The 64,223-nt window shown below is 45.3% G+C and overlaps 1 protein-coding gene across 1 annotated transcript; it reads left to right on the forward strand.

The window, feature by feature from the left end:
- Nucleotides 1-25,516: 25,516 nt before the first annotated feature.
- On the forward strand, nucleotides 25,517-60,663 carry RUFY4 (RUN and FYVE domain containing 4). The gene is made up of 12 exons (XM_030210131.1): nucleotides 25,517-25,590; nucleotides 36,218-36,285; nucleotides 38,747-38,853; nucleotides 40,746-40,871; nucleotides 41,829-41,935; nucleotides 42,717-42,860; nucleotides 43,192-43,255; nucleotides 48,451-50,751; nucleotides 53,728-53,834; nucleotides 54,311-54,457; nucleotides 55,778-55,909; nucleotides 60,396-60,663. Exons 2-12 carry the CDS (start codon nucleotides 36,240-36,242, stop codon nucleotides 60,496-60,498), a joined length of 3,384 nt encoding a protein of 1,127 aa, XP_030065991.1. The 5' UTR covers nucleotides 25,517-25,590; nucleotides 36,218-36,239; the 3' UTR covers nucleotides 60,499-60,663.
- Nucleotides 60,664-64,223: the final 3,560 nt, after the last annotated feature.

Raw genomic sequence — 64,223 nt, forward strand, 5'->3', positions numbered from 1 at the left:
CTGTATAGAGGATCTGGGTCTGTGTGCATGGATGGTCTGTCTAAGGTTGAGTGGCAGTGGTTTTGCAATGCTGTTGGGCGAGGCCAGAATTTCTTGTAAAGGGACGAGGCCAGGGTCAGGAGTGGGTCATCTTTCTCCCAGATATGAATAAAGTCCCTTTAAGAGTGCTTTGTTTTCTCTCTTGGAACGTTTGCAGAATCACCTCCCCAGTAAAGCGTACAGAATTACTAGGAGCTTTAAACAGATACAAAGCTGATTTAATTTGTCTGCAGGAGACCAGACTCTCTACAGAAGAACATCAAAAACTGAACAGACAGTGGGTAGGTGAGGTTTTCTGTTCCCCCCTCTAAGGGCTGCAAGTGAGGAATGGCTGTCTTAGTACAGAAATCAGTGAAGTGCATGGTTCGCCAGCTTTTTCGGGATGAGGAGGGTCATTATGTAGGAGTTCACCTCAATGTACAGGGCTGTGAGCTGGGCATTGGTATGGGTGTACGGACCTGTTCCAAGAGAAAATTCCTTCTTTCGGCAACTTTTGCAAGACTGCCAGGGGCAAGTTAAATCCCCTAATGATAATGGGAGATTGCAATGCAATGACATAGTTTAGACTGTTCCACAGGGAATGCTATTGGGGTTGAAAGTGGGGAAATGGATAGAACATAAGGGAAAGGGAATTATATACCACCTTTTTGTGTTTTTTCTAACTGCATTCAAAGCAGTTTACATATTATATACAGGTATTTATTTGTACCTGGGACAATAGAGGGTTAAGTGACTTGCCCAGAGTCACAAGGAGCTGCAGTGGGAACCGAACCCAGTTCCCCAGAATCAGAGTCCGCTGCACTAACCACTAGGCTACTCCTCCACTGGGTCAGACCAATGGTCCATCTAGCCCAGTATTCCGTTTCCCACACAGTGGACAATCCAGGTCACAAGTACCTGGCAGAAACCCAAATCATGGCAACATTCCATGTAGAACCCCAAAGAATAGCAAGATTCCATGCAGAATCTCAAAGAGTAGCAAACTTCCATGTAGAACCCCAAAGAACAGCAAGATTCTGGAATCCTAAGAAGTGACAAGATTCCATGCAGAACCTCAGAGTAGCAACATTCCATAGTACCAGGGCAAGCAATTGCTTCCCATGTCTGTCTCAACAACAGACTATGGACTTTTCCTCTAGGAATTTGTCCACACCTTTTTTTAAACCCAGATACACTAACTGCTGTTACCACATCCTCCGGCAAAGAGTTCCAGAGCTTAACTATTCGTTGAGTGAAAAAATATTTCCTCTTATTTGTTTTTAAAGTATTTCCATGTAACTTCCTTGAGTTCAACCACTATTGTCATCTACCAGGTGGATGCTCGAGCTGTGGCGCATAGTTCCGCTTTCGCTTCTGGGGCGTTTAGCCCTCTACAACATGATCGTAATTCTAAAGTGGCTGTATGCACTGCAGATGCTTCCAATATATCTGAGGCTGAAAAAAGATCGAGTGTCGTTTCTTTCTCTATAATATCAGCAAAATTTGCCCTTTCTTTTCTGAGCACACTACCCAGAACCCTCATCCACACTCTTATCACCTCTTGCGTAGACTATTACAACTTGCTTCTCACAGGTCTCCCACTTAGCCATCTCTCTCCTCTTCAATCTGTTCAAAATTCTGCTGCATGACTAATATTCCGCCAGTGTCATTATGCTCATATTAGCCCTCTCCTCAAGTCACTTCACTGGCTTCCTATCCGTTTCCGCATACAGTTCAAACTCCTCTTATTGACCTATAAGTGCATTCACTCTGCAGTTCCTCAATACCTCTCCACTCTCATCTCTCCCTACATTCCTCACGGGAACTCCGTTCACTGGGTAAATCTCTCTTATCTGCACCCTTCTCCTCCACTGCTAACTCCAGACTCCGTTCCTTTTATCTTGCTGCACCATATGCCTGGAATAGACTTCCTGAGCCGGTACGTCAAGCTCCATCTCTGGCCATCTTCAAATCTAAGCTAAAAGCCCACCTTTTTGATGCTGCTTTTAACTCCTAACCCTTGTTCACTTGTTCAGTACCCTTATTTTATCATCCTCACTTTAATATTCCCTTATCTCTTGTTTGTCCTGTCCTAATTAGATTGTAAGCTCTGTCGAGCAGGGACTGTCTCTTCATGTTCAAGTGTACAGCACTGTGTACATCTAGTAGCACTATAGAAATTATAAGTAGTAGTAGTGTTGCATAGAATGCTGCAGGTTTATTTGCAGCAGGGGAGGCATGTCCTTTTAATTCTTACAGTATTGCAAAAACCTAGATCCTATGGTGGGCTGGGGCTGTTGAACATGTGGTATTTAAATGTGGCTTGTATAATGAGGCATATTAATGATCGGTACCAGGGCAAAGGGCATTTTTCCGTAGTAAATATTGAGCCAAATTTGTTTACTAATGACTATTTTAGCTGGCAAATCCATACAATGCCGGGTTGCAACCCCCAACCTTTGCACTTGAACCCCTTTATACAAATGGCACGGGCTGCTTGGCGATGGAACTGTAGGAAATGCCAGTGGCAGTGACTCCCTTTTTGGCTCTCCAGCATAATCCAGACTTTCCTCATAAGTACATAAGTATTGCCATACTGGGACAGGCCAAAGGTCCATCAACTCCTGCATCTTGTTTCCAACAGTGGCCAATCCAGGTCACAAGTACCTGGCAAGATCCCAAAACAGTAAAACAGATTTTATGCTGCTAATCCCAGAAATAAGCAGTGGATTTTCCCCAAGTCCATTTTAATAATGGTCTATGGACTTTTCCTTTAGGAAGCTGTGCAAACCTTTTTTAAACCCCGCTAAGCTAACCGCCTTTACCACATTCTCTGGCAACGAATTCCAGAGTTTAATTACACATTGAATAAAGAAAAAATTTCTCCAATTCATTTTAAATTTACTACTTTGTAGCTTCATTGCATGCCCCCTAGTCCTAGTATTTTTGGAAACAGTAAACAGATGCTTCACGTCAGTCTTTGCCAGATGGAGGTCAAAGGGAATACACTATATTTCACAACTACTTATACAGGACAGGTCTCTTCAATCTTTTGACAGTCTGCAGATGAAATACTCATTTCCTCCTTCGGATTACTTTGCTTATCGGCAACTCAAGCATTACTTACGGAGCCTCCTGTGGATAGATTTATGTGAAGATGTTCAGGACTCGTTCAACGAGGCCTTCATGTTGAGTTCCCAGAATCGAGTACCTTTGGCATATCACTGCAGGACACTACAGAAGATTTAAATTATGCTGGACTGGCTGCTCAATGGTTACTATTTCCATGAAACAGCTACAAAACACTCAAACGTTTATCGTTACACAGCTAATACAAAGCTGTGGGAAATGCAATATAAGTTTGTATTGCGGTTGTATGAATCTCTGCATGGAGCCCAGCAGGCAACCTTTGCAGCTTCAGCAGAATGTCTGAAAAGCAGACACACCCCCACTATGATGGGACATATATTTTGAAGTGGCCCAGGTGTTCTGGAGACGAATACTGCAGGTGACGTTCCTTCTCTTATGTTCCTACCCGTAACCTCCGCTCACAAGACAAATCCCTCCTCTCAGTACCCTTCTCCACCACCGCCAACTCCAGGCTCCACCCTTTCTGCCTCGCCTCACCCCATGCTTGAAATAAACTCCCTGAGCCCATACGCCAGGCCCCCTCCCTGCCCATCTTCAAATCCTTACTCAAAGCCCACCTCTTCAATGTCGCCTTCGGCACCTAACCATTATGCCTCTATTCATGAAATCTAGACTGCCCCAACTTGACATTTCGTCCTTTAGATTGTAAGCTCCTTTGAGCAGGGACTGTCCTTCTTTGTTAAACTGTACAGCGCTGCGTAACCCTAGTAGCGCTCTAGAAATGTTAAGTAGTAGTAGTAGGTGACGATGATGCAGTGGGGTCATCCGGTGTGCTTGGACCCTACACTTTTATTTGCGGAATACAATTTAATGGCTCCTGTTTCTCAAGGACTGCTGGCATTCCTCCGAAGACTAGTTCTTTGGCCAAACGCGTGATTTTACAACAGTGGCGGAAGGACGCTCCACCTTCCTACACTAGCTGGCGATCACAAATGATTTCATTGCTTTCTATGCAGAGATTGGAGGGTTCTGAAATAGCATCCGCGAAAGGGAGAGGTTTCCAGCATTGTTGGGAGCAGGGGTGTAGCCAGACCTCGAGGTGGGAGGAGGCCAGAGCCCAAGGTAGGAGGGGCACATTTTAGTCACCAACCTGCCGCCACCCCCGTTCCGCCGCCTCGCTGCCGCCCACTGCCGCCGCTGTACATCTTGGCTGGCAGGGGTCCCCAACCACAGCCAGCTGAAGCACCACCACCGCAAATACCTTGTCTGGCGGGGGTCCCCCAACCCCTGCCAACTGAAGACTTTGTCCAGCGCTGGTCTCCAGCGGCGCTGAATTTCCTTCCCTGCTCTCTCTTCCCTCACATCCGGCATGCTCCTTTTATATTTCATCGAAAGGAGCATGCCCAGCATGAGGGGAAGAGAGAACAGGGCAGGCAATGCGATGGAGCTGCCACAGACCAGCGCTGGACAAAATCACCCCCGCCAGCCAACCAGGGGCCCAGAGCAAATTTTGGGGGGACCAAGGACCCTATGGTGCCACCTAGCTATGCCACTGGTTGGGAGCATTTTTGGTTCACGTTACAGCTGGCAGCCCGTAGCCGTACACTCAACTGTGGTGTTCTCCACTTTATACTTTGTTTTCTGCATAGCCTCACGGTGGGGGGGGGGGGGGGGGGGGTTGGGGAGGGAGGGTGAAAATGGGTGAAAAAGTTGAGATATGTAATCTTGCCTTGTTTGTCCTGCTTTCTAATATTGGTCCTACTCTTGTTTTGGATTGGACGATGTGTTGAGGCAATGAAAATGATTTATACAAAGAAAGCAACCTTTCCTTTTTGATTCATTGTTTATTTCGCTGTGCTAATTTCCATTTGATCCCTATTCAAAGTATGTTCTTTGATTATAATTTTGAAATGTGCATAATTAGATGAAAAGAAAGAATTTGTGCATAATGGTTTGTGTAAAAAAGGGCTGTGTTGAGGTTGTGTTGTCGAAGTCTGTGCATGCTCTATATTTTTAAACATTACAACATGGGCGTAATTCAGCCTATTTTCAAGAACACATCATCAGATCCTTTCAATTATAGACCAATATCAAATTTATGTTTAGTAACTAGGGTAACAGAACAGATTGTTGTAAATCAGCTGACTCATTGCAGAGAATCATCTAACGTAGTACATCCCAATCAGGGTTTCTCGCTGGACATAGTACAGAGACCATCCTAGCAGCGTTCCTTAATAAAATACATAGTGCATTAGATACTGGGCAGATTGTGTTAACTGTGTGCTTAGATCTAGCCTTTGCGTTTGATTTGGTTGACCATCAATGACTTCTTTCTCGATTATGCTCAATTGGATCAGTGGTATCATATTACAATGGTTTTATCTCATTCTTATCTGCATGCTGATTTGCAGTTTCAACAAATGCTGATACATCTGTAGTAACATAGTAACATTGTAAGAGACGGCAGATAAAGACCTGGTCCATGAGTCTGCCCAACAGTCACAATCGTTCTCAATTCAAGATTAAATCAACAATGAACGAGAGATTATATACTTGATCGTGGTCTTTCTTTGTTGTTTCTGAGACATAGACTGTAGAAGTCCACTTGGTTGTGTCCTTATGTTCCACGTACTGGAGTTGCCGTCAAAGCCCACTCCAGCCTATCCAAATCTGTCTTGTCATTTGCGGGACACAGACTGTAAAAGACATTTGGCCGGTCCTGCTTTTGAACTTACATCCCAAAGCAATGTGGGATTTGTAGTGCCTGATCCTTTCCATTGAAATCAGTGCTGCAGCTCCCATAATGCACCTGAAATCTAGGATTGACTCAACAGGGTTGCTGAGCGACAAAGCCGGGCCCGGGGCAGGGCCACTGCCACTGCCCCCCCCCCCCCCCCCCCCACTCGAGACATAGCTGATACTCCCCCCTCCCACACTCGGGATGCAGCCATCGGGCCCCCTACCCACACTTGGGATGTAGCCGTAGGGCCCAACCCAGAACATAGCCACTGTTGCTGCCCCTCACTCACTCTCAGGCTGCCACCAGATCCCAGCGCTGGGCCCCCTTTGGAGGCTGGGGAGGAGCAGACGCACTGACACACTGATGTAGGTGGCTCCCCACCCCTTTCATCAGTACATCTGCTTCTCCCCGGCCTCCAAGGGGGGTCCCAGAGCCGCAATATGTCTATGTGTCTCTCACCTGCTCTAGTGTGCCCGGACCAGTTCCTGATAGGAGCAGGAGAGAGACAGACCCCGGGGCCTTTTGCCTGGGCCCCCCTTGAAAGCCGGGCCTGGGGAATTTTCCCCCTCTGCCCCCCCCCCCTCGGTGGCCCTGTGTCCCAAAATCTGCAGCCTGGAACTGGGTAACTTGGAATCTCTGCCCTTGCACAGATGCGCTATGTAAATTAAGCACATTATTGCAGATTAATGCCTAGGTTCCATACTTGCAATTTATACACACAAATGCTAGTATATTAAACATTTACTGGTGTAACATAGTAGATGACGGCAGAAGCACTGTAAAACACACATAGCTGTCAGTGCCTAGGTTATAGAATTGTTCTTATATAGAGGATGTTCCAAGTTATCCAATTGCAGTAGGCAGATTTTGGGCCAGTTCTAAATTTCTGACAACCTCATCCTGATGCATTGTGGGACCTGCAGCACTGATGTCAATGGGTAGAATCAGGGACTACAAATCCCAGACTGCTTTGGGATGTAAGTTTAAAACCCTCCTGGAGAACTTGCTTATAGTGCTCCTGAACCAATCGCTGCTAACTGGATGAGTTTTTGAATATCAAGGTCAGATGTTTATTATATCGATGTTTAAATGGTTTTTTTTTTATTTCTTTTGTGAAGTTTTATATTTACATTTTTGTAGTTCAGAAATGTTGTTGAAGAAATCAGATGTCTACAAATGAGAAATATATAACAAATATAAACAAACATTCATTTTTTTTTTAGTTTAAAGTAATTTTATTGATAACTCAAAGTTAAGCAACACAACACACAACATACACAATATTGCCAACTTACAAACAATAAGATACTATGCATGAACCATACAGCTTGCAAACTGCCCATTTCCCCCCATCCCACCCCTCCCCTCCATCCCACCCCTGTACCACTCAATTTCCAAAAACTCAGGAACCTTCCTGTTGCTATCCGTATGAATTGAAGGAAGTACAACAGTACCAATAATCCAGAACTGTTTGGCAGTCTACAGATTATGCGGTTACCTCTGTACTCTAGGGAAAGCAGCTTACTACGAGGCAGAGAGGAGGTGCACCCACTCCACAACCAAAATCAACAAGCATTAATAAGTAAACTCCGACCCCTTGGGTTTAGAATCTGAAGATAAGGCATCCAGATCTGAAGAAATTGTTTTCTACGTTTAGGCGACATCTTGGAATCTCTAGCCTCCCAAGATGCTAAAAGGAAAAACCCATGAAAAGGAAAAATTACATGCTTAAAAACTCTTTGTGTTACTCAGTGGGAATAACTATATACTGGATAAATAACTTTCCGTTGGGGACCATATTTTCTTCATTTTCTGGTGCATGATTGGGTTTTTCAGATATCATTAACTCAAATTTGTATATTTGACCAACTATATGCCACCAAAAAGTATCATTTGCATTTTTAGAATTTTTCTAGGATTGATTGGATAGCACTTGATATAAGTATGTCAAATAGAGCTTTCTGTGATTAATGGAGGGATAGAGTTGATAGAGTGGATTTTATAAGAATCAGAACTAAGGAGAGCAATTCCTTTATATTCAGAGTATTTTAACCGTACTTTGTTCTAAAATATCACCTCCATGGATACTGGAATGCGGAGTTCCTCAAGGATCCCCCCTCTCACCAGCTCTCTTCAACCTAATGATGATACCATTAGCCAAACTCTTAGCCAATCAAAACCTCAACCCCTACATATATGCAGACGATGTCATGATTTACATCCCGTTCAAACATGATCTAAACGAAATCACTAACGAGATCAACCAAAGCCTCCGAATCATGCACTCCTGGGCGGATTCATTCCAGTTAAAACTCAATGCAGAAAAAACTCAATGTCTAGTACTCACTTCTCAATACAACACAAACAAGTATTCCACCATAATTACACCAAACTGCACTCTTCCTATTTCAGAAAATCTGAAAATTCTTGGAGTCACCATTGATTGAAACCTCACACTCAATACCCACGCAAAGAATATGACAAAAAAGATGTTCTACTCGATGTGGAAACTCAAAAGAGTAAAACCTTTCTTCCCGAGAAACATCTTCCGTACCCTGGTACAGTCAATGGTAATAAGTCATCTGGACTACTGTAACACATTGTACGCTGGCTGTAAAGAACAGACTATTAAAAAACTCCAAACAGCCCAGAATACTGCAGCCAGACTCATATTTGGAAAAACCAAATCTGAAAGTGCGAAACCTTTAAGAGAGAAACTTCACTGGCTCCCACTCAAGGAACGTATTGAGTTCAAGATCTGCACGACTGTACACAAAATTATTCATGCAGATGCCCCGCTACACATGCTAAACCTAGTGGACCTACCTCCTAGAAACGCCAAAAGATCAGCCTGCAAATTCCTCAACTTGCACTTCCCCAGCTGTAAAGGAATTAAATACAAGCAGGCATACGCCACATCCTTCTCATACAGGAGCACACAGCTATGGAACGCACTACCCACAGCCCTGAAAACCATGGATGATCTAAGTAACTTTCGCAAATCTTTGAAGACACATCTCTTCAACAAAGCCTACAAAGAGAACCCTTAATGACACAAAATCACCACACCAATCCTCCCAGATACCAAAATACACCTTTAACACTACTCATCCAATCTCTGCTTATCACTGTTTGTATCTAAGATCCTGTCATGACTATGTCATAACAACACTCTGTAAGCCACATTGAGCCTGCAAATAGGTAGGATAATGTGGGGTACAAATGCAATAAATAATAATAATAAAATAGTTTGATTTGCTGACAATTAAATAACATATGGGAAAAGGAACCATTGCCAGAAAAAATCAGTAGAGGAGAAAAGGCTTCAGCAGAGTTTATAGGGCTTTATGTGCTACAAAATAAGCACACAACTGTGGAACGCATTACCAAAAGCCTTGAAAACGACGTACGACCACCTAAACTTCTGGAAATCACTAAAAACCAACCTGTTCATAAATGCCTGATCTCTGCAACAAAACGAAACTAAAGTACGTAATGGACATAACTCAACTCTTCCGTTGAACGATTCCCTAGTGTGGCTGTGCCACGTGAACTTGATCTTACTACAACATCACTTTGTATTTGTTTACACCGGAGTCTGTAACGCTTCTCCGGTACTACGTAAGCCACATTGAGCCTACAAATAGGTGGGAAAATGTGGGATACAAATGTAACAAATTTTTTAAAAAATTATTTATCTATATATATATGGCACCCCGTTATAATAGACCGTACCAAAAAAACCCACAACAAAAGGAACCCAAGACAAAATAGACTCTTAATCAAGCTGGATTATGTTTTCAAGCAGATTTATGATTCTCACTAGATACCAAGTGTGGATAGTGAAGTCAAGCCGTAGGCAGGTGCCAGGACTTTCAAGTGACAAGCCATGGACTTTCTCAGCAATTTACCCTTGAAATTCATACCATTGAAAAATAAATCTATTTCAACAGGCCCTTTTGTCAGGAGTCTATTTTGTATGGGACTTTTACATCGGGAACGTTTTTGGTTTGGAACTTTTTTGTCTGGTTTCTTTTGTCCGGGTACCTATATATATATATATAAAGATTGGGTAAGGGTAGCAAGCAAGTTGGTGTGGACACTTTTTTGGTCCTTTTACTAAGCTGCGCTCAAACGTGGCCTGCGCTAGTTTTGGTGCATGAAATAGGTGCAAGCTGGGGCCACTTTTTACCGCAGCAGGAAAAAGGCCTTTTTAAAAATGAGCTGAAAATGAGCTTAACTGACCCATTCTCTTCAAAGTATTTGGTATCAAGTTGGTGGCTTAGCTTTTTTTCTGTTTAAAGTGGAGAAACAACCTCAGTAGTCACCGCGTGGCAGCAGTGTTGTGAATGCACTCAATGCCAGCATTATGTAGACTCCGTTATTATCACCGGTCAAAAAACTCCACTTGTGTGTAAATAAAGGCTCTACGTGGGGTTAAATATTACCCTATAAAGAGTAGTCAAAATCGTGATGCTTGGCAGTTGCTTAAACAAATAATGTTACTTAGCTTTTACAATTTAGCCCAACGGGGCTCACCGTTTCACTCTGCGATTAGCTTCCTCAGGGGGGCCAAGTAACTAGTGGCAAATCACGACGCCTTATACAATAACATCCATTGCTCATGTGGCGCTGGTAGTGAAAGCAGTAAGTGGCCATGCACTAATATTAAAATTAGCACATGGTTAGTTACTGCCTGAGTCACATTTAGTAGGTGGTAAGGGCTCACGTGCTAACCCCACGGTAATTGGGCAGCACGCGGAAATGTGGCCATGCTGCTGATTACCAATGGAAACATGCCCCTCCCCCCCTCACCATGGTAGAAAATAGAAAAATATTTTCTACCACAAGGAACTGCAAGTCATTGTCAGAACTACTGCCAGGCTTCCATGCTATCTCGGAGGTAGGGCCGATTTGACTCATACTACCAGCATGGTAGCCCTACCACACAGTGGCGTAGCAAGGGTGGGGCGGTGGGGGCGGTCCGCCCGGGTGCACGCCGCTGGGGGGTGTCGGCTCCGCTGGTTCCCTGCTCCCTCTGCCCCGGAATCGGGGCAGAGGGAGCAGGGAACCAGCGGAACCGACACTTCTCCAGCGGCGTGCACACGGCAGGCAAGAATGCACTTAGGGGGGGCTTGGGTGATGCACCGAGGGGGGGTTGATGCACCGAGGGGGGGTTGGTGGGCCAAGGTAGGGTTGATGCACCGAGGGGGGGGCTTGGGTGATGCACTGAGGGGGGGTTGATGCGCCGAGGGGGGGTTGATGCACCATGGGGGGGTTGATGCGCCGAGGGGGGGCTTGGGTGATGCGCCAAGGGGGGGTTGATGCACCGAGGGGGGGTGTCATGCTGCACCTGGGGAGGGGGTGTGCGTAGCGGCGAACCGTCCCTGGTGGCAGCCGCCCTCGCTACGCCACTGCTACCACACCTTTGGAAAAGGGCCCCTTTCAGCCCAAAATCTTTCCAATCAATTCCTTGGCCTTGTAAGTTTAGTATTGCATTCCTAGGAAATAACAGAATACAGAAAAGAAGGATTTCGGAATATGTTTCTATGTGGTACAGATGATTTCACATTCAATTAAAGATTTGTTACATAATAAGAAGAGAGACGATTCCTCTTGGAGTGATTCCAAAGAGATTGAAGCTTTTCTTTGCAGCATGCGTAAGACTGTGCCAGTTAAAATATTGAGATTGTGGCAGGTTACATAGATGAAAAAGATCCTGAATGAATAAAAGGAGAGATTATGTTGCAAACATCTTACAGTTCATATTCCAAGAGGTTTGCCATTTACAACCACTGACACGTGTATTAACAAATTTGGGGTTATTCCAAATAGCAATATCTAGACAGTTCCACCTTGGAAATTGGAAATTGTTGTCCAAAGCTATGAGGTCTTGCAAAAGGTTGGTAGTCTTTCGGTTCTACAGGCATATTCGATGTCACGATCAGGTCGCTTTCAATCTCTAACCATGCTGGAGAATATGGATTCTGAGCATTTATTTATTACATTTGTACCCCGCGCTTTCCCGCTCATCGCAGGCTCAATGCATTGTGTGCTATCCAGTATACTCCACATTTTAAAAGAGATGCAGATATAGTAGAATTGGAAAAGGTACAGCGAAGGGCGACGAAAATGATAGTGGGGATGGGACGACTTTCCTATGAAGAGAGGCTGAGAAGGCTAGGGCTTTTCAGCTTGGAGAAGAGACGGCTGAGGGGAGATATGATAGAAGTGTATAAAATAATGAGTGGAATGGATCGGGTGGATGTGAAGCGACTGTTCACGCTATCCAAAAATACTAGGACTAGAGGGCATGAGTTGAAGCTACAGTGTGGTAAATTTAAAACGAATCGGAGAAAATTTTTCTTCACCCAACGTGTAATTAGACTCTGGAATTCGTTGCCGGAGAACGTGGTACGGGCGGTTAGCTTGACGGAGTTTAAAAAGGGGTTAGATAGATTCCTAAAGGACAAGTCCATAGACTGCTATTAAATGTACTTGGAAAAATTCCGCATTTTTAGGTATAACTTGTCTGGAATGTTTTTACGTTTGGGGAGCGTGCCAGGTGCCCTTGACCTGGATTGGCCACTGTCGGTGACAGGATGCTGGGCTAGATGGACCTTTGGTCTTTCCCAGTATGGCACTACTTATGTACTTATGTAATGATAAGAATGGAAATCTGGAATCTTTAAGATTTTCAGGGCAATTCATGGAGATTTACCATTCCATAAAAATTTGGAGTGTTTGGTGTCTATTTTCTTACAAAATTCTAGAGGCCATTTTCCTGGGTGCATCATGAGAATGTAGGTGACCTGGGAGGTAATTATCATTCTGATTGTGTCCCATCTACCCCACCAGGATGAATTTAAAGGAGACCTTTTGGAAGCAGCTTCAATAATGGTAAGGATTTTCTTTGTATTCCATAGTTTGATCAGAATCATAGTCCTAAGTATAGCAGTTGTAATGGAAACCGTTTTAAAATTATTGATTGTCAATGGAAGATTGTGAGGTGTAGTTGTTTAAAGGCATGATTTTTTTTTTTAATTTTGTAACCTGAGAAACTGGAAATTTGGCTTACAGTAGTAATCAGACGTTTAATAGAGAGATGGATCTGACAAAATATCAATCTCATTTGCATACATTGCTACTACTACTACTATTTAACATTTCTAAAGCGCTACTAGGGTTACGCAGCGCTGTACAATTTAACATGGAAGGACAGTCCCTGCTCGAAGAGCTTACAATCTAATGGACAAATGTACAGTCAGTCAAGTAGGGGCATTCAAATTGGGGCAGTCTAGATTTCCTGAAAGGTATAAAGGTTAGGTGCCGAAGGCAACATTGAAGAGGTGAGCTTTAAGCAAGGATTTGAAGATGGGTAGGGAGGGGGCAAAGACAGTGAACAGAACAGGACCGGTCCACTTACTACTACTACTTAACATTTCTAGAGCGCTACTAGGGTTACGCAGTGCTGTACAATTTAACACAGGACAGTCCCTGCTCAAAGAGCTTACAATCTAATGGACAAATGTACAGTCAGTCAAATAGGGGCAGTCAAATTGGGGCAGTCTAGATTTCCTGAAAGGTATAAAGGTTAGGTGCCGAAGGCAACATTGAAGATGTGGGCTTTGAGCAAGGATTTGAAGATGGGTAGGGAGGGGGCTTGGTGTAGGGGCTCAGGAAGTTGATTCCACGCATAGGGTGAGGCGAGGCAGAATGGGCGGAGCCTGGAGTTGGCGGTGGTGGAGAAGGGTACTGAGAGGATAAATTTGTCCTGTGAGCGGAGGTTTCGGGCGGGAACGTGAGGGGAGATGAGGGTAGAGAGGTAATGAGGGGCTGCAGACTGAGTGCATTTGTAGGTAAGAAGGAGAAGCTTGAACTGAATGCGGTATCTGATCGGAAGCCAGTGAAGCGACCTGAGGAGAGGGGTGATATGAGTATATCGGTTCAGGCGGAATATAAGACTGCTACTTTTGATACTGTCTTAGGAGTACAGATTCCTTTTATTTGCTGATTCTTTCCGATTGCTGAGAGGCTCTAACTAGATTGAACCAAAGAGGGAATAATGGACTAGATCCTGGCCAAATATCAGAGGTTGAGAAAAGTTATTATTAACTATAATCCAAGAATGAGGATTTTGGCAAAGTATATGAATCCAGTTGGAGTGGAGGAGTGGCCTAGTGGTTAGGGTGGTGGACTTTGGTCCTGGGGAACTGAGGAACTGAGTTCGATTCCCACTTCAGGCACAGGCAGCTCCTTGTGACTCTGGGCAAGTCACTTAACCCTCCATTGCCCCATGTAAGCTGCATTGAGCCTGCCATGAGTGGGAAAGCGCAGGGTACAAATGTAACAAAAAAAATCCCTGACCCATCATGAACCACTCCAGAACCTGCAAAAAACAGGGCCATTCGGTCCTATCAAAAGCTTTTTCTGCATCTAGAGATAAAGCCATATAATGATGATGTGGTTTTGAAGCAATATAGTTAAGGTAATGAAAAAGATGTAAATTGTCACCAATGTATCTATTGCCCATAAATTCTCCTTGGTTAGGATGGCTTAAAGTATTTAACCCTTTATTTAGTCTAATGGCAATGGTCTTAGAATTTTATAATCTAGATTTAATAAAGAAATAGATCTGTAGTTATTTGTTTTGTTTGGGTCACGTCCTTCTTTGGGAATCAGGCCAATTGTGGCATCTGCAAAGTTAACTTTGAATAGTTGAATCTGAATGTAGGGTTTCTTAGAGTGGCTCAAGAAGAGGAGCGAGCAGATTCTGAAAAGATGTTCAAAATTCTGATGTGTAACCATCAGGCCCTGGGGCTTTGTTATTTGGGAAACTTATAATTGTGTGATTATTTCTTTTATGGAAATGGGTTCTCCTAGTAATTTCTGTTGATTTGGTATTAAGGTAGACAGGTTCAGTTTTAATAAGAAGCACTGTATAACCTTCTCCATATGGGAACATTCAGGTTGGAAACGTTTTTCATAGAATTCTTGTTCATCTTCATTTTCTTTGTAAAAAAAAAAAAACCTTAACATTAGAGTCATGTATGGAAACAATTTGAAGTTTTTTCTTTTGTCCTTTGAGAAGTTGGGCAAGCAACTTGCCAGCTTTATTGTCTCCAGCATAGTGACCCGATTTATTTATAAAGAGGTGATGGCCAGCTTGTAGACTGACTACTCTATTGTATTTATATTTAGAGCTGAGACATAAAAGACTTTGGAATGCAAGTTTTGATTTTCATTTTCTAAAGCTTTAATGCTGTGTTTAAGAGTTTGTAATTCTAAGAGATCTTTCTTTTGTTTCCAGGAGAAAATCTTTCTTATTTTTTTTCCCAGTACCTCCCCCCTTCCCTCCACCTAACAGATAGTTTGTATGCCTCCCATAGGAGGATGGTGTCGAATTGGGATATTGTGTTATGTTGCAGAAATTCCTATATGAATTTTTCACTGAGGGTTATGAAGTTATTAAATCTCCATTGAGCTGAGTGTGTCTTATCTATATTAAGGTCTAGTCTCTACATGTTTTATTATGTATGTTATCTGCCTAGAATTGTTATTCCTGGGGCAATTCTTGTAACTGCACAATGCAAAATTTGCACAGAATTCTTCCCCATACAGAATCTGTGTCACGTTAATGAGGAAAAGTGAGCCCTTGGGCCACTGCCGAGGAGCGGCAGCGGCAGGCAAATCACCCAGACAGGAGGCAAGGCAAACCTCAGACAGGCTGAAGCAAGCAGGGCTGAAGCAGCTGGACTGGAGCTAAGCAATAAGCAGAAGAATAGTCCACGAATCAAGCAGAGTCTGCTGGCAGGCAGCAAAGCAGCAGGGAAACCAGGAACCACACAGAGTCTGTCGGCTGGTGGCAATCGATAGGAAACCAGGAATCAAGCAGAGTCTTGGGCAGGCAGCAATCAGAAGAATAAACCAGGAACACGCAGAGTCTTGGGCAGGCAGCAAACAATAGAATAAACCAGGAACAAGCAGAGTCAAACAGGAGCTGAGAACTTACAGGCAGGAACCGAACCAAACGCAGACAGACCAGAAACAATCTGAAGACCTTGTTGCAAGGCAAAGAATGAAAGTTCCTAGGTGCTTAATAAAGGCAACATACAAGGGAGTTCACCAGGTAAGGGTGCTGCTAAGTTCCAAAACTCCCAAGACAATCTGGGAGGCTGGGAGATCCGGACTGGACCAGCCTGACCTCTGGAACCTGAGAAACAGCACACAGACAATCCAATGCAGCCACCAGGCCTGGCCACCAGGTGGCGAGATGACTGAGAGCCTGAAACATGGGCAGAATCGTAACAATCTGCATTTGCAGCCCTGAATTTGGCAGGTAAACCAGGTTGTAACATCAGTTGCATGGCCGCAAAAAAAGTGGCAGCAGTCTGGTATCCGGCCTGGTGATTCACAAATTTAAAACGCAGGATGGGGTGGCAGTGTTGGCTAAGCAAGCTGGAAACCAAGGGGCTCCTAAATTACCCAGTTCCAGGAGGGAGATTTTAGGCCAGCACTGGATTTCTGACAACCTCGTCCTGATGCATTTTGGGACCTGCAATTGCAGACATCAATGGGTAGAATCAAGGACTACAAATCCCACACTGCTTTGGGATGTAAGTTGGAAACTAGGACTGGTCAAAAGTCTCCCTCTGGGAACTGGGTAATTTGGCAGCTCTGAAGTAATAGAAACAGTCTGTCAGCTGAAGGGAGAGAAAAAATGAGGCAAAGTCAGAAAACAGGATGTAGTTTCCCTGCTTAATTGGGGAGTGGGGGGGGGCAAGAAGCAGAGATGACATTTCAGTTGTGCGGGGAGGGGAGCAAATTCAGTACCAGCACTTAATACATCTAGACTTTTACTATTTAAGACTGTTTTAAGCCTGTTGGTCAACATTTTACAGGACCAGGACACTGTACCAGTCATTTCACAGTGAGAATCCTCAAAGGTAACTTTAAAACCATACAAGAACGTAAGACCTTTGAAGTCAGAATGATTGAATATTTTAACACCCAACAGAAAGGACTTAACAAGGATCTGGGGTTCCTAGCCCATTATAAACCATAAAGCTGTATGTCTCTGTTGATCACCCCACCCCTCACCTATCCACACCCATCCTGTTAGAATATCAATGATATGCTTTGATGTCCCCATGCATACCTCCGACCCACCCCCATCCTCCCACCCTGTCAGACTGTCATAGTAATGCTTGAATGTTTTCACTTATATACACTGTCAGCTAGCACATTTGCTTATTTCCGATCTGAGGAAGAAGGGCAACCTTCGAAAGCTAATCAAGAAATGTATTAAGTTATGTCCAATAAAAAAGGTATCATCTTATTTTCTTTTCCATGTTTTATTTTGTTTGATTTCTATAGATTCTACATGGAATGTTGCTATTCCACTAGCAACATTCCATGTAGAAGTCGGCCCTTGCAGATCACCAATGTGGCCGCGCAGGCTTCTGCTTCTGTGAGTCTGACGTCAGACTCACAGAAACAGAAGCCTGCGCAGCCTTCTACATGGAATGTTGCTAGTGGAATAGCAACATTCCATGTAGAATCTCCAATAGTAGCAACATTCCATGTAGAATCTCCAATGGTATCTATTTTACTGTCATAGTAATGCTTGAATGTTTTCACTTATATACACTGTCAGCTAGCACATTTGCTTATTTCCGATCTGAGGAAGAAGGGCAACCTTGGAAAGCTAATCAAGAAATGTATTAAGTTATGTCCAATAAAAAAGGTATCATCTTATTTTCTTTTCCATGTTTTATTTTGTTTGATTTCTATTGATAACCTTATGAGTGGACTAACACGGCTACCACACTCCTCTACTTAAGGTTCAAGAACAAATAATCTGCAGTCTCTGCTAGAGTTGAAAATAGGTTATTTAATACTATCAAACACACACTCTAGCTAATTCATTTGGAGAAAAGCCCTCAGAAACCAAAGGCAAATTGTCAATGGTTTTGAACGCTGTTACACAACATAGAATGTTGCTATTATTTAAGATTCTGTTGCTACTATTTGAGATTCTAGATGGACTGTTGCTAGTGGAGGAGTAGCCTAGTGGTTAGTGCAGTGGACTTTGATCCTGGGGAACTGGGTTTAATTCCCCCTGCAGATCCTTGTGACTCTGGGCAAGTCACAATGTTTCACTGCCCCAGGTACAAAATAAGTACCTGTATATACTATGCAAACTGCTTTGATTGTAACCATAGAAAGGTGGTATATCAAGTCCCATTTCCCTTTCCCTTTTTGAGATTCTATATGGAATGTTGCTACTTAGTTTCTATCACTGGGCTGCAAATACTCCAAATTATTTTTTTAGAAAAATGTTTTGGAAATGCTTTTAAAATTTAACGGGAAAAAGTCACAGCGAAGGGGAAAAGAGCGATGATGTTGAATAACTTCTACTGGACTCAAAGAAAGTTCACAGCAAAAGTTTTATTAATAAAATCTGGACTCGACATGAGTCATGTTTCGGCCGCCCAGGCCTGCGTCAGGAGTCCCTAAAAACAATATGAAACATAAATATGACTTGAAATTGACAACGTCTTTAGACAAAGACTTGTAGCTATCTAAAATATACATAGCATGTGTATGACGTGGAGGGGCATAATCGAACGCGAACGCTCATCTCCTGATTTGGGTCGAAATATGGGCGTCTTTCTCTTTCGAAAATAAGCTGGAAAGTCTCCAAACTGTTTAAAATTTAACAAAATTTTATTTATTTTTTTTTCTGTCAAACGAAGTAATTGTCCACTTCTCTCAAGATCTGGAGAGGTGGAGGGAACAGTGCAGAGAGATAGAGAGGGAGAGGGAATCGGGGGGGGGGGGGGGGGGGGGGGGAGAGAAAGCAAGCCAAGGGAAGGATAGAAATGGCATGGTGTAGCCAGTGGAACAAGGTCAGGTCTTAGGATGAGGAAATGCACAAAAATGTTAAGACTCTGTATCTGTGAGTAATAGATTTTTTTCTGCATTGCATCTGCAATGAATTATTGGGTTAGGAAAGCAAATACGTTCTACAGAATTCTAAAATATTATCTGCTGAATAATGTTTTTTGCATAAAATTCCCCCAGGAATAAACAGTGGATAATTCAAATTATTAAATGTATGTTTTAGACTAATATATCAATTTGCCCCTTCTCCCATTTGTTTAACTTTCATATAGTGCCCAGTGACAGATTATATAGGAATCCTGCAGTGTTAATATACTGAGTGCTGTCACTGTATCTGCTTTAACTCTCTTCCTCCAGGCAAGTTAACCTTAAGAATAAAGTTCCTATCACATTTCCAAATTATTTTTATAGAGGGTACAATTTAAATCGCTTTTTTAAAAGGTATAATCCCCTCCTGGAATCCCTCTGTAGTTTAGAAAAATAATCAGAGACTTAGCAACTAGCGACTGTTACTATTTACTTTTAACAAGAGATCTCAGTAGGAGGCTTGGGTCAGAAAATATTTCTTTATGCGAAGGGTGGTGGATACTTAACAATGGCCTCCCACAGGAGACAGTGGAGGTAAAAACAGGAATGGAATTCAAGAAAGCCTGTGATAAGCACAGAGGATCCATAGCTGTAGGGGGAACAGGGGTGTAGCCAGACCTGCCATTTTGGGTTGGCCCAGAGCTAACCTGGGTGGGCCTTTCCCACCCTCACCCCCATACATACAGTTTTTTTTTAACCTTCCCCTCCACCCCTCTTTCAACCCTTCCATCCCCTCTGCCCTAGTTACAGGTGTTCAACTTTCTCCCTCTCCTCCACCCCAGACTGGCAGCTGCTCCTCCCCTTCCCCGCCCATGATCTGGCATCTGCCCGTCTCTATCTGAACTCCCCTCCCCCTGGTCTATCTCAGAGCCATGCCAACAGAATTCCTTATAGGCAACCTGCGCTGGCCCTGCAGGCTTCCCTCTACCCCATCCCCTCCAATCAAGAAACAGGAAGTGACATCACTGAGGGCAGGATGGGGGTAGAGGGAAGCCTGCCTATAGGACTTTGAGGTAGACCAGAAGAGGGGGAGCAGGGAGGGGTTCAGAGAGAGACAGGAATATGCTGGGCCTTGGGGGGCAGAGAGAGAGGGGAGTGAGGTGCCACCACTGAGGTATTTTGGGGGGCTTCAGGGACCACTAGACTGGGTGGGCCTGAGGCAAGAATAGGTGGGCCTGTGCCCATCCAGGCCCACCTGTAGCTAAGCCACTGAGGAGGAGTGAGGGGTCAGAGGATCCCTAGCTGGGGGGGGGGGGGGGAGTGAGGGTTAAAACCTGGGATAAGCAGCGAGGATCCTTAGCTGTGAGGTGGGGTGGGTAGTAAAGCCTGGGATAAGCACAGAGGAGCCCTAGTTACAAAGAAGTGAAGGGAAGACAAAGACAGTAAATAAATAAATAGATATTTATTTATTTATTTATTTATTTATTTGGATTTTGCTCATGCCTTTTTCAATAGTAGCTCAAGGTGAGTTACATTCAGAAACTTGACATCAGACCTTATGGTCTTCATTTGCCTTAATATTCGGAAATAGTCCTGCTACCTGTGCTAATTGAGCCACTGTTTGTATCTGTAATATGAGAGTGAGAATCACATGGCAGACAGTGGAGAGAAAAATGATGGTCATTTCATATTATAGGCTATTAGCACCACCTTGTGGCAAAATGTCCACATGGCCACCATGATAATCACAGTTTGACTGTAATTTGAATTTACGTGCACAATGAAGCTACAAAGTAGTAAATTTAAAACGAATCTGAGAAAATATTTCTTCACTCAGCGTGTAATTAAATTCTGGAATTCGTTGCCACAGAAGGAAGTAAAAGCAGTTAGCTTAGCGGGGTTTTAAAAAGGTTTGGATACCTGTGTACCCGAACGTAACTCACTTTGCGATACTACTGAAAAAGGTGTAAGCAAAATCCAAAGAAACATAAAAGAAAAGTCCCTAAGCCATTATTAAGATGGACTTGGGGAAAATCCACTGCTTATTTCTAGGATAAGCAGTATAAAATGTTTTGTACTGTTTTGGGATCTTGCCAGGTACTTGTGACCTGGATTGGCCACTGTTGGAAACAGGATGCTGGGCTTGATGGACCTTTGGTCTGTCCCAGTATGTCAACACTTATGTTCTTATCTATGTCCTGGGACCTCTTCTTTTCTCCATCTATACTTCTTCCCTTGGTACTCTGATCTCATCCCACAGTTTTCAGAATCATCTTTACGCTGATGACTCCAAGATCTACCTCTTCACACCAGAAATCTCAGCCAAAATCCAGGCCAAAGTATCAGCCTGCCTGTCTGACATTCCTGCCTGGATGTCTCAGTGCCATCTGAAACTAAACATGACCAAGACTGAGCTTCTCATCTATCCCCCTAAACCAACCTCTCCTCCTCCCCCATTCTCTATTTCTGTGGATAACACTCTCATCCTTCCTATCTCATCAGTTTGTAACCTTGGGGTCATCTTCGACTCCTCCCTCTCCTTCTCTGCACATATTCAGCAGACTGCTAAAACCTGTCGTTTCTTTCTCTATAATATCAGCAAAATTCACCCTTTTCTTTCGTAGCACATTACCAGAACCTTCATCCACACTCTTATCACCTCTCGCTTAGACTATTGCAACTTACTTCTCACAGGTCTCCCACTTAGCCATCTTTCTCCTCTTCAATCTGTTCAAAATTCTGCTGCACGACTAATATTCCGCCAGGGTCGTTATGCTCATATTAGTCCTCTCCTCAAGTCACTTTACTGGCTTCCTATCCGTTTCCGCATACAGTTCAAACTCCTCTTATTGACCTATAAGTTCATTCACTCTGCAGCTCCTCAGTACCTCTCCACTCTCATCTCTCCCTACATTCCTCCCCGGGAACTCCGTTCACTGGGTAAATCTCTCTTATCTGCACCCTTCTCCTCCACTGCTAACTCCAGACTCCGTTCCTTTTATCTTGCTGCACCATATGCCTGGAATAGACTTCCTGAGCCGGTACGTCACTTTCGGCACCTAACCATTGTACCTCTATCCAGGAAATCTAGACTGCCCCCAATTTGATTGACTGCACTTTTTTGTCCTTTAGATTGTAAGCTCCTTTGAGCAGGGACTGTCCTTCTTTGTTAGATTATACAACGCTGTGTAACCCTGGTAGCGCTTTAGAAATGTTAAATAGTAGTAGTAGTAGTAGTATGTCAAGCTCCATCTCTGGCCGTCTTCAAATCTAAGCTAAAAGCCCACCTTTTTGATGCTGCTTTTAACGCCTAACCCTTATTCACTTGTTCAGAACCCTTCTTTTATCATCCTCACTTTAATATTCCCTTATCTCTTGTTTGTCCTGTTTGTCTGTCCTAATTAGATTGTAAGCTCTGTGGAGCAGGGACTGTCTGTTGCATGTTCAGTGTACAGCTCTGCGTACGTCTAGTAGCGCTATAAAAATGGTAAGTAGTAGTAGTCTTTGGGATTCCGGAATCTTGCTACTCTTTGGGATTCTGCATGGATTCTTGCTACTCTTTTCCTTATCCCTTATTTATCCTGTTTGTCTGTCTTGATTAGATTGCAAGCTCTGTTGAGCAGGGACTGTCTGTTCAGTGTACAGTGCTGTGTACATCTAGTAGCGCTTTAGAAATGATAAGTAGTAGTAGTATGTAAGCCTATTCTATAAAGTGATGCACTTAAATTCTAAGTTGCATAGCTGAAATGGGGGTGTGGCCATGAGCATGGAATGTGTGGGTCATGGGCATTTCTGAAATCTATACTCATTGTTATAGAATACACTCACTCCACACCTAATTTAGGCGTCAGCTTTTACACCAAGTTTCTGTGCGGAAATTTAGCCTTGTCCTATAAAGTACAGCTAAATTTAGGAGTACTTTATGGAACATACCTAAGTGTATTTCACTTTGCTGCCTATTTTTTTAAGCGTGATATATAGAATCTAGTCCTAACTGACTTGCCCAGATTTACAAGGAGTTGCAGCGGGAAATGAACCCGGTTCCCTAGCCAATGCATTAACCACTAGGCTGCTGTTCCACACCTAGGGGTAGATGCACTAACAAAAACATTAAAACCCTTCCCTTATCGATTCCTTAGCGAATCGGTAAGAAACGGGAATGCATCAAGGAAATCGCATGCAAGTGAGCTGGTCGCTGCTAGCTCATTTGCATGCGATTTCCTTCCAAGCCAGTCGGCCAACTGAGCAGGCGCAGAGCAGCCAAGCGTTATGCTGGCTGCTCTGCGCATGCCAAGGACGTCCTTTATGGACGTCCTTCACTCAAAAAACAACAACAAAAAAAAAAAAGGACGTCCCTGACGAGCAGGACGGGCTTTTCTTCAAACTCAAGGGTGCCCGAAAGGTAGATACAAATTGCTCACACTTCCGATGTTCTCACTGCTTATCTTCTGTTGTGGGGAGTGCAAAGCCCTCCTTAGGCACAGCTCCCTGCACCGAGGCTGATACCAGCACTATCAGAGAGCAGAGTCCCGCGGGGGACAAATCTAAGCTCCTTCGTTCAAATTTTAAAGCAATGATTAAAATAAGTAGTAGCCCTTCGCTCGGAGAAAGCTGCAAACGTCCAAGTGCTCGTCAGGGACGTCCTTTTTTGTTTTTGTGAGTGAAGGACGTCCATGTTAGGCACTTTAGAAGGATGTCCCTGAGGAGCACTTGGACGTTTTTTTTCCCAGATTTTTGGAGCTCGCTATAGGTGTTGTTCAGCTCTGCAAGAATTTTCCGGGGAGGTTTGAGCAGGAAAATAGCCACAAAAAATAAAAGACAGCTGTAAGGTTTGTACTTTTTTTTTTTTCCTTCCGATTCCCCCATCAGCCCCAACGAGAGGTGCAGACCTCCCGTTATATCGTGACAGGACAATGCCCTTTTGTGCATGTCCCGGTTTACTACTTGTGCGTTAAACTGGTTAGAACCAGTTTAAAAACCATGTTAGTAAATACATCAGAACCATGTCATACCATCCTCAATGAGCATTAATAAGCAAGCTTCTACCCCTTGGGCTGAGCACCTGAAGATAAGGCATCCATATCTGAAGAAATTGTTTCCTACTTGTAACCACTCAGTTAGCAGTAAGTAGGTTCCTGAGACTAAGTACTAGGGGGGAGGAGGGGTTGGAGGGGTTGGAGGGGTTGGAGGGGGTGTGGGGGGGGGGAAGGAACTTTACATGTTGTATAGTTTAACCGCGATATGTATGTACGATGTTATGAGTATGTTACGTTGTTTACCTTTGTTATAACAATCAATAAAACTTAAATTAAAAAAAAAAAAAAAAAAACCATGTTAGTGCATCTGGCCCCAAGCATACATATAAGTAAGTGGTAGGCATGCCCCTGACCCCCCCCCCCCCCCCCCCCTCCATTCACATCCTCCTTGTCCTTGCATGCTAGGGATTTTATGTGCTCAATTTGGAGAATACTTACTTTGGGCGGTTTTCACATGTAACTGCAAATTAGTGCCAATTAACATCAATGACAGTCAATTATTGATCATTAATGCCAATTAGCAGCTAATTTAGCAATTAAGATGCATGTAACTGGCAATGTTCTGCAACCTGCATGCACAATTTTGTACGTTAAATGCAAAAATGGCTGGGCAAGATTCTAGAATTTGGGAGATTGTGCACTGTTTCTTTAGAGAGCATTCACTATTTACACATAGTACAGGATCTTTCCCGAGAGTGTGCGCTATTATTGCTGAAGGACATTCGTTTCAAATGACAGCCCATCCCAGGGTTTTGTTTCCTAAACAGCTTTCTGTTTTACATGCCCTTCTTATATTAAAGGCAGAGTCGACGTAACACATGAGGTAACAGATGACCTGATATTACCTGGGAACTCATAAGGTTTGTGAGGAAAAGCTGGATGTCTCTTGCTGGGGCTTTTTTTTGCAGGGAGAAAGTGGGAACTGGGGCATTTTGGGCAAAGCTGTAATGAAGTATTTTAGTGTTTTTTTTTTTTCTTCCCCCTAACCACTCCTCTCTCCTCCACTCTTTTCCACTGTCCGCTCTCTTCCTCCAATCAGGATGGTAAGAGGAAAGAGAGCCTCTCTCTTTCTGGATTTTATTTGCAGTCTGGTCACACTTACATGTAGGGCCCTTTTTACTAAGCCGCGTAAGGCTCTTTGCGCACCCAACGCACACGACAAAATGGACTTACTGCCTGACTACCGCGTGCCTCTTGTGGTAAATTCATTTTTGGCACGCATCCGCTATGCGCGTCTGAAAATTTGGTTTTTTTCCTGGCGCACGTGGCGGACGTGCGCCAAGTGGCATCTGACGCACGTAGGTTCTTTCCGCCGAAATCCTTTACCGTTAGGTCTATGGCTGGCGGTAAGGTCAGAGACCCAAAATGGACGTGCAGCAATTTTGATTTTGCCGCCCGTCCATTTTCGGCAAAAATTTTAAAAAGGCATTTTTTTGTAGGTGCGCTGAAAAAATTCTGCGCGCGCTCAAAACCCGCACCTACACTACCACAGGTCAATTTTTACCGTGCCTTGGTAAAAGGACCCCTCGGTGACTTTTCTGCCCCAAATGGGTTTGCACCCAGTGTAGCTGCCTGTTTTGTCCACATCTTATTACAGCCCCAATTTCTGGCTGAAGTCCAACGTCTCCTTGCCAAAAAAGGCTGAGCTGATAACCTGTGAATCTGAGCGTCCTGTACTTCTAGTTTCACTTTGCAGGTACTGAAAACAACTGAGCTGGGACCTGTAACAAGAGGGTCCTGGAGGGCCGCACCCAGGTGTTCCAGGTATCAAAGGTAGGTGCTTCTGTGCCCACTCAGTTCATGGGGCATCCGACAGGCAGGTGGAGATGGAACATCTGATATATTCCTATGTACGCTAGGATTTCTTTTCCCCTTCCTTAAAGACTTTTTGTGTTTTCTGGGATCACAGTAACTTTCTAACAGCAAAAGGGAGGGGCAAAGGCCTGCAGGCCTGTTTCCTGCATGGTTTAGAAACAGCGCAGCCTTGCTTCAGGATCTATTTTCCTGGAAGGGAAAAGATTTCACAAAAAAAACCTTTTATGCAAAGCCAACTTTGAGCTAAAGTTTGTCATGAGAATTTAACTGGCTGCTTAGAGGGAGCCTATTTTGGGGAGGTAAAGTTGAGCGGTGACTTCACACTTACAGGTCCCATTTCCAGACATTACTACGACTACTAGTAATCATTCCTATACTACTACAAGACATAGGCAGCACGGTAGGCTAAACACGTAAGCGACAGTCGCTGCTCAACGGAGTTTACAATCTATTCAAGACAGACAAACAGGACAAATGAGGGATAAGGACAAAGCGTAGCAAGATTCCAGAATCCCAAAGAGTAACAAGATTCCGGAATCCCAAAGAGTAGCAGGATTCCAGAATCCCAAAGAGTAGCCAGATTCTGTGCAGAATCCCAAAGAGTAGCAAGATTCCGGTATCGCAAAGAGTAGCAAGATTCTGTGCAGAATCCCAAAGTTAAAAACAGTAGCAGGATTCTGGAATCCCAAAGAGTAACAAGATTCTGGAATCCCAAAGAGTAGCAAGATTCCGTGCAGAATCCCAAAGAGTAGCAAGATTCCGGTATCGCAAAGAGTAGCAGGATTCCAGAATCCCAAAGAGTAGTAACATTCAGTGCAGAATCCCAAAGAGTAGCAAGATTCTGGAATCGCAAAGTGTAGCAAGATTCCATGCAGAATCCCAAAAAGTAGCAAGATTCCGTGCAGAATCCCAAAGTTAAAAACAGTAGCAGGATTCTGGAATCCTAAAGAGTAACAAGATTCCGGAATCCCAAAGAGTAGCAGGATTCCAGAATCCCAAAGAGTAGCAAGATTCTGTGCAGAATCCCAAAGATTAGCAAGATTCCAGAATCCCAAAGAGTAGCAGGATTCCAGAATCCCAAAGAGTAGCAAGATTCTGTGCAGAATCCCAAAGAGTAGCAAGATTCTGGAATCACAGAGTAGCAAGATTCCATGCAGAATCCCAACGAGTAGCAAGATTCCGGTATCGCAAAGAGTAGCAAGATTCTGTGTAGAATCCCAAAGTTAAAAACAGTAGCAGGATTCTGGAATCCCAAAGAGTAACAAGATTCCGGAATCCCAAAGAGTAGCAAGATTCAGTGCAGAATCCTAAAGATTAGCAAGATTCCAGAATCCCAAAGAGTAGCAGGATTCCAGAATCCCAAAGAGTAGCAAGATTCTGTGCAGAATCCCAAAGATTAGCAAGATTCCAGAATCCCAAAGAGTAGCAGGATTCCAGAATCCCAAAGAGTAGCAAGATTCTGTGCAGAATCCCAAAGAGTAGCAAGATTCCGGTATCGCAAAGAGTAGCAAGATTCTGTGCAGAATCCCAAAGAGTAGCAAGATTCCGGTATCGCAAAGAGTAGCAAGATTCTGTGTAGAATCCCAAAGTTAAAAACAGTAGCAGGATTCTGGAATCCCAAAGAGTAACAAGATTCCGGAATCCCAAAGAGTAGCAAGATTCAGTGCAGAATCCTAAAGTTAAAAACAGTAGTAGGATTCTGGAATCCCAAAGAGTAACAAGATTCCGGAATCCCAAAGAGTAGCAGGATTCCAGAATCCCAAAGAGTAGCAAGATTCTGTGCAGAATCCCAAAGAGTAGCAAGATTCTGGAATCCCAAAGAGTAGCAGGATTCCAGAATCCCAAAGAGTAGTAACATTCAGTGCAGAATCCCAAAGAGTAGCAAGATTCTGGAATCGCAAAGTGTAGCAAGATTCCATGCAGAATCCCAAAAAGTAGCAAGATTCCGTGCAGAATCCCAAAGTTAAAAACAGTAGCAGGATTCTGGAATCCTAAAGAGTAACAAGATTCCGGAATCCCAAAGAGTAGCAGGATTCCAGAATCCCAGAGTAGCACGTTTCTGTGCAGAATCCCAAAGAGTAGCAAGATTCCGGAATCCCAAAGTGTAGCAAGATTCCAGATTCCCAAAAAGTAGCAAGATTCCGTAATCCCAAAGACTACTACTACTTATCATTTCTATAGTACTAGTAGATATACACAGTGCTGTACACTACAAATGTAAGAGAAAGTCCCTGCTCAACAGAGCTTACAATCTATTCAAGACAGATAAACAGGACAAATGAGGGATAAGGACAAAGAGAAGCAAGATTCTGGAATCCCAAAGAGTAACAAGATTCTGGAATCCCAAAGAATAGCAAGATTCTGTCCAGAATCCCAGAGTAGCAGGATTCCGGGAATCCCAAAGAGTAACAAGATTCCGGAATCCCAAAGAGTAGTAGGATTCCAGAATCCTAGAGAGTAGCAAGATTCTGGAATCCCAAAGAGTAGCAAGATTCCAGAATCCCAAAGAGTAGTAGGATTCCAGAATCCTAAAGAGTAGCAAGATTCTGGAATCCCAAAGAGTAGCAAGATTCCATGCAGAATCCCAAAAAGTAGCAAGATTCCGGAATCCCAAAGAGTAGCAAGATTCTGTGCAGAATCCCAAAGTTAAAAACAGTAGCAGGATTCTGGAATCCCAAAGAGTAACAAGATTCCGGAATCCCAAAGAGTAGCAGGATTCCAGAATCCCAAAGAGTAGCAAGATTCTGTGCAGAATCCCAAAGATTAGCAAGATTCCAGAATCCCAAAGAGTAGCAGGATTCCAGAATCCCAAAGAGTAGCAAGATTCTGTGCAGAATCCCAAAGAGTAGCAAGATTCTGGAATCACAGAGTAGCAAGATTCCATGCAGAATCCCAAAGAGTAGCAAGATTCCGGAATCCCAAAGTGTAGCAAGATTCCAGAATCCCAAAGAGTAGCAAGATTCCGTGCAGAATCCCAAAGTTAAAAACAGTAGCAGGATCCTGGAATCCCAAAGAGTAACAAGATTCCGGAATCCCAAAGAGTAGCAGGATTCCAGAATCCCAAAGAGTAGCAAGATTCTGTGCAGAATCCCAAAGAGTAGCAGGATTCCAGAATCCTAAAGAGTAGCAAGATTCTGTGTAGAATCCCAAAGAGTAGCAAGATTCTGGAATCGCAGAGTAGCAAGATTCCATGCAGAATCCCAAAGAGTAGCAAGATTCCATACTCCCAAAGTGTAGCAAGATTCCAGAATCCCAAAGAGTAGCAAGATTCCGTAATCCCAAAGACTACTATTACTTATCATTTCTATAGTACTAGTAGATATACACAGTGCTGTACACTACAAATGTAAGAGACAGTCCCTGCTCGACAGAGCTTACAATCTATTCAAGACAGATAAACAGGACAAATGAGGGATAAGGACAAAGAGTAGCAAGATTCCAGAATCCCAAAGAGTAGCAAGATTCTGTGTAGAATCCCAAAGAGTAGCAAGATTCTGGAATCGCAGAGTAGCAAGATTCCATGCAGAATCTCAAAGAGTAGCAAGATTCCGTAATCCCAAGGACTAATACTACTTATCATATCTATAGTACTAGTAGACATACACAGGGCTGTACACTACAAATGTAAGAGACAGTCCCTGCTCAACAGAACTTACAATCTATTCAAGACAGACAAACAGGAAAAATGAGGGAATAGGGAGTTGCATAATTATGGGAATGACTAAAACAACATGGATATTGAACAGGTGAATAAGGGATTAAGGTCCCCTTTTACAAGGTGCACCAGCATTTTTAGCGTGCGCTAACCGTTTAGATGCCCAAAGGAATATTATGGACATCTACATGGTTAGCGCATGCTCAAGCACACTCTAAAAACGCTAGCACACCTTTGTAAAAGACACCTTCAGAGTTGAAAGCAGCCTCAAAAAGGCAGGCTGTTAGTCTCGATTTGAATAGGGAACTGATTACCTAATTTAATCTATAATTTACTCTATCATTTACGAACTTTAATGCAATACCACTCTGTATTTCTCATTCCGGAAATGGCGATCGCCACTACGGCATAATGTAAGCCACATCAAAGTAGGGTATACACAAAAAGTAGCACATATGAGTTGTCTTGTTGGGCAGACTGGATGGACCGTACAGGTCTTTTTCTGCCGTCATCTACTATGTTACTATGTTTTTATGTTACATTGAGCCTGCAAAAAGGTGGGAAAATGTGGGATACAAATGCAACAAATAAATAACTAAATATTGATTATGGAAGCATGGCATCCAGGAGCCAGTCTGCTGGCATGATAAAACAGAGCAATATAGACGGAAGAAAATAAACCCGGGAGACAGTAATGAACACGTAACCAAAACCGAGCATAAGATTTCTTGATGAAATCAAGGACAGCTTCATGGAACAGCTAGTTCAGGAGCCGACAAGAGAAGGAAAAATACTAGACTTAGTCCTTAGTGGTGCTCATGATCTAGTGCAGGGGGTAACGATACGAGGGCCGCTTGATAACAGTGATCATAATATGATCGGTTTTGATATTGGCATTGAAGGAAGTGAAACTAGGAAATCAAGTACGCTAGCGTTTAACTATAGAAAAGGTGATTACGACAAAATGAGAAAAATGGTGAAAAAAAGACTGAAAGGAGCAGCTCGCAGAGTAAAAACTTGCATCAGGCGTGGATGCTGTTTAAAAACAGCATCCTGGAGGTTCAGGACAAATATATTCCACGTATTAGAAAAAAGGGAAAAAAGACTAAACGTCAGCCGGCGTGGCTAAACAGTAAGATAAAGGAAATCATTAGAGCCAAAAAACAATCCTTCAGAAAGTGGAGAAGAGAACCAACTGAAAGTAACAGGATAGATCATAAGGAATGCCAAGCCAAATGCAAAGCGGAGATAAGGAGGGCAAAAAAGGACTTTGAGAAGAAATTAGCGTTGGAAGCAAAAATACATAGTAAAAACTTTTTTAGATACATTAAAAGCAGGAAACCGGCCAAAGAGTCGGTTGGGCCGCTGGACGAAAATGGTGTTAAAGGGGCGATCAAGGAGGACAAAGCCGTAGCGGAGAAATTAAATGAATTCTTTGCTTCGGTCTTCACCGAGGAGGATTTGGGGGGGACACCGGTGCCGGAAAGAATATTTGAAGCGGGGGAGTCGGAGAAACTAAACAAATTCTCTGTAACCTTGGAGGATGTAATGGGTCAGTTCAGCAAGCTGAAGAGTAGTAAATCACCGGGACCTGATGGTATTCATCCCAGAGTATTAATAGAACTAAAAAATGAACTTGCGGAGCTACTGTTAGAAATATGCAATCTGTCCCTAAAATCGAGTGTAATACCGGAAGACTGGAGGGTAGCCAATGTTACTCCGATTTTTAAGAAAGGTTCCAGAGGAGATCCGGGAAATTATAGACCGGTGAGTCTGACGTCGGTGCCGGGCAAGATGGTGGAGGCTATTATTAAGAATAAAATTGCAGAGCATATACAAAAACATGGACTGATGAGACAAAGTCAGCACGGATTTAGTGAAGGGAAGTCTTGCCTCACCAATCTAATGCATTTTTTTGAGGGGGTAAGCAAACATGTGGACAATGGGGAGCCGGTTGATATTGTATATCTGGATTTTCAGAAGGCGTTTGACAAAGTGCCGCACGAAAGACTCCTGAAGAAATTGCAGAGTCATGGAATCGGAGGTAGGGTATTATTATGGATTAAGAACTGGTTGAAAGATAGGAAGCAGAGAGTAGGATTGCGTGGCCAGTATTCTCAGTGGAGGAGGGTAGTTAGTGGGGTCCCGCAGGGGTCTGTGCTGGGTCCGTTGCTTTTTAATGTATTTATAAATGACCTAGAGATGGGAATAACTAGTGAGGTAATTAAATTCGCCGATGACACAAAATTATTCAGGGTCGTCAAGTCGCAGGAGGAATGTGAACGATTACAGGAGGACCTTGCGAGACTGGGAGAATGGGCGTGCAAGTGGCAGATGAAGTTCAATGTTGACAAGTGCAAAGTGATGCATGTGGGTAAGAGGAACCCGAATTATAGCTACGTCTTGCAAGGTTCCGCGTTAGGAGTTACGGATCAAGAAAGGGATCTGGGTGTCGTCGTCGATGATACGCTGAAACCTTCTGCTCAGTGTGCTGCTGCGGCTAGGAAAGCGAATAGAATGTTGGGTGTTATTAGGAAGGGTATGGAGTCCAGGTGTGCGGATGTTATAATGCCGTTGTATCGCTCCATGGTGCGACCGCACCTGGAGTATTGTGTTCAGTACTGGTCTCCGTATCTCAAAAAAGATATAGTAGAATTGGAAAAGGTACAGCGAAGGGCGACGAAAATGATAGTGGGGATGGGACGACTTTCCTATGAAGAGAGGCTGAGAAGGCTAGGGCTTTTCAGCTTGGAGAAGAGACGGCTGAGGGGAGATATGATAGAAGTGTATAAAATAATGAGTGGAATGGATCGGGTGGATGTGAAGCGACTGTTCACGCTATCCAAAAATACTAGGACTAGAGGGCATGAGTTGAAGCTACAGTGTGGTAAATTTAAAACGAATCGGAGAAAATTTTTCTTCACCCAACGTGTAATTAGACTCTGGAATTCATTGCCGGAGAACGTGGTACGGGCGGTTAGCTTGACGGAGTTTAAAAAGGGGTTAGATAGATTCCTAAAGGACAAGTCCATAGACCGCTATTAAATGGACTGGAAAAATTCCTCATTTTTAGGTATAACTTGTCTGGAATGTTTTTACGTTTGGGGAGCGTGCCAGGTGCCCTTGACCTGGATTGGCCACTGTCGGTGACAGGATGCTGGGCTAGATGGACCTTTGGTCTTTCCCAGTATGGCACTACTTATGTACTTATGAGCAAGGATATCAGTCCTGGATACAGAGTCCAAACGACCAGCAGGGATGATTGGAGATCAGAAAACCGAGCTAGGAAAATAAACCAGAGCGGAAAGTGAAAGCAATCGCAGCAGGATTTGGTGTCATTTTACATGGAATGTAGGACCCTGAGGGAGATTCAGCTAAAGGGCATTAGCCCTAATGACCCTTAACAAAGACATTAGCCTGCCTTCTCTATACAGCTTTTGCAAGCATACCACAAATGATCTTAATTGCAACAAAATGCAAATAACCCATTAGGAATTAAGTCTTATTAACATGGCTCATCTGATGCCAAAGAAGTTAAGAAATTCTAGCAGACCTGAGTACCTTAATTCTGGTCTCTCGGGTCTGCATTCAGGGCCAGGGCCAGGGCCAGGGCACAGGAATTAGAAACCCTTGGCAAACTTCAGTGTTGCATACCTTCCAACCCCCCTTCCCCCCCCCCCCCAAGTCCCCTTGAACTTTTGCAAGTTAATACTACTGTGTACAGTGTGTTTACAGGTTTATTTTACCTGAGAAAAGAGAATGAGACTGACGGCAGAAAATGACCAACTGACCCATCCACTTTGCCCCCTTATTCTAGTCTACTTTAGTAAGAATCCCAGCTGCTGGCTGTCGAAGTAGAAAGGCTGATATTTAAAAGTCTTGGGAGCTGGACCTCAGAGACCCCCTCCTAAAATTTTAAACAAATAAACAAAATGGCCATTTCTTCTTCCACTCCGGCCAGAATTGTTCTTGAAGTTCTTTAACCTACTCCTTCTCCGCAGGTTCAGCTGAGCCTTGCTCTTGGCCTGTTAGGGAAAGACAGAGGGGATATGAGGAGAAGGGACCGGAGGGGGGGAGGGTTGGATATGCTGTTCTAGATCAGGGAGGTAAGAAGGTGGGAGGTTGGGAGGGGTGGACCATAGGGTTGGATATGCTATTCTACACAAGGGAGGCATATAAGCAGGGAGGGGGGGGCTGGGGTTGAATCTGCTATTCTATAACAGGGAGGTAAGCAGTGGTGGTGGGGGGACCAGGGGATTGGATATGGCATTCTATACTAGGTATGTAAATAGGCGGTGGTGGGGACTGGGTATGCTATTCTATATCAGATAGCTATATAGCCAAGGGGAGACAGGGAGCAGGGGTTGGATATGCTATTCTGTACCAGAGTAATGTGCAGACACGGACTGGATTTAGGTCACACCTTTCTCAGCAGTTCAAGGTGAATTACATTCAGGTACATTAGGTAGTTTTCTGTCCCCAGAGAGCTCATAATCAAAGTTTGTACCTGAGGCGATGGAGAGTTAAATGATTTGCCCAAGATCACAAGGAGCTGCAGTGAGATTTGAACCCAGGCTTCCCTGATAGGTCACCCCTGCTGCTCCGCTCATTCTATACTGCGGATGTGGCCGGGGAATAAAATCAACATAGTTTTGAACATAAGGCACTAAGGGAGTATTTAACAAGCTGATCAGGGCAGCAACCGGTGTTATTTGCCCCTAACGTGTTAAAAGGATCTATCACTGGTTTTGGTGCCCCTACTTTTCTTGGGGTGGAGGAGTGGCCTAGTGGGGTGGAGGAGTGGCCTAGTGGTTAGGGTGGTGGACTTTGGTCCTGGGGAACTGTGGAACTGAGTTCGATTCCCGGCACAGGCAGCTACTTGTGACTCTGGGCAAGTCACTTAACCTTCCATTGCCTACCGCATTGAGCCTGCCATGAGTGGGAAAGCGCGGGTGCTAAACCCAATGGAAATTACCGCTTGCTCAATATTGGGGGGTGCTCAAGCACCCACAAAGCTGGTTCCTAAGATTGAGGTTACCCCGTGGTACATAGCAATGAGATACAAAACATGCTCGGTACACACTGCAAGCTGTATTATAGCCGGTAAAATAACCCCAGAAAAAAGCTCGTTATTTTACCTTCCTGGGAACACTGGACTGATGCACCTGGGCCACATCCTAACGAGCCGGCAATATTTCAAAATAGCCCCCTCCTGTAGCCACCTAAATCAACCCCCTCCCATAGTGCCCTTCTCATCCAGAAGCCTCCCCAACTTGAAAGGCCCCCCAGTATAGAACCACCCCCCCACCCAGAAGTTTCCCTCCTCACTGGAAGAACTCCTCAAGTCTTGAACTCACTCCCCCCACCACAGAACCCTCCACCCTCTCAAAGGTCCTTTTGGGCTTACATTTGAAAATCCCTAGTCCTTAGTAGGGTTGGACAGTGCAGGTAGTACAGAACCAGTAAGAGCAGAAGCAACTGGGGGTGTTCCCATTAGGAGATCTGGGGAGGGGGGCTTTCAGGAGGATGGAGGAACTTGGCTGGTGGGGTAGAACATCTAGGTGGGAGAGTCCTACATTTGAGAGGTCCTTTCATGTTGTGTGGGGCTTCTGGAAGGAGAACTCTACTGGGGGTGGTCACAAGTGGGGATTTGTGCTTGGGGGGATGCTTAGGGAGCAGCTGTTTTGAAAAGTTGCCGGGCCCTTTAAGAAGTGACCTGAGAGCATTGGGCTGCGGCTTTTTGGCCTAATGGTATGTCAAGGTGCAGTATGAACCCAACTTTTACTGCACCTCCATAACTACCCCCCTAAGGCCTCATGTGAATAGCAGCGTGCCACAGAATGCCAAGATTTCAAGAAGGTGTTGATTGGATGGACCAAAACACTACACATATATTTCCGTCGTACATAGAGAGGCACATCAATATAAAAAAATGTCACAGATGAGTTTTGCTCCAGGTCAGAGCCATATACAGATGTTTCAGCCAGGACTTGACTTGAGGGGTAAAGGGAATGCAGTAAAATCTCGAATAAAATGCACAGTTTTATTTTCCTTTGAAAGAAATCTTAAAGTTTAGATGCCTGTTATACATACATTAACAGTTTTCAAGTACTAGTAATTTTCAGGATGGCACAAACCACGCGATACAAAAGGCCCCCGTTCTGTGCACACCATCATGATCTTCTGTCTCAACATTCGTTGTAGTTGCGGCAGGTCTCTTATGGACTTGATCCGTCCACATTGCATTATCTTTGGCTTCCAGCCATTGCATTTGAGATGCAGCATTTCAGGAACCCTTTTTAAGATGATGGTGGAATCCAAATCATGTCAAATGTCATGAATCCTCTGCATACGCATATAACCACCATCCACGATCAGTTGTGCTCACCCTCAATCAACCATGTGTTCCACCTTTGTCGTGAAGCTTCCTTCATTGGCTTATTTACTGTTACAATCCAGTGGTTGTAACAACTTGGTCATACTGCCAGGTATGATGGCCAAGTCAGTTCGATCACGCTCCAAAGCTGTTTTTTTTACCGAAGGCATTCAATGGCAGCGAAACGCATCCAGGACCATCAACGATCGCTTCTTCTGAAAATCAACATTAAGCATTTCAGTTTTACACTGTAGTAAATCTGGAAATTCTGGATGCGCACAATACACGAGTGCGCATTTTATTCAACATTTTAGTGCTCAATGTTCTCATATTTGTTCCCACATATGGGGACATTGGGCACTAATGGGTTAATACGCCGTTGTTAGCATAGGCAGGTCGATGGGTTGTCTCTCCCCCCCTCCCCCCTCGTCTTCCCTTGCAGCATCAGGTCAAATGATTAGTATATAAGTAAACACCATGGGTTATCAAAAGGCTGAAAGTTTATTAACACAATTTCTCTGTATGTGTACAAACTAGGTTGTGTCTCATTTCAGACTGGGGTGAGTTGATCACAGTATGGCAGGCGATGGAGAACTCTCTCCAGTTATCAAGGACCTGAAAAGTACGTATACTTCAAGTCTCTTAACGACGACTCTGTATGTTCATAGATAATTCCTGAGAAATAAATATAATACATGAGTGTTGGAACAGGGACAAATTAAATTTGGGAACACTTTGAGTCAAATATTTGAGGCAACAAGGGGAAAGGCCGAGGACCTGCTGGCTGTTCCCTCCTTCCCCGAGTATGGTGACTTGAATTTTTCACTATGGGCTCGCAGCCAGCTATCTCAAAGACAAGGTTGAAGCTTGATTGTGACTCCTGAGGCAGGTGGTTTTCCGCCGAAACACGGACCATGTCAGGTCCAACCGCCGGTGCTTTAATAAAGGACTTTTACCATATCTTTTACCATGGCGGGTCATGGCTTGTGGTATCATCTACTATTGCTTTGCCTTGATATTCAGCTGACCGCTGCCGGCGTCAAACACATAAATTCACTGCTGGACCATATCCAGACTCTGGCATTGAATTCTCAGGTTTGCAGAGCGGGCTAATGCATAGCTGGTTAAGAAGTGCCTCTTTTACTAAACTGCACAGCAAATGTGAAGCAGCCCATTCAAAATGAATGGGCTGCAGCGCATTTGCTGAGCCGGTTATCACTAGCACTGTTTAGTAAAAGAGGCCCTAAGTGTGATATTCAGCATTTAATTGGATATGGGTTATAAAGATAGTTCTATTTATGCAGTTAACGAGGCCAGTTAAGCGCTGAATATCAAAGTAATGGAAACCTGGAGGAAGCATGGACACATGAGTTCCTGCTAGCACGAGGGCAGGGACATGGGCTTACTCGGTCTTAGTTGTATTCAGGTGTGGCAGGAATTCCCCTATCCCAAAGAGTTTACAATCTAAGGGGTTGATAATTCAGTGTTATTTAACTGGTCGGGAGAGGCTCCTGCCCTGTTATATAGCACTGTGTGGGTCAGGAGCAGATATTTAGTGGCATTCAACCAGATAGTGCACACAACAACCACCAAGGTGGCAAAGATCACACTGATGATACTGAAAGATCAAATCCATTATTCAAATCCACAGACTCGACATGGACCTGTGTCTCTGCCAAAAGGCCTGCCTGAGGTGTGTCTTATTCACAGGAGTGGAGGAGGAGCCTAGTGGTTAGTTCAGCAGATTTTGATTCTGGGGAACTGGGTTCAATTCCCACTGCAGCTCCTTGTGACTCTGGGCAAGTCACAACGTTCCACTGCCCCAGGTACAAAATAAGTACCTGTATATACTATGTAAACTGCTTTGATTGTAACCACAGAAGGGTGGTACATCAAGTCCCATTCCCTTATTGGATGGACTGTAATATATAATCTTACTGATGTCCGTGAATAAACAATTGGTAGTTTATTCACTATATCACGAATCATCACTTTATAAGAAACTGCCCAGTGTTCTCTAGTGGAACACAGGCCCGTGTCGAGTGGATGTGATTAAAGGATTTGATCTTTCAGTATCGTCAGTATGATCTTTGTCACCTTGACTGTTGTTGTGTACTGCTGTTGCTGCTTATGAGCGATTTTCTCTGTTTCAGACACTCTCCAGATAGTGCCAGGGTGATCCAGAGGTGGAATTGAAGTGAACCCTGACATTATCTGAGCAGAACTAGTATTCAGTATCGGGGCTTAGATAACTGAGCAAGCGAGTAGAACTGCAGAATCGTGGAAGTTCCAGGTATTCATTGCCACTAGTTGGATTGGGCCTAGCACTGTGTGTATCAGGGACCAGTTCAGTCCGTGATAGTTAGCACTTTAGAAACACTCCGGATGGTATTTAATAGCATTTAACCGGCCAAGAACAGCACCTGGCTGGTTAAATGGCACCTAGCTGACTATCCAGCAATATTCAGCAGGAGATAGCCAGCCATTTCCCCCTAAATCTTGCCGGTTAGCACCTAGTGGATAACCAATATATCGTATGATATGACCGGCTATCTGCTGATACTCAGCATATCACCAGCTAAGTTTGGTGGCCAAATTAGGACCCCGAAATAGTAGGCCTATCTTTGGCCAATGTAAACTTAACCGATCAGTGCAGAATATCAGCTTGGCTAGTTAAATTTAAACTGGCCAAAAAAACACACCCAGATGTTCAATACCAGTCACCGGAAACAGCCTGGCAGCTACCTCCCGCAATCTGAATATCAAGCCCACTGACCACTACAGACTGAATACTGACCAGTAAGTTTGTACCTGAGGCAGCAGAGAGTTAAATGACTTGCCCGAGGTCACAAAGAGCGTCAGCGGGATTTGAGCTCTGGCTTCCCTGGTTCTCAGCCTACTCCTCCACTCCAATATCGGTAGTGGCTAGCAGAGGCAGAAAGCAAACTCTAGGATTGGTTTGCATTTGGATGTAATTTGTGGCACTTTTTCCAGGCTTAGGGCAACTTATCAATACTAAAGAAATGTTTGAAATTATCCAGCAAGCCCTGTTTCGATCACGTGTTCTCTTCCGTGCTGTCTAGACACCATTGCCGAGCTCCACCGTGAGTACAAAGACAAGAGCCTTCCGGTTACAGATGGCAGCCCACAGCTACACAGACTCTGTGCCAGGCTGGAGCAGCTGCTGCAGGTATGGCAGGGCCTCCTTCATTCTCTTCTATTAAGAAATGTATTTGTCCGGCACTAGCTGACAGGACATGGTTAGGAAAAGTCCCTCCATTCCTTGCAGCTGTCAATTACGCCAAATATTAACTCTGGCTACGGAGCTTTAGCCAAACAGAGAATGCAGGAAAGCAATAAACCAGACAGACTTGGCGTCTGTTTTTAGGAACACTTAGATGGCAGGGGATGTGTCCCCTTTAGCAGGGTGTCCTAGCGTGAGGAGTATAAATCCCCAGTGCTCTGCTTACCTCAGGTTCATTTCAGCAACTCTTAACTCATGTCTCATTGCCAGAGCCAGTCACACGTGGTCACACTCCTTATACCTTAAAACAGTGGCCTTCACTCATTTTTAAGTCAGGGAGACTTTAGATACAAATGAGCTGAAGGAGAGCTACCAAATGTCTTCCCATCTGGGGTCAGAACATTGCTGACCAGTATGAGTCAATCACATCCATCCCTTCAGACTTTTCATTGGGGGGTCTCCTCGGGGGAAGTGGGCATTTCCAAAGACATTCTCTTCATCTATTGAGAAGATTTATAACTAAATTTTCTGGATTGTGAGCCACATTGAGCCTGAACTCTGTTTGGGATACTTACGGGATACAAATGTCATTATAAATGAATAAATGCCATGTCCTTCAAGCATGTGGCTCTTGTCCAGTTCTACGTTTACCTTTCTTTCATAAGGTTGTGCAGAGAGAGAGAGAGAATAATGGAGGAGAAAAACAAAACGGTGGGGGGGGGGGGGGCACTCCAGAGGTCTGCAGGGACCCTCATTGACCCCCCCCCCCCCCAGGCCTTGCATTGAAGAACACTGGCTTAAGAGGGACTTGCATGGGGTACAGAAATTTACAGTATTGAATACTGTTCCTCTTAGCTCTAAGCCATAGGTGTCACTACAGGATGGCAAGTGCCACCCCAAAAAATTGCTTTGCCACCCCAATATTAGCACACTGCCCCCACCAGTACAGCATTGCCTCCTTGCTTCACTCTCCTTTCTGTCTATCCCCCCCCCCCCTTCCCACCTACGGATCTGGCATAATCATCTTCCAATCTTTGTATGTCATGCTCCCCCCCCCCCCTCTTGCACGCCCTGTACTGTCAGCAGCTGTACTATCAGGCTGTCTCCAGCCAGCCCTGGGGTCCTTCCCTCTGTCATAACTTGCTGTTGCCATAAGGGAAGGATGTGGCAGAGGGAAAGCCTCAAAGCAGCTGAAGGGAGCTTGAGGGAGCTTGACGTAATCATTGCCGGTGAACATTGAAAGCTGGTAGGGTCCATGGGGGAGGTGGGGGTCGGTACAGAGGGAGAAAGGAAGGTGATGATGCCAGACCTGCAGGAGGGAACAGAGGAGAGGAGAAGCTGTGCACAGAAGGAAAGAAAGAGGGGGAAAATGAAGCACGTGGATGGAAGGGGAGGGAGAAGGAGTAAATTCTGCACATGAAAGTAAGGAAAGAGAGAATGTTTCAACGTGGCTTACAGGGAACTAAGAAATACAATAAGATGGGGGATCTGAATGACATAGAATCAAAGTAGCTTGAAGAGGGATAGGGGAGAAATATGAAGGACAGGGGAAGGGCAGCAGGGTGGGGAGGGGATCAATTAGCGGAAGATAATGCGGGGTCATGACCAGGCAAGGGTTGGAGGGGACATTGCTGAGTAAGTGTGATGCCGGCCCCCTCCCAAATGTCTGCACTAGGTCCCAGCATTTCTAACATTGGTTGGGTACCTGAAAAGCTGAGAGGGTCAAGACCGCTATAAACAGTTACTTTAACAACTGAGAAAAAATAGTGCTATATTGAGTCTGTCCTGACAGGTCATCCAACAAATACCTTAATTGTTTAAATGTTATGTTCTCTTAGTTTGATCAGAAGGAGAAGAGAAGTTTGACTGGGTACCGAAAGGATTACTGGGACTTTCTCTGTCACATCCTGAGCAAGATGAAAGGGGGGCACGAAGGCATCACATTCGTCAGCTCCCAGCCTCAGGTATAAATTGTTATATCCTAACTCACCCAGAAAGTGCAACTCGTGTATCTCCTGAGCTGGTCCACTGGGTATTAGCCACTGAACCCAACAGTCTGGGTCTTACTGTTATCCTTCCTTCCTTAGCATCCCCCCAGACTAGTCCAGAACTTGCAGGTGTTATGTCCATCGACCAGCATGTGGCGATAGAGCACAGCACAATTCTGGATTCCCAGCAATTCAGTATTTTGCAATCACCAGCAGACGGGAGAGGATGTACTCTGCTCCTGGCCTGGTTGGGCAGGCCCGCTCCTGGTCCAGTTAGTCAGCTGGCTCCCAGTTGAGCAAGGTGGTATAACGCTGTAGGAAGTATAACTGGAAGTCTCTGGGTCCTTCCCACCCTCCCATCAGCCACTTTCCTCCTCCTTTTGCCTGTGAGGCTCTCAATAAAATAAAAGAAAAAGATAGCAGAATAATCAAGTTAGCTATCAGCACTTGTTTCCAGGGGTGCTGAGCCACTGAAAGCACCATGTTGGTGCTGGGAGGGGTGAAGTTTAAACGATAGTGCATTGAAAGTGCCTTTTGGGTAGGAGAATTCCCCGTACTCCGCTTCACCTTGCTGTTCTATCGGTGAGCAGGTCTGTCAGCAACATTTTTCTTCTCTGTCTCTACACTCCCCTCATGGTGGCCCCTGCTGACACTGTTCCCACAGTGGGACTAGGCTCCTACCAGGTGCCCTCCGGGTACTTATTTATAGGCTCGTGGTTATAGAATTACCTCCACCGAGTTGAGTTTTACTTTCATTCCTCTGCCCACCGAAATGACAGTGGCAAACTAACGGACGTCTTTGTAGCCACAGAGCTTTCAGCTGATTTTCAAAGGGGAACAGCGTAGGCAGTTTCTCTTTGAAATTCAGGTCCAGGGCATGGAGGCTGGTGAACTTTGCCACTATTAAACTGAAGTTCCATTTTTATCTGTCAGCTCAAGACTCCTATAGGGAAAGGAAGATCCTTCATCCGCTATTGCCTGGTTCACCAGCAGCTTGCAGAGGCCTTGCAGATTTGCTTCATGGAGACCAAGAAAGTGAGGTACGGTACCCCCAACGTCTGCTGGATTTCATTTGTGTGTCAGAGATACCCTGAGACCTACTGTGCACAGTGTGTGGGTGTGTCAGGAATAATCAGGTACAGGGGCGTAGCCAGATCTCGATGTGAGAGGGGGCCAGAGTCCAAGGTGGGGGGCACATTTTGGTCACCGCCCTGCCGCTGTCCCCCCTCCGCCGCCCACTGCTGCCACTGTATGTCTTAGCTGGCGGGGGTAGTTATCTTTCAAGCCTCTACCCCCTCCCCCGAACTGTTAATCATTCAACTGAAGCAGGATTACACCAACATCAACATGATTATCCCCAAATGTGATCATTAAACCTGATCCCAACTACCCCAACATCATCCCTCTAAAAGCCCTTTGGTAGGATAAATAGGCAGTTTGAAAATGGCTCATCCTCTCTGTTCACTACCACTTTTGGACGCTGGCCATATACATTCCCCATGCTTAACCTACCGATGGCTCCTGTATCTGGTCTTACTTTCTGTTACAGCGCTGGCCTCTATCGCCTCCACTGGTGGGATAATCCAGTCCTTGATACCTTCCTCCTTGATTCTATCAGTCCCATATTTAATCCAACACCCAGGCCCCTCCCGTGTCACACCAACAATTACCCCAAAGACATAGGCCCTAAAGAGAACCAGATCTGTGACGTACCCCAACAAGACTGGGCATGGTGCCTATGTGGAACAGATGGAAGGAAGGGTTATTTTGGTGTGTAAAAAAAAATCTTATCAAGGTAATCTTGGCCATGTCTTGCTTTAGTGAGTGGTATTATTCGAGGAACCCATTCCTAAAGGAAGACCTTCATTTGGCCATCTTTAACCACCTATATGAGCTCAATGGTGTCACCTTCAACCTGGCATTGAAGAGGACAGATCTGGATTCAGCATGGCCGATGGGAACAGGGTAAGTGATCAAATCTTCTTCTGATGTACTGATGTACTCTGTCTCACTTCTGAGCCCGGAAGTCAGCAGAATTTAAACAGAGGAAACATTATCTCCCACACCAGACACATCCCCAATGTTTCATCTAGTGCAGGAGATTTGAGGATTATAATCTGAACCTCTTTAATCCAGCAGGGTTCTCATACTGTCCCTGGGAATATTTACACAGTGCTCTGGTTATATGGTTTTCTAGGTGGCTGGGGAGAAAGATAATCAGGGGTCAGTGGGTTCTAACTTTTTTCTGGTTAATGGTTATCTTACATGCAATCATTTCTTTTTTATGTTTTCCAAGGGATTTGTACAAACAATCCAAGCAAAACCTTCTGAACCATGAGGGAGAAAACAAAAACTCAGAGGTAAATTTATTGTCCTTGTTTAACCTCGGACCAGCAGTGGAGGAGTGGCCTAGTGGTTAGAGTGGTGGACTCTGGTCCTGGGGAACTAGGGAACTGAGTTCGATTCCCACTTCAGGCACAGGCAGCTCCTTGTGACTCTGGGCAAGTCATTTAACCCTCCATTGTCCCATGTAAGCTGCATTGAGCTTGCCATGAGTGGGAAAGCGCAGGGTACAAATGTAACAAATCTAAAATAGATACTATTGGAGATTCTACATGGAATGTTGCTACTATTGGAGATTCTACATGGAATGTTGCTATTCCACTAGCAACATTCCATGTAGAAGGCTGCGCAGGCTTCTGTTTCTGTGAGTCTGACGTCCTGCAGGACGTCAGACTCACAGAAGCAGAAGCCTGCGCGGCCACATTGGTGATCTGCAAGGGCCGACTTCTACATGGAATGTTGCTAGTGGGACTCTGGGCAAGTCACTTAACCCTCCATTGCCCCATGTAAGCTGCATTGAGCCTGCCATGAGTGGGAAAGCGCAGGGTACAAATGTAACAAAAATAAAATAGATACTATTGGAGATTCTACATGGAATGTTGCTACTATTGGAGATTCTACATGGAATGTTGCTATTCCACTAGCAACATTCCATGTAGAAGGCTGCGCAGGCTTCTGTTTCTGTGAGTCTGACGTCCTGCACGTACGTGCAGGACGTCAGACTCACAGAAGCAGAAGCCTGCGCGGCCACATTGGTGATCTGCAAGGGCCGACTTCTACATGGAATGTTGCTAGTGGGACTCTGAGCAAGTCACTTAACCCTCCATTGCCCCATGTAAGCCGCATTGAGCCTGCCATGAGTGGGAAAGTGCAGGGTACAAATGTAATTTAAAAAATTCTTCAGTCCTTACTGACAGGTTTTTAATAAAGAGTTCCTCTGGCCTGTATGTACAGACTCTCTTTGGACATTTAAGGAACCTTAGAACAGGGCCAGGAGACTGAGAACTGTGACGAAAGGCTGGTGATGTAGTTGGAGATCTAGTTCCATATGAGCCTGTCAGAGGAGATGATGTTCAGAAGGCCCTAGCACAGAGCCAATGGCAACAGGAGTCCCTGCTCACTGGTGAGGGAGATGAGAAGCCCACAGGAAGACTAAGGAATTCTGCAGAAGAAACCAGCAGCCGGGAGGCAGGCAAGAATCAGGACAGCCTGAGACAGTGCCGAACGGGGCTTCCAAACCAGCATCTGGGAGGCAGGCGAAAATCAGGTCAGCCTGAGACAGTGCCGAACGGGGCTTCCAAACCAGCATCTGGGAGGCAGGCGAAAATCAGGACAGCCTGAGACAGTGCCGAACGGGGCTTCCAAACCAGCATCTGGGAGGCAGGCGAAAATCAGGACAGCCTGAGACAGTGCCGAACGGGGCTTCCAAACCAGCATCTGGGAGGCAGGCGAAAATCAGGACAGCCTGAGACAGTGCCAAACGGGGCTTTCAAACCAGCATCTGGGAGGCAGGCAAGAATCAGGACAGCCTGAGACAGTGCCAAACGGGGCTTCCAAACCAGCATCTGGGAGGCAGGCAAGAATCAGGACAGCCTGAGACAGTGCCAAACGGGGCTTCCAAACCAGCATCTGGGAGGCAGGCGAAAATCAGGACAGCCTGAGACAGTGCCAAACGGGGCTTCCAAACCAGCATCTGGGAGGCAGGCGAAAATCAGGTCAGCCTGACAGTGCCAAACGGGGCTTTCAAACCAGCATCTGGGAGGCAGGCGAAAATCAGGACAGCCTGAGACAGTGCCAAACGGGGCTTTCAAACCAGCATCTGGGAGGCAGGCAAGAATCAGGACAGCCTGAGACAGTGCCAAACGGGGCTTCCAAACCAGCATCTGGGAGGCAGGCAAGAATCAGGACAGCCTGAGACAGTGCCAAACGGGGCTTCCAAACCAGCATCTGGGAGGCAGGCGAAAATCAGGACAGCCTGAGACAGTGCCAAACGGGGCTTCCAAACCAGCATCTGGGAGGCAGGCGAAAATCAGGACAGCCTGAGACAGTGCCGAACGGGGCTTCCAAACCTGACCCTGCAGTGTTGCAACCAGTCAGGTTTTCAGATTATGAGATATTTCTGTGCAACATCTACTGACATGGGGTTCCTCACTGCTTCTCATTTTTGCTGTGCTGGAGACTAGGGGGGGGGCACATCTTTAAGGAGATAACACTGTTTTATTTCAGGTTTAGCACACTAGGGCTCTGGGTTCTGGGACGGGACCAGTTTAACTGGGAAGCAGCTGAGATCCATTCTTTCTTTTCCACTCACACCTACTTCCTGAAACTAAAGTCCAGTTTGGGGTGTATTTTGAGCTAAGAGTTCACCTAAAGGATTTAAGTGGTAGATGGAAAAACAAAAATGGAAACATTAGCACATGGTCATTAACACAAAAAATAGAAATGAGACCATTATACAGCTGCGGCAAATAGGGCCTTAGTGTGAGGAAAGACCTGTGTAAGGGTGTGCTAAGGCCACTTTTCACCACACCTTTGTAAAAGGACCCCTCAGAGCGAGTTGCACGCATCAGTTATAGAATACTGCTTGCACCCAACTTGAACTTAATCATGTTATGTTATAGGTTAAGGTTTTATTGCTCGTTTGTGATTTATTGTTCTGATTGTTGATGTATATTCAGTCAATGGTATTAAGTCACCTGGACTATTGCAATGCACTTTACGCTGGCTGTAAAGAACAGACCATCAAAAAACTTCAAACAGCCCAGAATACCGCAGCCAGACTCATATTTGGAAAAACAAAATATGAAAGTGCAAAACCACTAAGAAAGAAACTACACTGGCTCCCTCTTAAACAATGTGTCACGTTCAAGATCTGCATGATTGTTCACAGAATCATTCACGGTGATGCTAGACCTCGTGGACCTACCACCCAGAAATGCTAAAAGATCTTCCCGCACCTTCCTTAACCTACACTTCCCCAGTTGTAAAGGTCTAAAATACAAACTAACACACGCGACCAGCTTTTCTTATATGAGTACGCAGCTGTGGAATACACTTCCATCTCACTTGAAATCGATCAACGAATTAAGTAACTTCCGCAAATCTCTGAAAACCTATCTCTTTAACACCCATAAGCAACTATAATACAACACCTATCCACCTTTTATTCAGAATGTACCCTTCTTTAACTGCTTGACCAAATCCTCCTGTTTTTCCTTGACTCTTTCTAACACCAATTGTATTCTGTACCCTGGTATGGCGATACCATAACAGGTCTTTGTAAGCCACATTGAGCCTGCAAATAGGTGGGAAAATGTGGGATACAAGTGCAATAAATAAATAAATTCACTGAGCTATACCTGGTTAATCTTGTAATTGTGATCCGCGTTGAGCTACTGGTCTGGTATATGCGGAATACATGAAAAAAAAGTGTACATTTGCTTGCATAAATGCGAGTATTCTATCATTTTAGTGCACAATCGATATGCATATTTAGATGCTAAAGGTATAAAACGAAGGGATTACCTTTTCATTAAATCTTTTTTCATTTTACGTTCTTCCTCTAATATGTCTGCTCTCTCTACAATTTTCACATCATCTATGAACAAGCCTAATTTTCCCTTCTATCCCTTCCCACTGTGAAAAACGTTTTAGTAACATAGTAACATAGTAGATGACGGCAGAAAAAGACCTGCGCAGTCTATCCAGTCTGCCCAACAAGATAAACTCACATGTGCTACTTTTTGTGTATACCTTACCTTGATTTGTACCTGTCCTTTTCCGGGCACAGACCGTATAAGTCTGCCCAGCACTATCCTCGCCTCCCAACCACCAGCCCCGCCTCCCACCACTGGTTCTGGCACAGACCATATAAGTCTGCCCAGCACTATCCCCGCCTCCAAACCACCAGTCCCGCCTCCCACCATCAGCTTTGGCACAGACCGTATAAGTCTGCCCAGCACCATCTCCGTCTCCCGCCACCGGCTTTGCCACCCAATTCCGTCTAAGCTCCTTAGGATCCATTCCTTCTGAGCAGGATTCCTTTATGTTTATCCCACGCATGTTTGAATTCCGTTACCGTTTTCGTTTCCACCAACTCCCGCGGGAGGGCATTCCAAGCATCCACTACTCTCTCCGTGAAAAAATAGGCTCATCACTGGTCCCTGTGGCACTCCACTGGTCACTTTCCCTTAACTAGAGTGGACCCCATTGACTGCCACTCTTTGAGTTCTGTGGTCCAGGAATGACAAAATACAATGATGCTCTCTGGACATAATTACTTCCTGATCATTACCAGGGTAAAACAGTGAGGCAAAGGCGAATTCATAGGAGCCAACTTTTCAAAATTATTGGGGGTACTAAGGCCAGTGGAAATAACCCCTCCCTGGACACATACAAGGAATTTTCTCAATATTGGGGGTGCTCAAGCACCCACAGCACCCACAGAGTCGGCTCCTATGGATCCAATTGGAATACCAAGAAGTCTTTCATATTCAATTCTTCAACCAGCGTTCGCGGCACAGATAGAAAGACTCAACGCAGTGTGCTGGAATCACAGTGGACCTCTTCTCACTATTCAGAATTTTACATGTTTTTAGTGAGCAACAGTCCAGTTTGGCTGTTCCCCATTGTTCACCACCAAACCTTGTTAGGGACACATTTTTAGAATTATGTGACTCCGATGCAGGCATTGTTCGTCGAAACATGGCCATGTCGAGCCTTTTTATCTGTGTCACAAACATTGGTTGACGAATGGAAAATTAAAGACTTCTTGGATTTCCAATTGAATCGCCTTCACTTTACCTCGCTGTTTTACCCTGTTGTTGTTTGCATGGGGACATCATTCTTCTACACACCGTCTCCTGTTCTTCACACATTACCCCACGCTGTAAGTCTCCCATGTCTGCCATAGCATCATCTAATGTCTTTTCTTGGGGTCATTCTTCTAGGTTGACCGTTTCATGGAAGAATACTGATTACTATCTTTAGATCCAATATTTCAGTAAAATCTGTTGCTAATTATGCCCTAATGCTTTTCCACAGTAAAACGAAGTTCATGTCTATATTTGTCAGTCATTGGACACCTCATTCTATAAATTCTGAGTATATGAACAATTAAATAATGCAACTGTGCACATAATATTTGCTATCCACTTTTGCTCATATGTCGTATCTTATTAATTTGTCTCTCTGCTTTTTAAATTAAATTTAGGTTGAGCCTCTAAATACCGATGTTGTTCTGAACAAGAAAACTACAGCAATACAAGAGGAGAAACCATCAGCCTGTGGTCCCAGTGAGCAGCAAGATGCGAGGAACCAGAAGTCCTGTGTGGAAGCATCAGGGACTGAAGTTACAGTCGTGAGGGACTATGAGGCCAAAATTTGTTTCTTAGAAAATCAGAACACGGAGCTTATGGAGAAACTTAAAAAAGTATCCCGAAAGAGAGCTACAGGCTCCACGGAGGACTTCCAGAAAGTTAGCAATCTGCTGGACAGTTTGGCAGCTAGTGAGAAGAGAGAGATTGAGACCAGGAGGATGAACTTAGATCTCCAAACTCAGATCGATAAACTGACCCTGGACCTGCAGAGCAGCCTCAGAGCTGAACAGATGTTAAGCACTTCCCTGGGCAGGCATAAACAGAATTACGCTGAGGAAAGGGACAGACTTCAGCGAGAACTGGAAAGCGCACAAGGAAGGTATGATGAGCAGCTCAGGGTTCAATCAGAGCAAATCTCTGAGCTCCTGGAGACCAACAAATTTCTGAGAAAGACTCTAGAAGAGCTGGATGTTTTGGTAAATGAGCTCAGACAACATCTAGCCAGTAAGGAAGAGGAAATTAGTCAACTGACAGAAAATCACGCTGAAGAGAAAGTGTATTTAGCAGAGGTTCATGCGAAGAAGCTTTCAGAAGCAGATGGACAACAGGGAGACAACTTGGCACGGTTTGAAAAGGAGCAGCAGGCCACGATGGAAGAGCTGAACGAAGTCAAAGCAAAGCTTGAGTTTAAAGACCTAGAACTAAATGAAATGATCAGTGAGCATCAGGTGACCATCCGGGAGTCAGCTGGGCTAGCAAAGTCTCTGCAGGAGCTGGAGGAAAGGTTCGGTCTTCAAGAAGTGGAAAGGAAAAAGTGTCTGTTAGAGAGTGAGACATATCAGCTTCAGTCCCAAGAGCTGCAGGCCCAGTGCCAGATGCTTCGACAACAGTTGAGGGAAAGGGAAGACAAGGCAGAGGAGAAAGACAGAAGCATAATGTCTCTACAGTTAGAGGTCTCCATGTTGCAGGCATCGGAAAAACACTGGAAAGAGCAAAGCTGGGGCTCCCTGCTTAGTGCAGATGGAAAAGAAGCAGAACCCTGGGAAGAGAAAAAGATTCTGGAGGAAAGGATCAGGCTTATACAGCTGCAAAATGGAAAGATAGCCCAGAAGCTAGCAAACTCTCTTTTAGAGAAAGAGACCCTGGATGAAAAGAACAATACACTTTCTGAATCTTTAGAGTCGCGAGAACAAAGCCTTCAATCTGTTGAGCTGGAACTAAGGGATCTCAATAAGCAACTTCTTGTGTGTCAGGAACAAACCGGGTCGCTCAAAAATGCTCTAGCACAGAAGGAACAGACCCTGCAGGACAAAGAGAAGGATATCAGAGCTTTGAAGAAAGAGGTAGAAGACACATCAGTGAAACTAAGGAAGGCATTGTCTGAAAAATCAGTCATGGATACAAAGTTAGCTGAGATTATGGCGACAACTGTAACCCTGGCTAATGAAAAGTCTCAAGCATCTGCAGAAAGACTGAAGCTGGAGGAGACTTTGTGTGAAGTGAAAAGGCGGCTGTCGGCTTCTGAGGAGCAAAGGCAAAAGACGGAAGATGAGGTACATAGGGCACTGCAGGAAGAAGAGCATCTCAGGCAGGTACTGCAACAGATCTCAGGGGAGAAAGAGACTCTTGCAGGAGAACGGCAGACCACAGTGGCTGAGCTCAAAGGAAAGACTCAGGAAATTGCAAAACTTGGACATGAACTAGAGCAATTGCAGACCTCCATGAAAAATGAGACGATGGCACTGAGTGAACAACTGGCCATCATTCAGTCTGAGAGAGATGCCCTGTTCCAGCAAAAGAAAGAACTAGAATATGCAAATTTGGCTCAGAGTGAGGAGCGTGTCCAATTAAAATACCAAATGAAAAACCTGGAGCTGGAGAAGCTGAGAGCTGAGCAAACCAGCACTGAACTGGAGGTGACCAGAGAGCAGCTTTCTACCAGTCAATCAGAGAAAGAGGCCTTGGAGAAGAAGCTTGCCAAGGTGATGATGGAGTTAAGTCAGAAAGCAGAGAACAGTCATAGTACTGAACTTGAGAACCTTCGGAAAGCCAAAGAGGACCAAGATCTGAGGATGAAGAACCTTGAGGAGGAAAAGCAAATGCTACAGAGCAGACTACAAACTGCAGAGATGCAACTGATGGACTTGGCAGGTTTGGAAGAGAAACAGCAGAAAGTAGCTGAAAAACTGAAAGAGGTGGGTGCTTTACTATTAAAAGTAATCTCACTCTGCTTTGTGTTGCTGGTCTGATGAGATCTATTGGGGCAAAATGTACCCTGGCCAAGAGCAGAACCAGCCTTCCTCTGGTCTTCAGGCACTAGCTAAACCAGTTGACCAAAAGAATCATTTCTTCAAAAAGAAGTGGTATATCAGAACTGAAGAAAGCACTAGATAAGCCCATGGAAGCAAGAATCACATCTCTAATTAGAAAGGATCTATGGCAGTGCCAAGACCAGTTTTTATCTATTCCTGGGGCAGATATTCAAAATTTAGCCCTCTCTTCTATGACTTATCAGCACAATGCCATCTCCAATGGTGGCAGTCTGAACACTCTCCCTTTGGTAGTAGCTCCAGCACAGCACCCTCTTCCTTTTATCCCTCACCCCTTACTTTGCATTTCTTCTTTCTCTCCCTCCCCTTCTCCTTCCTCTGGGCCTCCCACTTTGTCTTCTCCTAAAGCTTTCCTAAAACCCCTTTTTTCTCTCCCTCTGCAGCCTCTTTCTCCCCAAATACACCTTGCCATGCATCATGCCTTCTCTCCCCCTTAATTTATGTCCTGCATCCCCCTATTTTTCTCATCCACTTCTTGTCTCCTCCTTACCCAATACCCATCAACAACTCTCTCTCTCTCCAACAGTAGCCATCCCTTCCCCTACAGTCCTCTGCAAATCAATAGCAGCCCCCTCTCTTACTCTTTAACCTTGTGCCCAACATCTGAAGCCCCCTCTATTCCTGCTAATTACTATGTTGGAGGCATCATCCTTGCTTGCTTCCTCCTACCCCTACGTTCCAGCACTGGTCTATGATAGTACAACAGGAAGAGGCATAGAACAGACCACATGGCCTTTGCGGTCACTGCCTGAATTCTGTTTTCTCTTTATTTGTAAAAGTGAGCAATCCTACTGTCGTATTGCAGTTGTGTCCCTTCGTCTTATGACTTACTGGCTGAGGTTCATCTCTACTGCAGACATAAGCAACCCAGGTTTGAGTTTTTGCTCAAACCTGGCAGAAGCGGTGTTCCTGATGTTCAAGGGAAGGGCATTCCAGGTATTACACAACACTGAGTTGCAGTTTCACCAGAGGAAGGTGATCGCCATGGGACAGCTGAATTTGGGAGACGGAAAGAAACTGTGGAAGCCAGGAAGGCAGGTTCACTGTATACCAGACATTTGTGCATTGGGTTCTATACAGTTTCCCTTGCCAAATCAAAAGACGCCTCTCTCAGCCTTTCATCCTTGACCTCTTTTGAGTGGGACAGGACTGGATGGATTAGTGGAGATTATTTTTATAACTTTATTATTTATTGCTCCAAATGCACTTATCATAGACATGACATAAATCACAGGTTGTTCCACCATAACGACTATACCTATAAACAACTGAGGTCCTTACTCCAGCGGGTCTCCTAATATTTGCCGTACCCCTCTCTCCCCTGAGGGTACCCTCCATCTGCATTTAAATAAGGTGTTCAGACCACCTCTTACCCTAGGCTAAATAGTGGTCTGCGATGGCTTCTGTAGTATAAAAGTTGCAAATCCCAAGAACGATGCTAACTTTGCCTGCTCCTCCTCCCCAGCATTGATCTTCTCGTTCCCTGAGCTTTTCCACTCACTCCCCAACCCGGAGCACCAGTGATTTATCAGTTATGCCATGTCCATCTTCCAGGGCACTGCTATCTCGCACCATGCAGTGATCATTCCCATAATTACCGCTCTTTTTACCCCTCAATATATTCTTTGGAATCAAGCCAGACAAGGAGAGACTTGCCGACCTGAACATGTATACCTTGGAGGAAAGGAGAAACAGGTGTGACATGAAACAGATGTTCAAATATTTGAAAGGTATTAATCCGCAAACGAACCTTTTCCGGAGACGGGAAGGCCGTAGAACTAGAGGACATGAATTGAGGTTGAAGGGGGGCAGACTCAGGACTAAAGTCAGGAAGTATTTTGTTCACGGAAAGGGTGGTGTATATGTGGAATGCCCTCCCCCAGGAAGTGGTGGAGATGAAAACGGCAATGGAATTCAAACACGCATGGGCTTTTGACAGCCCAGGTCTGTCAAACAAGTGTGGGAGGGTTGCGTTCAGGCACAATCCTCCTGCACTTCTACCCCATGATCAGAGAGAATTGTGTGCTTAAATTTGCATGCAATTATCTCTGATCGTAGGTGCAGTAAAGCCCCGCGCTGTTCCAGCGCTATTTTTAGAGCGCTGTTTGGAACAGCGTGGGGCTTTTGATCATTTGTCCATAGGGTAGACAAACAATTCAAGCTCAGCTGAGAAAAAGAGAAGGTCCCTTAGTGAAGGTTATACACTAAGCAGGGGGTGGCTGCAGTACATATGGGACTACATTACCCACAATGCATTGCTCACATACCATGACAGGAAGTAACTGCAGCGCTAAAAACCGTAAGAAGTGAGAATAGCATTAAACACATTTTAGAGCTATAATATAAAAATAGTGCAAAGCTGCTGGAGGCAGAACACCTGTCCCCCCCTTTTGACATTAGTCCCCTTTTCTCTCTTCCTGTCCCCCCTCCCCCCCTCTCTCACTCTTTCTACCCATGGAATTCTGGGCTCTGTGCTGCTCCTTCAGGAATCCTGCATGTGCCACATGAGTCGCTCTGGGCTCCAGCAGAGTCCATAAGTAGTATGTAGCACATGTGTGAGTCCCATATTTCTCTGCTGTGCATGTCATATCTGCTACCTTCTTTGTGTCTGCACATGACCAAGACCAGGAGTAGAACATCAGATTCTAGCCCCAGGCCCTGGCATGAAGTCCTGGCCCAGTACTTGGTGCTGGTGGATGGACCATCAACAGTGAAACGTGTGTGTACCGCTGTCTGTCCTGCTGCCACCCCTACATTGTAGCACTCTAGGCCATAGCCAGTTTTGCCTAGTGCTTTCCCATGAAACAGGTTTGAAAAATCTTCATTATTTTCCTTTGACAGAAGCTGAATGATCAGTTAGAGAAGGTGAAGGCAGAATCTCAATCAAAGGGCCAAATTCTGACTGCAAAGGAAAGTGAAATGACGGAGCTGGTAGAGGAGCTGAAGAGGTGGGTACTGCAGGCGAGATAGCGGGGTAGAAGAAATGAGGGCAGCCGGCATGCTAGCTTTCGAATAAAAGGGTGAGTGCGCAAGCATAATGGCTCCCTGATGAGAACCAGAAGGAAGGAAATAAATAGAGAGGTCCTGGAATGTATGAGGCCTCCCTAATGAGAGACAGATGGACAAGAGTAAGGGAAGAAGGCATCAAATGGCTCCCTGATGAGTCCCAGATGAGGAGACAAGTCATGTAAGGATTCAGGCAGGGGTGTAGCCAGACCTCGTGGTGGGAAGGGGGCCAGAGCCCGAGGTTGGAGGGGCACATATTAGTCTGCTGCCCCTCTGCCGCCTCACCCCCCCACCACCACCTCGCCATTCCCCCCACCGCCCTGCCGCACTCCACAGCAGCAAATACTTTCCCTTCATCCTCACTCCTCTTATCTTCCCGTAATCTTTATGCTTTCTGAGCACTTTCCTTTTCACCCAGGGCCAAGCTGGACTGTGAACACTGCAGGAACCTGTTGGAGAAAACAGAACTAGAAGCCAAAGAGAGAGAAGGCAAATACTTGGAAAGGATCACAGAGCAGAACGATCTTATCACAAGTCTGAAATCCAGGGTGCTGGACTTGGTGCGGTAAGACTTCTTGCATGGGCCTCTGTAAAAACTCACAGATATAGTGAAATCTGTCTAAAACTTCCCAGCTGAAATGAGCTGTAAACAAACATTCAGGCAGGCCCTGTGTTTCAGGGTGAGACAACTACTACTACTACTACTTAGCATTTCTATAGCGCTACTAGGGTTACGCAGTGCTGTACAAGTTAAAACATGGGGAAGGACAGTCCCTGCTCAAGAGAGCTTACAATCTAAAACATCCAGGGGCTTATTCTGAGAATTCCTCCATTTTCTTTCCTAGTCAAAATGTATCTCAGGAAATTTAAACTAGTGATGCTGAGTTGTCCAGTTCACTCATACTAGTGATACTGTAGGCGGTACATTTATTTATTTATTTGTGATATTTATATCCCACATTATCCCAAACAAGTTTGAGTTCAGTGTGGCTTACAATAAACAGTACAGGATACATAACAAAGAATAATGCATAAGAAAGTAATTTGTTGTAAGAATCCAACAACACAGTATCATAAACATACTGGGATAACTATGGATGTTTAACATTTAGAAAATCTATTACGAACGAGAAATCGTACATGAAGCAAAGAGAAGGTTAATGGTAAATAGAGTAATAACCAATTCAGGTAATAATTAATTGTTTGAGGTATGGTTGTTCTTTCAGAGGGTTTGTTTGAATAGGAACGATTTGAGGATTTTGCGGATTCTAGTATATTCCTGTATATTTCTTATTTTGGGTTGGAAGGAGTTCTAGGTAAGTGAAGTTTGCAGAGTGGACAGTTTTGTAGCTCACTTTTTTGCAATTTGGGAGGTGTCGTCTGAGATGGTTTCTTACCTCATATTTAGTGTTTCTTTGAGGTAAGTTTATTAATGGTTCCATATAGTCTGGAGCTGTGCCATTTAGGATTTGCAACATAAAAGGTACATAATTTGAAGGTGGTTCTCGCTTTGATGGGAAGCCAGTGTAATTTGATTAATAAAGGGGAGGCACTTTCAAAACGAGAGCTTTTATATATGAACCTGGCTGCAGCGTTAGGGCTCTTCTGTGTTTATCTTATGATTTTTTAAATTCAGCTACTGTTTTTGCCTCTAATGCTGAAGCTGTTTTACTTCTTTAGTGCATGCAAATCTGTCTCATGAATAGTCATTGTGGGTATCCTGAAAGGGGTGCCTCCAGGACCAGGTTTGGGAACCACTGGTTCAGAGCGTCATTCATGTCTTGTCGTCTACGTGCTCCCTGCATCCCTCTGTTCACCCTCCTTTCCTCTCCCATTTCTCTCTCCCCTCTGCTCCCCACACTTTCTCTGTTTTCCTTTACGTCAGAGAGAAGGATGCCATGTGGAAGAAGACTGAGGGGATTGAGTCTCTGCAGAGAAATCCAGCGTCTCATGACCCCAGCCAGTGCGTGAGCTGCGGGAAGGACTTCAAACCTTTCACTAGGAAATTGCAGTGCAGGTAACATGTTCATCCTCTCATGCTCCTGTACACATGGGCACGCACACAAATCAGAGTCTAGGCAGAGCAGCTGGGGGAAGGGACAGGGCCGCCGAGAGACTAGGCTGGGCCCGGGGCATAGCACCCCGCCTCCACCCTCCCCCCACCCCCCGCCACTGCCACCCCCATCGCTCCCCCTGCCGCTGCGTCGCTCCCCCCGCCTCTGCAGTCCCCGGTCTCACCTGCCTGCCTCCACGGCTCCGGGCCCCCTGCATTCAAAGTAGCAGTCGCAGATTGCCTCTCTTCTGGCCTTCCCTCCCTGTGTCACGCCCTCGTTTGATGTAACTTCCGGTTTCTGCGAGTGCGGGACACAGGGAGGGAAGCCCCGAAGAGAGGCGATCTGTGACTGCCATTTTGAATGCAGGGGGCCCGGAGTCGAGGAGGCAGGCAGGTGAGACCGTGGACTGCAGCACTGGCGGCCTGACCCTGGCGCCGGGCCTCCCTTGGTGGCCCGGACCCGGGGAATTTTGTCCCCCCCCCCCCTCTCGGCAGCCCTGGGAAGGGAGAGTGTGCCCATTAGTGGAGGAGTGGCCTAGTGGTTATGGTGGTGGACTCTGCTCCTGGGGAACTGAGGAACTGAGTTTGATTCCCACTTCAGGCACAGGCAGCTCCTTGTGACTCTGGGCAAGTTACTTAACCCTCCATTACCTCATGTAAGCTGCATTGAGCCTGCCATGAGTGGGAAAGCGCAGGGTACAAATATAACAAAAATAAAATAGATACTATTGGAGATTCTACAGGGAATGTTGCTATTCCACTAGCAACATTCCATGTAGAAGGCTGCGCAGGCTTCTGTTTCTGTGAGTCTGATGTCCTGCACGTCAGACTCACAGAAGCAGAAGTCTGCGCGGCCATATTGGTGATCTGCAAGGGCCGACTTCTACATGGAATGTTGCTAGTGGAATAGCAACATTCCATGTAGAATCTCAAATAGTAGCAACAGTGGAGGAGTGGCCTAGGAGAGGTTAGGGTGGTGGACTCTGGTCCTGAGGAAAGTCACTTAACCCTCCAATGCCCCATGTAAGCCGCATTGAGCCTGCCATGAGTGGGAAAGCGCGGGGTACAAATGTAACTAAAAAAAATTAACTGGCCCGGCCCTGCGCCTTGCTTTAAAAGCATTGGGCTGGATATTCCAGTGTTCTTATCTGTGTTTAGAACGACTATCCAGCTAGTGCACGGGAGGCTGTGAGCGTTACACCTGATTCTCTCAGAACTCAGAGATTTTCATCTGCTCTCTGGATAGCTCTACAGCTAAAGTCAGGCTAGAAAAAAGACTGTTTGAAGTTGAACTGAAACCACCTTGAGCACTAGGGGGCGCACTGGAATTAATTTTATGATCTGCGTGATCTCATTGCGAACACAACATATTTATTATCTCACATTGAATTGTTAAGTCCTAGAAAGAAAAGAGATTTATCATGTTTTCCTTTTACATTCCCTCCTGCTAAGGAGATAAAACAGTTAAGATTTATGACATGCTACTTGCTTTTATCAAGCCCCAAAAATATGGCGTTCATGTTTAAATAATTTTTATTGAACAAGCAATAAAACATTACAACCATAAGCCTTTGTAAGTTGTTCAATTTTTCATTCCGTCGACTCCCTGAACCCCCTTGGGAAATCTGAATCCCCCATCAAACATATAAACGGCGAGTGACCGCACTCACTCGCAAATGCGCAGTAGAGACTTCCCTCTCTGCCCCGCCCCCGCTTCAATACGTGATGATGGGGGGCGGGACAGAGAGGGAAGTCTCTACTGGCATGCTGCAGACATCGGAACCGCTCCCCCTCCCCCCCTCCCCCGGAGTCGCCGCCGCCCCTCCATCTGGCCCGAGCACTGTGAACTTACATCAGCACGCAGCAGCAGGCACATCAGCAAAGCTGCCGTCGGGCTTCCTTCTCTGCCTTTGTCCCGCCTTCGCCGACGTTATGTCACACGAGGGCGGGACACAGGCAGAGAAGGAAGCCCGCCCCGACGGCAGTGTAGTAAATTTAAAACAAATCGTAGAAAGTTTTTCTTCACCCAACGCGTAATTAAACTCTGGAATTCGTTGCCGGAGAACGTGGTGAAGGCAGTTAGCTTGGCAGAGTTTAAAAAGGGGTTAGACAGTTTCCTAAAGGACAAGTCCATAAACCGCTACAAAATGGACTTGAGAAAAATCCACAATTCCGGGAATAACATGTATAGAATGTTTGTACGTTTGGGAAGCTTGCCAGGTGCCCTTGGCCTGGATTGGCTGCTGTCGTGGACAGGATGCTGGGCTCAATGGACCCTTGGTCTTTTCCCAGTGTGGTATTAATTATGTACTTATGTACTTACTGTCCTCCCATGTCCATCAATTCTCCTCTGCCCTGCCCTCCCATTCCCTTCCCTACCCTCCCCTCCCCTTCTTCCCTCCTTCTCCTCGATGTACCGCGATTCTCTCCTCCCCTCGATTTGCACCTGAACGTTCTACGGCTGGCTGTCGATCGGATGGACCGTCCGAGAGCTACCCGGCGATTCTCCGCATATTCTCTCCTCCTAACATCATCTCACCTCCTGCGCTTCCTTCCCCTCTCATTGTTCCGCCATCTGACATCATTACGTTTTGACGCGAGGGCGGGGCAATGAGTGGGAATGGATGCTACGAACCCAGGCATCCAGACGTAGAACGTTGGAGGTGCAAATTATTATATAGGATAAACACACTGTGGCTACCCTAATCGCTTATCTGGGAATAAGGTTTCCATGCCCGGTATATTGAGTCTGTGTTTGTATTTCCTCTACAGCTGTTTATTGTTATTTTATGTGTATTGTAAAACTGAACAAAAATTTGCTGTGGATGAGAGATTTTTATTGTTACGTTTAGCTTTTATTAAATCAAACTCCTGCAGGATCTCACAGCACAGCAGACAATTCTCCTTCACTTCAGTGGCGTAGCCACAGGTGGGCCAGGGCCCACCCACTTGGGGCTCAGGCCCACCCAACAGTAGCACACGTTTAGCAGTAGCTGGTGGGGATCCCAAGATCCGCCAGCTGAAGACTTCCCCCTGATAGTAATTAAAACGCTGCTCTCCACGATACAGGCACCTGCGCATGCTCAGTTTTAAGCGCATGCCTACTGCAGACTGCCAAGGTGGAAAGAAGCGTTTTCCCGCCAGCTCAGATATTTTTCTGGTGGGGGTTGGGAAAAACACTTGGTGCCCACCCACTTCTTGCCTAGGCCCACCCAAAATCTGTTGTCTGGCTACGCCCCTGCTTCACTTTATCTGTTGCCAATCTCTGGGAGTTCCTGCAGGGATCTCAGAGTGTAGGAAACAACTGGGCTCATTTGCAAAACAGAAAAACATCTTAAAAGTGGCATAAAGTAGCATTTGAATGTTTTTCTCACAAAAACGTCCAAATAAGTATTTTCGAAACCAATTTTTTAGATGTTTTTCTTTGAAGTCCGTCAGAAGTGCATCCAAATCTCAAGGGGGCGTGTCAGGGGCGTGTTCAGGCCGGGACTTGGGCCATAACGAAACAAAACAAAACCATCCAGGACTAAAACTAAGATGTTTTGAGCTAGACCTGTTTTTGTAACAAATAAGGCCCAAAACGTGACCTATCTAACCAGATGACCTCCTCCCACCCCCCAAAAATGCGATGAAAAACATTACTTGCCAGCCTCAGATGTTATACTCAGGTCCATTAGAACAGCATGCAGGTCCATGGAGTAGTCTAGTGGTGGGTGCAGTGCACTGTAGACAGGTGGACCCAGGCTTCTACCTCCCCTACCTGTTACACTAGTGGAGGAAACTGCGAGCCCTCCAAAACTCACCAGAAACCCACTGTTCCCACATATAGGTGCCCCCTTCACCCATAAGGGCTATGGTGGTGGTGTACAGTTGGAGGTAGTGAGTTTAGGGTGGGTTTTGGGGGGCTCAGCAGACAAGGTGAGGGAGCAATGGTCAAATGTGTACCTGGGAGCTTTTTATGAAGTCCACTGCAGTCCCCCTAGGTTGCCCTATTGCTGTCCTGGGATGTCAGGGGGACCAGTTTACTAAAAATGCTGGTTCCTCCTACATCCCAATGGCTTGATTTTGTGCGTTTTGCCATTGGATGTTTTTTTTTTTTAATGGACCAAAAAATAAAACGGCCAAATCACAAAACCTTCTATTTTCAAAAACAAAAGATAGGCGTTTTTCTTTTTTGAAAATGGCCTTCTTTACTATTCAGATTTTGGCCATTTTTTGCAAAGTCCAAAGTCGGACTTAGACGTCAGATCGAAAATGCCCCTCAGTGTCCCCCACTGTATCTAATCCAGTTCTCTGGGAGTTCCTTCCTGCAGCATCCCACAGTGCAAGAGACAATGTCTTCTCCTGTATCTAGTGCAGGTCTCTGGGATTTGTAGTCTCTTCAGTGTGGCTTAGTATTACTGAATAACTGGGAAGTGCAAGTTTTATGGACTTCAATTTTTCCTTTCAGGCTTTGCAGGAACACCATGTGCCAGGCCTGTTCCGTGAAGAGTGGGAAGAAAGAGCTTTGCTGTATTCCCTGTTACCAGAAGGGAACTTTACAAGTCACTTGATCGCAGCCAGCAAGCCGCACTGTAATATGGCGCTGGCACCTGTAAGACTGTTTAATGACATCGTCGGAGCTGGGAGTAGAACCGACACCAATTCATGTTATCTTCAGTGGACCACCATGCAGTGGCGTAGCTACGTGGGGCCATGGGGGCCTAGGCGCCCGTAAATTTGGCACTGGACCCCCTGCCGATGACCCTCTCGACCCCAACCTCCCGCCGCCAACCCTCCCCCGCCGTCGGCTACCTTTGCTGGCGGGGGACCCCAACCTCTGCCAGCCGAGGTCCTCTTCCGGCGCAAGGCTTCGTTCTGTTTCTGTGAGTCTGACGTCCTGCATGTTGTATGTGCAGGACGTCAGACTCACAGAAACAGAATGAAGCCTTGCGCCGGAAGAAGAGGACCACGGCTGGTGGGGGTTGGGGTCCCCCGCCAGCAAAGGTAGCCGACGGCGGGTTGGCGGCAGGAGGGGAGGTCGAGAGGGTCGTCGGCAAGGGAGGGTCAAAGTTGTTGTTGGTGGTGATGGTGGCGGCGGCGGCAGTGGGGGGGGTCTGCAATGGCGGGGGGCAGGTCAGTGGCGCCGGGGGGGGCTAAAATGTGCCCCCTCTCCTCAGGCTCTGGAACCCCCCCCCCCCCCCCCGCCAAAGTCTGGCTATGCCCCTGCCAACCTGACTGGCAATTAACCAGTGATGTCTGCTAATGTCTGTGCATTTCCTCTAGTCAGTACATGAAAAGGTCACTCCTACTTCATAAGTACATAAGCATTGCCATACTGGGACAGACCAAAGGTCCATCAAGTCCAGCATCTTGTTTCCAACAGTGTCCAATCCAGGTCACAAATACCTGGTATGATCCCAAAAAAGTTCAATAAATTTTATGCTGCGTATCCTAGAAATAAGCAGTGGATTTTCCCCAAGTCATTTTAATAATGGTCTATGGACTTTTCCTTTAGGAAGCCATCAAAACCTTTTTAAAACCCCGCTAAGCTAACCGCCTTTACCACATTCTCTGGCAACGAATTCCAGAGTTTAATTACATGTTGAGGCCTGATACTGAGCCAATGGCAACAGTCCACAGATGAAGGGCAGTTTGACAGTCTAGGCACCTGCATTTATGCCCCCCTTATGCCTGATGTATGGAATCGTAACGCCTATAAGTTACACTCATGTGTACACCTACCCATGAACGTGGCCTCCTAGTGCTATCCTGTAATGGTGGACATATTTCTGGCTTCTTAAATCATGCAAATGCCTTAATATCCAGACAGTTAAACCAGGAACACTAGCCGAACATCCATAAAGGGAAATGGAACTTGATATACCGCCTTTCTGAGGTTTTTGCAACTACATTCAAAGCGGTTTACATATGTTCAGGTACTTATTTTGTACCAGGGGCCATGGAGGGTTAAGTGACTTGCCCAGAGTCACAAGGAGCTGCAGTGGGAATCGAACTCAGTTCCCCAGGATCAAAGTCCACTGCACTAACCACTAGGCTACTCCTCCACTCATTCCACCAATAAGAGCCAACCTCATCAGTGATGTCACAATGGCTTGATTGCCCGATACTTGGCTCACTTCTGATATTGTGATGTCATAAGGAAAAGGGAAATGGGACTTGATATACTGCCTTTCTGAGGTTTTTGCAACTACATTCAAAGCAGTTTACATATATTCAGGTACTTATTTTGTACCAGGGGCAATGGAGGGTTAAGTGACTTGCCCAGAGTCACAAGGAGCTGCAGTGGGAATCAAACCCAGTTCCCCAGAATCAGTCCACTGCACTAACCACTAGGCTACTCCTCCACTAGCAACGTTCCATGTATGTGCAGGATGTCAGACTCACAGAAACAGAAGCCTGCGCGGCCGCGTCGCTGGTCTGCAAGGGCAGGCTTCTACATGGAATGTTGCTAGTGGAACAGCGAATAGGGTTAAATGATCGGTATTCTCAATGGAGAAGAGTAGATAGTGGGGTTTCCCAGGGGTCTGTGCTGAGATTGCTGCTTTTTAACATATTAATAAATGACCTAGAGATGGGAGTAACTAGTGAGGTAATTAAATTTACTGATGACACAAAGTTATCCAAAGTCATTGAATCGTGGGAGGATTGTGAAAAATTACAAGAGGACCTTAGGAGACTGGGTGGCTAAATGGTAGATGACGTTTAATGTGAGGAAGTGGAAAGTGATGCATGTGGGAAAGAGGAACCCGAATTATAGCTGCGTCATGGAAGGTTCCACATTAGGAGTCACCGGCCAGAAAACGAATCTAGGTGTCATTGTTGATACTTAGAAACCCTCTGCTCTGTGTGCTGCAGCGGCTAAGAAAGCAAATAGAATGTTAGGAATTATTAGGAAAGGAAGGGAAAAGAATGAGGATGTTATAATGCCTGTATTGCTCCGCCTTGAATACTGTGTGCAGTTCTGGCAGTGGCATTCCTGGGGGGGGAGGGGCGGTGGGTGCGGTCCACCCCGGGTGCATGCCGCTGGGGGGGGTGCCGCGTGCCTGTCCGCTACGTTCATTCTGTGCTCCCTCTGCCCTGGAACAGGTTACTTCCTGTTCCGGGGCACAGGGAGCATGGAAACGAACAAAGCGGAGAGGCGCGGCACCCCTCCCCAGCGGCGTGCACCCGGGGGGGGGGGTTCCTTCACCGGGGGGTGTCCTTTCGCCAGGGGGAGGGTTGCGCTACACCCGGAGGGGGTGCGCTCCACCCGGGGGGGTGGGGTGCATCGGCGATCCGCCCCGGGTGTCAGCCCCCCTAGGAACGCCACTGAGTTCTGGTCACCACATCTCGAAAGAGATATAGCAAAATTAGAAAAGGTGCAGAGAAGGGCTATGAAAATGATAAGGGGATGGGATGATGGGACGACTTCCCTATGAGGAAAGGCTGAAGCATCTAGGTATCTTCAGCTTGGAGAAGAGACGGCTAAGGGGAGATATGATAGAGGTCTATAAAATGATGACCATTGTACAAATGGTGCCAGACAGACGTTTCTGTGCCTGCTTTTTTGGCATTCATATTTTGGATGTTCCATTTTAGAAAACGACTGTCCATTTTCGACGTTTTCAGCACATTTCTCACGTATTTTCAAACAGGAAATTCCAACATTTTTCCTGTTTGAAAATGGCTAAGAGGTGGATGGGGGGGAGGGGGTTGGGCATTTTGAGCAGGACGTCCCAAGTCTGACTTGAACGTTCTTTCAAAAATGCCCCTCCATTTGTGCCTCTGCCATGATTATGGCTGGTGTGTCTTCTCAGTTATGCCAGGTTTAGGGCTGGTGTAACTGCGCAGCCTCAGTTGTAGAATTTGCCTCCACTGTGGCTGCCGTTGAATCTGGGGATTACAATGTAGCAGCGATACTCAGCTTCTTTTTGGATATAATTAGGACAGCCGATTTTGCCAAGTTATCTGAACAGCTATCCAGAATTGCCGCTACCTGGATAAACTTTGTCTCCTCCCGCTGGACCAACCCGGTACTAGCTGGACGGTGCTGTGATGGTCTGCCAAGATATTCAGCGGCACTCACTGCTGCTACCCAGATAATTGCTTTTGAACATTGGCCCAGTGGGTTTTAATAGAAGCTTCTGCCTCTGTAGCTTCAGCTGGAAGAGATTCTCTGTATGTACCCAGTTTGGCAGTGGTATTTCTATACGTGAAACTCTTTTCATGTGCTACATTTGAGGCAGAAGCACAGCCAGACTACAGATTTTGGGTGGGCCTAGGCAAGAAGTGGGTG

The sequence above is a fragment of the Microcaecilia unicolor genome, chromosome 7, assembly GCF_901765095.1.
Source record: "Microcaecilia unicolor chromosome 7, aMicUni1.1, whole genome shotgun sequence".
NCBI classification, from domain to species: Eukaryota; Metazoa; Chordata; class Amphibia; order Gymnophiona; family Siphonopidae; genus Microcaecilia; species Microcaecilia unicolor.

Excerpts from the sequence above, each read along its gene's own strand:
- RUFY4 (XM_030210131.1), top strand. The coding sequence starts at position 36,240 with ATGGCAGGCGATGGAGAACTCTCTCCAGTTATCAAGGACCTGAAAA. Across the intron at positions 40,872-41,828 it reads TCGTCAGCTCCCAGCCTCAG|CTCAAGACTCCTATAGGGAA; the intron begins GTATAAATTGTT and ends TTTATCTGTCAG. Across the intron at positions 55,910-60,395 it reads ACTAGGAAATTGCAGTGCAG|GCTTTGCAGGAACACCATGT; the intron begins GTAACATGTTCA and ends TTTTCCTTTCAG.